Genomic DNA, 72,089 nt, shown 5'->3' with positions numbered 1-72,089 from the left:
TTTTTCTTCTGTGGTCAACACGAGCTGCCGTTTCAAGGTGACAATGAGATTGACCCACCAGGTTTCACACCGAAGCTACAAGCTATACGTGTCGCTTGAGGATTTCACAAATCGAACACAGGCTTGTGCAGCCTGTCGTGCCGCATGGTGTGAAAAGTTTCTGTTGATTGGGCCACTCATTGCAAACGACGTGTGTGTGCCTTCGGTCTGAATTCTTCCTAAATCTTGAAGATCCAAGTCACAAGGATGGAAAATTAGGATTTTTGTTAAGGTTACGTTTCGAAGGCAGGCGACAACACCATAAAGGATCATATCCAAACATGGGAGAACACATTCGAATGGGCCGGACCCTGTGGCTGAGTGGTTAGCATATGGTGCTGCGACGCCAAGGGTCCTGAGTTCGAATCCCGCTCGGGAATGGTTGTTTGTGAATGTCCATTAATCAATTTCATCATTTCGTCACTCATCCCCATCTTCGCAAATTAGCCAAGTGGCACAAAACGCGAAGTAAAATAAAATAAATCAAATCAAATCAAAACATTCGAATGGATTGTCCATTGCATAACAGCTTCGTGAACACATACACATACTGAGATCGTTTCGGCACAAACACAACGTTCGTACATTGCAGCAGAGGAGTCGAGTGATAAAAAATGTCCCGATATCACGTTATGAAAAAAAAACAGCTTAAAGAGTGGCAGATTTAGGAGACAGTTGCTCTCCATTTTTGGCCCCGAACTATGGCTGTTTAATGCTAACCTTTGTCTACCAAGAGAAAGTAAACTTTTCTTGCCCCCTCCCCCCACCGTTTTGGAACTGAATCGCCACCATCGACCTTAAACCTTGCGAGGCTCTATCTATACCCCTGTAAAAAAATGATGTTTAGCCCCCCCCCCCCCAAAAAAAAAGAATTTCTGGATACGTGCCTGGTGTACGGCACATCGCTGGGTGCCGCACAGGTAAAGATAAAAAGAGTAATCATATTACAATTCAAACATCGTAGCTGCTCATCTGGACCAAGGTTGAATACAACCTTGGTTTATTCAGGATTTTTCCCCTGGGGGGGGGGGGTTTGAAAAATTTTGTGGGGGTGTAAGTTTGGGGATGTTAAGTGCATATTTTCGGCCGTTTTGAAAGTGTTCGCCCTGATTCAACTTGTGCAGAGATGCGTCCTGAGTTTGGCACAAACCTTATCCCCCCCTTTCCTAGGCTAGTCTTAGCCAAAGCTAAAGAAGTTGGAAATATATTGCTGTGACCTATCGTTAAGTTCGGAGCAGGAACCTTTTCCCTTCGTAAGGCATAATGTCCAGTGATCAGAACGCTACATTTTAAAAGTAGCTTCGCTACAACTACAGCTACTCTTCCAAAATGTAGCTTCGCTACAGCTACAGCTACATTTACCAAAAAGTAGCTCGCTACGCTACTCATGTTCGCTACTCGCTACTTCGCTACTTTTTGCGCTACTTCTGCATAAAAAACCACTTAAAAACAACGATATGGGTATTAAAAAAACTCCCCTACTACTGGTAAATAGATTCTGTTATTCATTATAATGATTCCAGTCATTTGATAATTTTGATAGCAATGTTACTTCAGTTACTTATTTTTACTATAGTTTTTGAGAATACCATACCTATGCAAGTGGCATATCAATTCAAATTTGATATATGAATATTGCAATTAGGGTGTTACCCAAATTACATAATTATTACAATTATACACATAAAATTTCATAGAATTAAGTATTTATGTTCACATCAACATATTTTTCTTGAGAATAAATATTTCATTATCATTCTTCCTCGTTCTCACAATTAGCCGAAAGTGGCAGAAAGCAACTATAGATAAGAGAATAATTAAATAAACCATTTATCCTCATTGTCATGATTGAGAGAAGTGGAAGAATAGATGAGGAGGTAAACAAAGGAGGACAAATGAATGGTGGTGGACTATATCAAAGCGTTCGAAGATTAATATGGAATAGGGATGTACCTATGAAATGCAAGAAGGTAATATGTAACACATACTATGTGCCAATAATTACGTATGGAGCATAGACTTGGACAATGACATAGAGAGACAAAGAAAAGATTCAGGCAGTGGAGATTAATTATTTAAGGAGTCTTGTGAGGAAGACTAGAAGGGATGGAATGAGAAATGAGGAGATTCGACAGACAGTGGGTGTAGTGAAGCTTCAGGACAGAATAGATCAGGCACAGATGAGATGGTTCGGACACATGAAGAGGATGGATGCAGAAAGACTACCAGTAAGAGCTTACAATGCACAAGGAGTGGGAATAAGGCCAAGGGGGAGACCAAGATGTCGGTGGAAAGAGCAGATAGTGGAGAGTTGGTTGGTTGATTTGGTGTTTTAAGTCCACTTTATGCACAGTAAGGCTAATCGGGACTGGACCTACAGTTTAAAGTGGAATCCGAACCACTTGTGCCTCCACCGGATATCGAACCCGGGACCCCTTGATTACAAGGCGACGACGCTACCACTGCGCCATCAGGGAGGCTCAGATAGTGGAGAGTGTTAGGAGACAAGATTGGAACACCTTGGAAAGAGAGGAGTTGTGAAAGACCAGGAAAAAAAATGGAGAGGCTTGACTTCTATGCCAACCCAGCCAGAGACAGGAAAGAGCGAAGGATGATGATGTCATGATTAGCAAAAGTTACAGAAAAGTGACGCAAAAGTAGGAGAAATACATAAATTTGAAAACTATGTATATTAACTAAAGAAAATTGTCGTTTCTGCAGGAAAGTCAATAACTTGTACATACTTTTTGCAATATGATAAAATTATTGAGGAAACTGTCGTGTAAACCTGAGTGTTCTAAACGTATTGTAATTTTAAAATTTGTGAACAAATACTATCTCGAAAATAACTGTAATTCCAGAAACTCTATCATTCTTGTAACAATAATTTCTTGCTGGTGAGATCTTATATACTGACGATGATCAATGCTGTTAACGTACTGAGCCATTTATTGCTGGCACTATTCCCTTGTCAGTGCAGTGGAAATTCCATCGCTCGTTTTTGCACTGCAAGTTGTGTCTTACACAGCAATTAATGACATTTTGGTGTCTCTTACACCATGAATATCCACAGGATTTGTTCCGGGGGTGACGCAAACGAGGCACTTTTTTCCAGTGGTGCAGCAAACGAGGCATGTTTCTCCCCAAAATAGCGATGCAGCTAAAAAACGTAGCTGTTAGCAGGAATATATTCATATATGTCAATTAGTTATCTGGATATCTGAATTCTTCAGATACTAATTAAATAAACTACGCAGATATATATAATCTACAATCTAGATAATCTGTATCTCCATGTAATAGACTGTCTTTATGAACCTCCTGCAACATTAAGGGTTATTGTCGATTTTTTCTGACACTGTTGCCACATTCAAAATTCACCTCAAAATGCCAAGAAAAAATGTAGCTGTAGCGAAATTTTCGCTACAACTACAGGAATTTTGTAGCTTCGCTACCGCTACAACTACAACTTTCAAAATGTAGCGTCGCTACAGCTACAGCCAGGGACGTCGTTAGGGGGGGGGGCTGGGGGGGCTTTGGCCCCGGCAGTTGTAACTCTGGCCCCCGCAAACAAAATTTTGATCGATTAAAAATTATCCTAAATTAATACTACATATTATTTTCTGGTAAATTTGTAGCAGAGTTGGAAACACTGTTCCGAAGAAAATCTTCGGAAGCAAATGTAGTACAGCAAAATTCCACCCTTTCGTTGCTTACCAGTTTGTAACCAAAGGCATAAAATGCTTTGAGGTTATTACCCTTGCCCTACCCTAAGTTTGTGAAAACCTTTTGCCTTTTGTTGCAAATGACCCTTCCGTTACAGGTGGAATCAAAGACTCCGCCGAGGCCGAGCGGTCAACAGTAGGGGGTCGAGCGACATATGGAGAGAGTTCTCCAGTACTGACATTGTTCTGAGATTTAAAATTGCTCCTTGCTTCAGCTTCAGAGCCACAGATTAGCTTTGTGTTCTTGCTTGCGAGCAAAGTCTGCTATCGGGTTGTTACGGTCACTGTGTTTTTATTCGTGTGTGGGAAGAGTTCTAGCGTTGTTGTGCATTTCCATTTTGAATGGATAAATTTATCAAAACTGGATATTTTAAAACTATCTCAAAACATGTGGAACATGACGACAATGAAGATGATGTTGATCCAAGTTCTGACGTTCCAAAGTTAGGCAAAACAAGTGAATGTACTAATGTGAAAATAATTACTGATCTTGGGGTAGATATCCTAGGCAACCACTTTTGCAAAACTATCCAAATACTACGTTCGGAAAGCGAAAGCGATTATTTCAAAAATACTGGTTTGCATCTGCGCCGTGGCTAGAATATAGTGTGGAACTTGACGCATGCTTTTGTTTTCCATGCCGTAAATTTGGCACAGATTCAGGATATGCAGAATCAAGTTTCAGGTAAATAGGGATTCGCAACTGGAAGAAACCATGTGAAAAAATTAAGGAAAACGGAGGAACGTCCTATCATCTAAAATGCATGGAACTGTGGGCGAATTACAAAGTGAGTACCAATCAGTTTTGTAAAACAATTATATGTGTGTGTGTGTGTGTGTGTGTGTGTTCGTAGTTTAACTTAAATAATGAAATATGTATATATATGTCTGTATATCGAGTGTTCAAATTGAAAAAATGCTGAGGAGAAAAGTCATATCAGCTTCCCTTTTCAAATTTTGAGATTTGTACCTAAAACATACGGACTGATGGTTCAAAGTAAATAACACAAATTTTCCAATTAATGTTCAAGAGTTCAGTAATCACTGATCTCGTCTCAGTGGACTTTTAATTCATATCAGAATTATTTTTCTTAGAGGAAGGCAAATTAATCAGGAAATATTTTCTCATCAAATACATATTGTAATTTGAAAACCAACAACAGTATTAATTTTAATGTAAAATTCAGTACAGAAACTGACAATTTATATGCTGATATTAATGTAATATTTACTTGAAGTTGAAAGAAATGATTACGTCAAATTCTTAGCAATAGCAAAATATGATCGAGAATATTTAAGAGGAAAATTCTTTACCTGGTCAGGAGTTAAATTAAAAATTTCAATTTGAACACTGGATGTACTTTGATTTTCGTTTCCTGATTTTACGTTACTTTACTGACACTTCTGGCTAATGTCAAAGATATGCAACGGTGAGACAAGAAATTAATGCATGGACAGTAACAAAAAAAGCGCCTGCCTCTCCAGGCGAGGACATCGCGTAGCGGTAATGTCGTCACCATATAATTAAGAGGTTCGATATCTAGTGGACGCACATAGTGGTTTGAATCCAACTTTAAACTGTACGTCCAGTCCCGATTGGCCTATCTGTGCATGAAGAGGACTTAATACAAAAACTCACGGACTCGAACTTAGATCAATTTGGGACAAAATCGTAATTCGGTAGCTAACGTGCTCAGCCACTGAGGCGGCTAGAATTCAATAGGTTTTCATTTTGGCTATTTTACCTTTTTTCCTACCTCGTAGGTTAATTTTTACAAGTCGATGTGGATGGATGAATGATGGACGGATGGAAAGGTGATGGGAGCATAGACAAACAGAATGAGTCACCAATGGCTGGTGGAGGTTTGAACATGGGATATCTGATTCCGTAGCCCTTTCTTTACGCTTACAACTCCGCCACGAACACTGGAATAAATGAAATAAGAAATGCCATTGTTTAGAATGGATGTCGGGGAGAGTAGAAGCCTAGCTAATAACAATGTACACTAATGCATTGTTGGCATTGCCAGCAGATGTTAACGGTCTACCGATACCTCACACAACGGAGAAATAATCTTTACCTATATTTGCATTGTTTTAAAAAATATATATAGCACTGACGAACGAAGGAACAAAGCTAATCTCTATGGTCTAGAGCAGGAATTTCCAAACTTTTTCGTTTCGCCGCGCCATTAGTGTTTCAAGATTTTTCCACGGCGTCCAAATCAGAATGTAGGCATATCTAATACTTGCTTTGATTGATTGATTGATTGAATTGATGTTTTAAGTCCATTTCATGCACAATAAGGCTAATCGGAACTGGACCTACAGTTTAAAGTGGAATCCGAACCACCATGTGCCTGCACCGGGTAACGAACCCGTGACCCCTTTATTACAAGGTGGCAACTCTAACACTACGCCACCGGGGAGGCCCTATCTAACACTTGTAACGCTCTGTTAGTGTGTATAGGTTGCTTTCCTTAAGTTAAAAAATAAACATATATTTCAAATTCAGAAACATTTTTTATGTAAAATGTTCTAAATAAGAACATGTATTTGGAACAATCATATCAATGACTGAATTTTAGTGAAAATATTGGAACATCTCGCGGCGGCCCCGTACGCCTACCAGGGCGCCCCAGGGCGCCGCGACGCGCACTTTGGGAACCACTGGTCTAGAGATTACAATTTCTGTAAAACTGAGTCCGAGGTTTGAATCCTGAAGGAGATATTATTTTCTTTCACTATTACAATAACTGATCCCATTGTCGTCGTAATCAAAAATAGTTTAAAGTCCATTTTATGCTCAAATAGATTAATTGGAACTGGATTTATAATTTAAATTTGACTCCGACCCATTGTGCAATGTGTCTCCATCGGGACTTGAACCTGGCACTCTTTGGTTACAAGGCAACGTGGTAAACCACACCGAGGAGGTCCGCCGTGGTAAACGTGACGTTATAATAAATATGCAATATAAAGCAAAAACATGAATTTATTCTTGAGAATGTTAAAAAACAACAACAACAAGAAACAGAACATTTGAGTCGCCAATAATATTCTGCATATTACATATCATAATTGTGATGGCGATTTGTGAGTTTTCCTTCATTAATTGCCATTCATGATCGTCAACATTGCGATTAACTAAAAGTAACAGAAAATCGGCACAACATTTAAAAAATATATAATATACGTAGAATAAAAAAAATAGGTGTGAAACTGAAAAAGAAAGGTAATAACAAGTTGATATTTACTACATATTTTTTGTGCTTTTTGAAGTTGTCAAATTTTGTCATTTTTGGCGCCAATTTACCTGTCTATTTAGCATGCTTTGTGGCTATTATAAACCCGCTCCCTACTGATAACACGAACTCAAGACAGAAATAAACAAAGTGTGAAAACACCTACTTCAGTGTCTTTGTGCATGATACTTGCACAAACCATCAACGTCGTTTTGCGAGAATGCAGGGTGCAAGTTAAGAGGTGCACAATTTTCGAAATTGCCGCAAAAAAAAGTGGCACGCATCTATTTTTCCTACTACATCTCGAGGCACTGGTGTACACATGGGGGAGCTGATGCGGCTATAACTCTCCCGAAATTTCTGTCTTTGAACAACTTTCAAAAGGAAGCTTAAAAGTGGTTAATTATGAAATATGTTATACTGTCTCTCCCCCTCCCCTCTGAAAAAAACCCTGCACACGTTAGTGTCTAGAGGAGAGTTACAAATCACTCGCATAATTTAAAGTGCTGTTTGCGCTGGAATACTACTAAATGTGCTAGAATTTAAATTTGACAATAATTTCAATGTTAAAAGCGTCATTATTATTATTATTATTATTACTATTATTATTATTATTATTAATGTTTTTATAACGTCCTATTATTGTTATAATTACGTCCCTGCCTAAATTCACAGCCAGAAATAAGATTGATTGATTGAGTTGTTTTAAGACCACTTTGTGCACAGTAAGGTTAATCGGGACTGGACCTACAGTTTCAAGTGGGATCCGAACCACTATGTGCCTCCACCGGGTATCGAACCCTGGACCCCTTAATTATAAGGGAAGGACGGTACCACTGCGCCATCGGGAAGGCCCAGAAATTAGAATAAAACGCGATCTTCTTTCTTCAGGAAAGCAACATCTTGACAGGCGGCCCTAAGACCAGCACAAAGCTTGAATGGAGACAATACAACAAGCTTGTTCAACAAATGTTGGCGAGAAGGTTGCGGACAACCAAAGGCGGCACTGCGTCCCAAATACTCTCTGAACTGCCCGTCATAAAATGTTCCTGCGAGACCTATTTCTAATCTGTGGTCGTCACTGTATGACTAGACCCCTTTGTGTCGAACCTGACAAATTGCAGGGAGCGGTCTTTCTTGCTTTAAGGGATTAAGGGAAGGAAATGGCATTCAAATGGCAGGGAAGATTTATCCCTGGGTTGAGTTATTGTACCCCTGCTGTTTCAGTGCACCGTTTCTGTAAGGCAATACGCAAATACGGTTCAATTTTCCCTTCCCCAGTAAACCTTTGTTTTCGATTCATTCTGCTAGATTTTGCTTCTATCCAGGGTGCCAAGTACCAAAACAGTCCAATGACCTCGCTGCCTTCGAGCAAGCAATAACTTTAGTGAGGAGGTAGGAGGGCTTGGGGAGGGAGGAGGGGCAGATGCAAGAGGACGAAGAAAATGTAGCAGTTTACTTACATGATGACTCGTGAAAGTATTTGTTATTGCCTGTTTGAAAGAATGAAAGGTATGAAATTAGTAATATTTTCTTGTTCGCTTCGCTTTCAATATAAGCGTTTCTCATAAGTAACAAGTTATAATTGTTACCCCAAAAAACCGTGTATATGTGTGCGTGTGCGTGTATGTAATATGATTTGTTAATGATGACGTACTGGATACCAAATAATGAAAAAAGTAAAGTAATGTGCTCCCCTGTGCTTTTCGCTATGCCATGAAAGCGTATAGGGGTGTGTAGTTAGGGCTCCACACTTTCTTGATCACGGCCGAAGGTGGAGGTGATGTGATCAATCAGCACCACGTCCCTGGCCTCGTTTCCTGCCAGAGTTTCCTCCATGTACCCACTTTATACGTACGACGCTGGGTGGGCACCGGAGCCGCTCGAACAGGTGAAAAAAAATCCCGGTATCCTCCAGAATGAATAGGAAAGATCCTACACAGAATAATTTATCAGTTTAGCACTTCCACAGGGGATATAGTTTCGATAAAAAAAGAAGAGGTTGTCATTGAGACAAGCAGAAAGTAAAATACATTAAGGAAAACTGTAAAGTAATAGTTTAATAGTAATTACATAAATTGATTTGCTTCCTGAAAATTGTTGAACTCTAATATTTATTTGACCTCCAGTATTCACATATACGTATATTATATACACTTCTTAGTAGTTTAATATACCAATGCACTATATATGTAGCAATATTATAATGTAATATAATATTATATATATATATATATATATATATATCTGTGTGTGTATGTGTGTGTGTGTGTACATTACACACACAGAGTTATTTACCTTTACTGTCTGGAAATATTTACATAGGAACAAATTTCAGATTTGGCCACCCCGAACTGATCAACCTAGCTACGTCCCTGGCTACAGCTACAAATTTTGTAGCTAGCTACAGTAGCGACGCTACAAGTAGCTCGCTACTTCTGACCACTGATAATGTCCCTTACGAGCTCCTCAGCTCCTCCACCCACTCGAAAATTCATGTGCTTTATCCATCGCAACGTCTATTTTTTGCACATGAATGAATTGAACTGATGCTAGAACAGAGGCCGTGTCCGAAAGGTGCAAGACCGTACTTGAAACGAGCACCCTCCAAGTATGGTCTTGGAGTGCATTGGACACAGTGACGGCGATTAGGGCGGGCGAGGGGGCAGTTGTCGAGTTTAGCCAAAAGTGAAAAGCGACGCTAAATAACAAAAATCAAAATAAAGCAATATTGACATCTTATTGTTAAGAACAATCGCTTTTTGTATAATCAAGAACTCCCAAAATTGATCCCTGCTGGATCTTTGAAATACGCAGAGAAATGACTTAGAACATACTCATTGATGTATGCATTTTTGTCTTACGCAAATAATTGTAAAATTCAGTAAATGCAAATATGTAATGTATAAATTACACCACTGATGTAATAGGTGAAGTTAATGATTATTCTAACATACAATGAACTTGAAACATTTATATTTTTAAAAATACATCAAATTCAATGTTCAGTTTTAACAAAAACTGAAATTGAAACATTATTCTAGTACATTGCATACTTGTATAAACATAATTTAAACATTACTGTCATTTTATTTTAATATTCATTTCATTATATTGCTACACTGTACAGAAAGAGCTTTCATGTTATCGCATCTATTCTAATTCCCTTATGACCACATATTTTGCACAATATATTTTATTCCATCAAACTGACTCAAAGTACTAATAATATAAACACTTGGTTGTCTTCATCACTATAAAAGTGATTAGCCTAGTAACAAAATTCACGTACAATTGCAAAATTTTCAGGAAAATTTTGTCAACTTCCAAGGCTAAATTAAGCTACTATGGCACAGACTGCGCCATCGAGAATTTTGGGGGGGATTTTTTCCCCTTTCAAATAACATAAAATTCAACATTTATATATTTTTCTAAAATATATCTAAAAATTTTACACTTCGTTTTATTTTAAGAATGTGTGTTTGCATTAATACCAAGAACAACATAATAAATCAAAATTTATGTGCATATCAAAAACTATAAGGTAATTCAATTAATTAAAAAAAAATACATATAATGATAAATTAGAATGATCACAACAAAAGTCAAAGATTTGTTACAAAAAAATAAGTCTTTTGTACAGTAGGATGAATTAGTATTCCCAGGAGAGTGCCCGCCACCATGTTTATTATCTTTGTTTTATGCAATGGGAGCTTCAGAATTGAGACAAAACGTTAAACAAACTGCTGACAGGTTTTGTGCCAGCATACGCAAGAATCCAGTTCTTAAAAACACGCAGGATACAAGAGAAAATTTTAATGCAAATACTCATGAGCAGTTAGCCGAACAATACTTGTGTATCCCACTGTACGTGACTATTTCTTACAAGATCCTTGAAACTGACATGTGATATTCTCAGAAAAGACTTCCAATCATAATTGTTGGTAAAATAAGTATTTATATTCACTGAAATTTTTTCATTGACTTTGAGAAGTTCGAAATAACTATGGGAAGTTTATCACGTCTGAGAAGAAAATTTATGTAGAATTACATTCTCATAATAATTTGCAAACATTCTCAGAAAAAAAGTCCTATCACTTTCAATTTCTCACTGAAACACTTTTTCGTTCAGAAACCTATCGCCTTGGCTTCTCCAAACACTTACAATAAGCTCTGTCAATTAAATTTCTATTTGCTGTATTTTCTGCATTAGAAGAAGCGTTTCTGATGTCCGGAATCTTCGGACCTTCAATATAATTTTTCATTATCGCATTCACATGGCAGGAAGCAATCGGGATATCTCTGAAGAGAGAATTCTATTCATTGTGAAGAAGGTCCTTTATACACTTGTAGTTCCTATAGGAAGGAGAGGAATTCTCGTTGCTGCTTCAGAAAGGGCAGGGAACATATATTTTCTTTCCTCTCTACATGAAAGCAGCGGCGTATACTCTGGGTCATCTAGGTAATCGCAGATGACCCGGCTGTATTTCTTTATATATATATATATATATATATATATATATATATATATATATATATATATATATATATATATATATATTTCTTCGCAATATTCTTCCAAACCAATTTCGATGCATACATTTCTTTGCTTCCAGCGCGCGAATGCTTCCAACCGTTTGCCGCTGAATGTCTGCGAACCTTTCTCTAGCCGCACACAAGCGGTGCACACTTGCGATCTGTGCTTGCTTTTCATTTGTTAAAAAAATGGACGTCTGAAGTCAATCAGCTGGTAGTTGTAGTTCTTCCACTGTGTGGAAATGTAAGTAAACAAGTTTTTAAAATACTATGTAATTTTATTTATTGGTTTTATTCATATATGCGTGGTTTCTTTCTTCTATAGTGAGAAGGTGTTTAAAAGTGAGAAAACAATTTATTTTCCCGCGATCGTAAACCATGTTGCGGAATGTGTGAAAATAATTTGAAAGAGCAAATTTCTTTCATATCTCTATAATTAATAACGTGCTGTGTTATATAAACTGCACGCCGAGTCATGTGTGTGTTATTCACGGAAAACAAGAGTGGCACATACAGTCGATGTTTGATAAGTTTAGTTTCGAAGCAACTTTTGTTGCATTCCTCACTTGTGTTGGCGCTGCAGTCGAAGTGCAGTTCGAAAGCTTTCCGCTTCCAGGCTTCAAGACCGCACTGCGAGTATGCTCTCGAGTCTCGAAGTATGCTCGCTTCAAGTATGGTCTTGCAGCTTTCGGACACAGCCTATGCGGCCGCAAAGTTCAATTTTGCAATTGTTTTTGCAAAAAGTCGCGCAGTGACTCTCGCGAGAATTGTGAAAATTCCTTGCTTCGTCGCAGTGTGCCGACCTTATTGCAAACGTTCTTCCCGGTACTGATTTCACATCCCCTTGTGAACTCTCAAGTGATGCTGAGTCTACATCCACATCATTAAATAATGTTGAAGAAGTGCTTTGTGAATCACCTAGAAGTGATAAATGTGTTGGAATGTCTATAAACTTACTTTTCAACGAAAACATAGACTCAGTGGAATTTAGCAACATGTATTCTCGCGCTTCATCATCATCCTGGGCGAGTTACATAGGTAAGGGTAATGTAAATTCCCCCGTGCATATAGCACCGTGCCATGAAGGCACACGTAGTAGTGTGGTGGGTCCCATAGATTCTCGATCTCGAACTATTTTGCAGGTGATGTGATCAGCACCATGCTCCGACAGCCTTCATCCCCCAGGGTTGCTCTCAGGTATCCATTGCTATGAGGCTGGGTACGGAGACAAGGCTTGATAAATTCCAACCAATTCCGGGAATCGAACCCAGATATCCCACGAAGTTGTCAGACTAGACCAGCGCGGCTCCTTGAATGAGTTTCATATTTCGATTGTTTCAATAAATTTAATATATTTGCTTGTTTTTATGGATTTTCTTCACACTTAAAATGTCTCACTTATCATATACAAATAACCGTTGACTAGACAATTATTTTGTAACAAAGAAACAAAAGAAATGTAATTTTGTTCTATTTCTTTCATAAATAGCAGCTGAATTAGTAGTAATTAAACTAATTAATTAATTAATTATAAGAATTATTAATTGATTTATTATTATTAATAATAATTAATTAAAGTATAATAAAACAATGGTAATGTGAATTTGTAGAAATTTTTTGAAATAACACCCCCCTTGATGAAATCCTGCGTACGCTACTGCATGACACTACCCTCAGAAGAAATTCATACGTCGCCAAGTAAAGGTAAATGAATACATTGATAGTTTACAAACAAGGAGATTCGAATCTTGCAATCGGTCAAGCTGACGTGACGACCGCCCCAACCTCCTCACTGCATCGCCAGCTGTTTCGTTCGTACCCTCGCGAGGCAACAGTTCATGCCGCTGAAGAGCTGGCCTAATCATGGACCTAACCAAGTTGACACACGTGCAGAGGGTTGAAGAAGTCTCAGCGAGGAACATTTCCACCATGAGCCGAGAACAAAGTGGCAGGGGGCGGGGTTAGCCCATAAGAAACCGTGCCAGTCTTAGCCTGGCCTGGCCTGGCGAGAGAACTTTCGCAGTGTTGACAAGACACAGTTGCCACCTTCAGAAAAAAGTCGGTAAATACGACTGGTTTGTAAGACCCATTGGGGAAGTAATTTCTGCCTACTTTTGGAGAAACGAACCTAATATTTTTCCAAAGTAAAATGAACATTTTTGATAAAAGATAGATGCACCAAGAGGGCCATCCAGACTTTTTAAAAAATATCCTATGATGGTGCGAGTTTCCTTTTGCATTTCGACAATTTCTTTTCATAACAAAGATATTTTCGACATCCAGTTAGAATACGTGTGCATGGGGGAGGAGAAGGTGATAGTATTTGTTTTTCCTTTCCTCTTGTAATTGTTATATTTTTAGGGAAGTGTCCTGTAGTGTATAAAGATAGGTTAGTGAGTGAAGATGAATCGGATTAGTGGATTAGTACGTTATTACTTAGACACATGTTGTTTTCCACGTTACCAAACGAGGACAAACATCTTGGCTAGTGGCGCAACCTCAAGGCGGGGGTGGGTCATTGCGGAGATTTTGTTTTCTATTTATTTGATCACGTTGGCACTACCCATCATAGTTGCCGCCGGCCGCCACTGTATGTGTGTGTGTGTGTGTGTATATATATATATATGTGTGTGTGTGTGTGTGTGTGTGTGTGTGTGTGGTGTGTGTGTGTGTGTGTGTGTGTGTGTGTGTGTATTATTAGTTAATTTAAGTTGCTATATTCCGCCTCTTTAGATTAATAGTGATGAAGATGAACGAATTAAACATAAAACGAAAAAAAACACATCAGGCACGTAGCCAGGTGGAGGACTCGGGGGGCTGAAACCCTCCTCCCCGAAATCCTACAAATATCTAATTTAAAAAGTGTATAGTGGTAATTAATTTGACTTCATTAGCAGGATTAAACACCTTGCATAATACGTTGTAATAATCTGAGATTCATCTTCAGGACTTCTAACCCCACTGTTTCAACTTTATGTGGCGGCTGCTAATAAGGGATGATCCCCACCCCCATCCCGAAATAAAATTCTGGCTCTGGCCTGCAATGATTCGAACTTTTAAAACCTGTCATTTCGAGCTCGGAAAGGGATTTTTTGTTATCATTCATAGGGAATTTCATTCTGAGCCAGGAACACAACAACAGAAGTTTGGCGCATGAAACTGAATGCGTGTAGTCGTTGGCTTCGTGTTTATTATTTATTTAGGTGTTAGTATTTGTCGTGATAGTGCTGTGTTAAAGGGTAATGGATCAGTGGCGATTTCTCTGGGTGTGTAAGTCGTGTGTCAACGGCCAAAGGAAAATGAAATAAAGAAGAAAGTATCTGTACTTTTATAAATTACGATTTTGAGCGTTTTTCTTCAATAGTCAGTTTATTTATTATTATTTATTAAATTCTACAGTTTTTCGCGGTACTTCGGCAGGCATTCAAAATGATTTAATAAATTCAGTTTCGGATGTTCTGAGAGATGAAATCTACAATGAAATTCAAAACACAGACTTTGTGGCTATCATGGTCGATGAAACATCAGACATTAGCAAAAAATCTCAGGAGTCAACAGTGTTACGTTTTTTTTTTCGACCTCACTGAAAAAAGTCATTGAAAGATTTCTTGGATTTCATGACATGAGCGCCGATAAAACTGCAGGAGCTCTTTTTAGTCACGTGACTGAAATAATGGATAAATATAAGTGTGGGGATAAATTAATTGCCCAGACATACGATGGATATTCTGTAATGAGTGGTCATCAAAGTAAAATTTTGGAAAATTATCCGAAAGCTTTTTTTACGCATTGTTACGTTCATGTCATGAATTTGGTGCTGCAACAATCGTTAGAATGTAACAAAGAGCTTAAGGTGTTTTTTTGTGGTCTTAAATCACTGTCTACGTTTTCCTCTCATTCTCCAAAGAGGTTACACGAACTTTCTGCTTCCATGTCCAGAAAGCTCCCGTCATTAGCTCCTACCAGGCTAGTGTGGACAGTCAATGACAACAGAGAAGCACTGCTTATGGTTTTTGAACATGTTAGTGAAAGTGGAGACTTCGATCATTTGACTGCAATGACTCCAAGAGGATTTTCTAGCTTCCTGAAGGATTTCGAAAATATATTTTTAAAAAAGGCTTTATCCAACTTGCTTGCCTTTTCAGACGTATTATTCAGTATATTGCAGTCTAAAAATGTTGATATTTTGTATTGCAGTAATAAAATAACTGAATTTCAACAACAGCTGAAAGAGGAAAGTGAGAATTTCGAAACACTATGGAATTCTATAACTGGTACTGTAGAAGACGAAGAGGTTGTTGAAATGAAAAGGAGGCGACTGAACAACGAATCACAGAAAGACCACTGCCGGAGGCTTTACTTTGAAATCATTGATAATATCAGGAACCAGATAACAATCAGATTCGCATCATTTGAAAAATTGCAATATTTTGATTTACTAAATCCCACAAAACGGGACTACTTGAATAAAAGAGAGAACTTTCCTCGCCATCTCGTACATAAATTGCAGGAAATTTATGGCAGTCTGTTTAATTTAAACAAACTGCAGAATGAACTTTATGTTTGGTATGCTTCCACTGAAGGATCAGAGAAAACACCAATTGAGATTGTAAATTATCTACTGGACACGAATCTAGTGGGTGGGTTTACGGAAATATATACATTAGCAGTGTTGATCGCAACAATTCCTTCTACGACGTCATCTGTAGAGAGATCGTTCTCATCACTGAAGAGAGGCCTCCCCCATGGCGCAGTGGTAGCGTCATTGCCTTGTAATCAAGGGGTCCCGGGTTCGATACCCGTTGGAGGCACAAGTGGTTCGGATCCCACTTTAAACTGTAGGTCCAGTCCCGATTAGCCTTACTGTGCATAAAGTGGACTTAAAACACCAACTCAAACTCATCACTGAAGAGGATCCACACATTCTGCCGATCTACTCAAACTCGGAACCGGATGACGAATTTAAGTCTTATCTCCATCGAGAAAGAATTACTTTCTAAGCTGCGAGAAGGGGATAAATCCAAATTTTATGAGGCGGTGATCAGCGCATTTCTCTCTAAAGAAAGAAGAATAGAGCTGGAATTCAAGTAACTGTAAGAAATGAGCAGTTGATATTTCAAAATTTACTTTTTGGAAGGATAAATGAAGGGTAGGGAAAAACCGGGAATGTTCATGTGCATTTTAGCGATTTTTCAATGAACGGGTCATTCTTATGTGCAGGGTGTTTTTCTTGTAGGGGTGATGGGAGTTTCACCAATCCCTCTGGTTGCAAACTCGTGCTTTAAAAAATAATTGTATATCGAAGTATTGAACAGTAATTTTCTCGTTTAAACAGTCCTTGCTTCTCCTTACCCTTCAAATATATTAAATTTTAAATGAAGTATTTACTTCATTTAAAATAATTTATGTCATTTAATGTTTTTCTAAATATTTATAAATTTACACCAAAAAGGTACGGAGAAAATTTGTAATATTGGTTCACAGAAATGAGAGGGAGAGGGGTTAACATTCCTTCTTTGCCAACGCCTTAAGTTCAGGGACAGGTGACTCCACTGTAATGGATGCGATACAAGATTTGCTGGTGAAACCTTTTGGAACAAGATCTTTTCAGGAGAAGTTGCAAATTGTTAATACAGGTAGGCCAGTGTCATCGCTTGAACTTATTTTTACACACAAAGACAAAAATCGGGAATATGTGAGGCATTTTCGCAAGCAAATTATGACAAAACACCATGGTTGACAGGAAGTATAAGTGTTAATAAGCTTTTTTGTTGGCCGTGCTTACTTTTCAGGGCTGAAAAGAATGTATGGACGCGTGGCGGATACTGTAATCTTTGCAACGCTTGTGCCAAACATGAAAATCCAAAAGTCACATAATTTCCTTTGTTAAGCTGCAATCTTTCGCACAGACACGTATTGACGTGCAACTGGACAAACAGCGTGCTTTGGATGTGGTACAGCATAAGTATTCGGGTCCTGGAGTAAGTTGAATTTTGCACTTAAATTAATATTGCGGGTTTTTATTTCACTAGTGCACGTCTTTCATTTTATATTTCACAGGTTGTTTTTTATAGCTTTATAATAATACTGTCTTGCTTTATTATTTGAAATTCTACAGGTATATTAAACTGCAATAACGAGAATTAATTGATTGTGGTCGTAGCAATAACCCTTTTTCCATTGCATTTGTATGTGATCTATTAAATAATTATTCTTGAGCTACAAACTTCCAGAATCTGTAAATTTAGTATAATTAAATTCTCATATGAGATATCTATGATATATACTGTTTGTGTTCGTCTTGTGTAGTAATTGTGCTGTCTAATGTGTTTGTGTTTGCCTTGTGTAGTAGTTCCTCCATTCATATTCGGGGTTAGGCGTAGAGCTGACAACTCTGCACTGTAAAAAGACATGTCAAGAAACAGCAATATAAGGCCATGGATGTTCCCAAGGTAAAATACTCCGGACGTAAAATAGTCCCCCGTTCGGATCTCCGGGTGGGAACTACTTTCGGAGGTCCCTGGACTAAGGATAAGATCTACGTTAGGAATAAGGATATTAAATTAGGCACCTGGAATGTTCTTTACCGGCCTGGGGCATTTCAGTGTACAGTTAATGAGATAATTAAATACAAATTAGATGTAGTAGCTGTCCAGGAAGTTAGGTGGCCAGGAGAAGGGAATTGTAAAACTAAAAATTATACTTTTTTCTATGGTGGTACTGAAAATCATAATTTTGGAACAGGCTTTTTCATAAATAATAGAATTATCTCGGCTCTTAAAACAGTAGAATTTATTAATGATAGGATATCATATGCAGTTTTACAGGGTAGGTGGTGTAAAATTATTTTAATAAACATACATGCACCAACGGAAGATAAAGATGATAATACTAAAGATAATTTTTATACAGAGTTAGAACAGGTCTTTGATAAATTTTCTCAGTATGATATGAAAATTCTGTAAGGTGACTGTAATGCACAGATTGGCAAAGAAGAGACATTTAAACCCACGATTGGTAAAGAAAGTCTTCATGAATTAAGTAATGATAATGGTATAAGATTGATTACTTTTGCAACCTCAAAGAATTTAATTGTGAAAAGTACCACTTTTAAACATAAAGATATCCATAAATATACCTGGTCTTCTCCAGATGGTAAAACTCATAATCAGATAGATCATATTCTCATTGATAAGAGAAGGCATACTAGTATAATTGACGTTCGTACACGTAGAGGTGCTGACTGTGCCAGTGACCATTATTTAGTAATTGCTAAATTAAGAGAAAGACTCTCAGTGATAAATCATAAGCAACAAAATCTAAAAGTTCTAAAATTTGATACAGGAAAGTTTAGTGATGAAAGAATTAAGAAAGATTACCAAATTAAACTGTCAAATAGATTTGATGTTTTGCAGGATTTAAATGATGATGAAAATATAAATGAAACAGACGTAAATAAGAATTGGGAGCACATACGTAATGCAATAGAATCAGCAGCTAAAGAAAGTATAGGATACCATAAACCGAGAAAAAGTAAGCCATGGTTTGATAATGAATGTCATAATCTAATAGAAATAAGAAATCAGGCTAGACTTAGGTGGTTAAATAACTCTGATGATACAAATCTAAACAATTATAATAGCATAAAGCGAGAAGTTAACCGCACGTTTAGAAGTAAAAAAAGAGATTACTTGAAAAGCAAAATTAACGAAATTGAAACAAACAGCAAAAATAAAAATATCAGAGATTTATATAAAGGTGTAAATGAGTTTAGAAAGGGGTGGCAACCTAAAGTAAACTTGATAAAAGATAAAGACGGTGATTTTCTAGCTGACCCAAGCGATATTCTAAATAGATGGAAGAACTACTTTAATGACCTTTTAAATGTCCATGTAGGAGATAAATCAGAAGTAAATGAAGTACACACAGCAGAACCTTTAGTTCCAGAACCTAACTTGACTGAAGTTAAATATGCTATTAAAAGGCTAAAGAATAACAAAGCACCTGGCATAGATTTAATACCAGCTGAGTTAATTAAATATGGTGGAAATTCATTAATATGGCAAATTCATAAATTAATTTGTTTAATATGGAATAAAGAATAAATCACTCAACAGTGGAAAGAATCCATAATTGTTCCTGTGTTTAAAAAAGGTGATAAAATGAACTGCAATAATTACCGTGGAATTTCTCTACTCTCAACAACATACAAAATATTGTCTAACATTCTTTTAACAAGACTAACCCCATAAGATAATTAAATTATAGATGATTATCAATGTGGATTTAAACGTAACAGATCAACTACAGATCAAATTTTTCACATCAGACAGACACTTGAAAAAAGTGGGAATATAATCGAAATGTCCATCAGCTATTCATTGATTTCAAAAAAGCATATGATTCGGTCAAAAGAGATAAATTATATAATATATTAGTAGAGTTTGGAATACCTAAGAAGCTTGTTAGTATGATAAAAATATGCACCAGTGAAACAGAAAGTAAAATTCGTGTGGGTATTAATATGTCTGACAAATTTACAATTCATGATGGGTTAAAACAAGGACATGCATTATCTCCATTGCTCTTTAATGTTGCCTTAGAATATGCTGTTAGGAAGGTAAAAGAAACTAAAGAAGGACTAAAATTAAATGGTGTGACTCAGTTGTTAGCATATGGAGATGATGTAGACTTACTGGGGGATGATGTGAATACAATTAAGAATAATGCTAAAATATTTTTCAAAACTGCTAAAGAGATAGGTTTGGAAGTTAACAAAGAGAAAACTAAATATATGCTTACAGGCCGAAACCAAGTGTTAGGTAATAATCAAAATCTAATTATTGATAACAACTCGTTTGAACCAGTTTCCAAATTCAAATACTTAGGAGTAATATTAACAAATGAAAATTATATTAAAGAGGAAATAAAAAGTAGGCTTAATTCAGGAAATGCATGTTACTTCTCTCTTCATAAACTTTTGTCTTCAAGTTTAATATCTAAGAAACTAAAAGTTAAAATATACAAAACAGTAATTTTGCCTGTAGTATTATATGGATGTGAAACTTGGTCCCTTACATTGAAAGAAGAACATAAATTGAGAGTATTTGAAAATAAGATCTTTAGGAAAATATTTGGACCTGAAAGGGATGAGGAGACAGGTGAGTGACATAACTTATTGTCCAGATATTATTAGAATAATTAAATCAAGACGACTTAGGTGGGGAGGCCATGTGGCACGAATGGGAGAGGATAGAGGAGTTTACAGGATTCTTATTGGGAAACCTGATGGTAAGAGACCTGTAGGAAGGCCAAGACGAAGATGGAGGGACAACGTTGAGATGGACCTAAAGAAAATCGGTAGGGATGGACAAGAGTATATAGATCTTGCTCAGGATAGGGACAGATGGAAGGCCTGTGTTGCTGCAGCCATGAACCTTCGGGTTTAAGAAGGCTAGAGAGTTAGTTAGTTAGTTAGGTCGTAGCAATAAGACAAACATTCCCACACAATATTCCTAAATCCAGTAGCGTACGCAGGATTTCATCAAGGGGGGTGTTATTTCTAAAACTTTTTCCAAATTCACACTGCCATTGTTTTATTATACTTTAATGAAATAATAATAATCACAATTAATTAATAATACTTATAATTAATTAATTACCTGAATTATTACTAATAATAGTACTAATACCACTCCTACTACTATTAAGTAGTAGAGATCTACATAAATATAGTATTTATGAAAACAATAGAACGAAATTACTTTCTAGTCATTCGATTTTTAGCAAATCCTGGGAGCATTTTTTTGTTTCTTTGTTACGAAATAATTGTCTGGTCAACGAGGTGAGATATTTCAAGGGTGAAGAAGATCCATAAATACAAGAAAATATATTAAAATAAATTGAAATAATCAAAGTATGGAACTCATCCAAGGAGCAGCGGTGATCTTGTCGGTAGAGCGTCTGACAAGTGATATCACGAGGGAGATCTGGATTCGATTCCCGAAATTGGTTGGAATTTTTCCGACTTTTTCCCCGCATAAATGTCCCCGATAATTCACATCTGGATTATCTCGCTGTTCTTACCAACAAAACATTTTACAATAGTTGATCTTATTGTCGTTTGAATAATTGTCTAGTCAACAAGGTGAGACATTTTAAAGAGAGACATTCAAACGTGCTTCGGTAAACAATATAATGGGAAGGCGAATTCGTGCGTGACTATTCTTGGTTTGAGTTGGTGTTTTAAGTCCACTTTATGCACAGTAAGGCTAATCGGGACTGGACCTACAGTTTAAAGTGGGATCCGAACCACTTGTGCCTCCACCGGGTATCGAACCCGGGACCCCTTGATTACAAGGCAATGACGCTACCACTGCGCCATGGGGGAGGCCTGCGTGACTATTCTTGTCCGCCTAGCCTTTGTCTATACGTTAGCCTCTTACAACGTACCAATAACTTTATTTAGTTAATTCTCATTGTTCACACATAAAAAAATACATGTTCGTTGAACATTGGCGTACGTAGAGGGATGTTCGATGGTGTTCCAGCCCCTAACGAAATTTTGAGAAAATCAGAATTTTCAAATAAAAATCCTTTAAGAACTTTAAAAAATCAAAATGTGTAAATGCGAAACCTCTTTTAAAGTGAATCCCGATGATCATTTTTGTCTTTGAATACAATTTTAATAGACTGAAAAGCTCCAAAAATGCGAAATATTTTATTATGCATCCTGCCCTCTAAAACGAAGCCATGTGCTATCCACATTTACTATTCCAGCCCCTCCCGAAAAAAATCCTGTGTGCGCCAGTGTATTGAACATTGTTGCAACTGAGATACAAAACAACTTTTTTCTCTTTTAAATCATAGTTACCCTAACCTAACCTCAGAAAGGCATCACTGAAAGACGCGTGTGTTTGGAATGCTGTGCTTTTCTCCATGCTGCATGGAAATAATAATTCAATTATTATTAGTAGTAGTAGTAGTAGAAGTAGGAATAGTAATATTATTGTCCCAGATCTTTGACTGTGAAAAATTGGCCATTTAACTTTTTCCCACAGCATTTTTCATAATATTTCACAAGCTCAAGGGGGGGGGGTTAAACCCCGTAACCCACCCCCCTTGCGTACGCCACTGCCTAAATCCAATATGGATCCTGACATAAATTGCACGGAAACTTTTGGAGTTTGAGGATCAAGGGTCGGAGATTGATTACCCACTCGTTAGAACCAGCATACGCCACTGCTGTGGGCGGCCTTGCGCTAATAACAGCGTTGGCAATTCTTGGCTTGGGTACAGCGCCTTGGTCGTCTTCTGTACTAAAAGCAGAAATAGTTACATTGTCTGCCACCAGAGGGAAACTGTATCGTATGTTAGTGCTATCTGGTGGCCAAGTTGTAAAACATAACCCAGGAAAACTGGAAGCAGCGTTGCTATACAAAGCGAGATAGATTTAGGGGGATATATTTATTTCGCTCGGCGCAGAGAAAAGGGAAATTTGAAGATTTCTGGGTAGCAAAAAGGCGATATACAATTTTTCTTTAGTCGCGTAATTTATTCCCCTTCCAAAACTATTTTAAAAAATGATTTTGGAGCCATCAAGAGCATCCAACTACATTTTTAAAAATCTTGTAGCAGAGCTGGTGTATATTTTTTGCAATGTGTGCAATACAAAATATGGACAGCGGCTGAAGATGAAAGGAAAAATCTGGAAGCCTTCGAAATATGGTGCTACAGGATTTGAATTAGGTTATTTTACGTTGCTTCTTCTTGTCACTCTTTTGACTGATCACGAGATACTAATGTTAAAAAGCAAAATAAATATGTGGAAGTCAAAAGCAGATGCAAAATGGTAGGCCACATCCTGAGGCATGGCGGAATAATAATGTAAACAGTAATGGAAGGAAGAATAAAAGGAAAAAAATACACGTTAGCAGGTCCAGGATGGAGTGTATCAAACAACTCGCACAAGATATGAATTGCGCAAGCTACAGTTCTTATTTTGTAATATCTATTATTTACTTTTATCCATGAGAAACACAAATACAAATTATTAGAACCAATACATAATTCCAAATTTTAATTTGGCTTGTAAAATACAAAGTATACATATCCCTGTTTAACATGAAATTATATTTCAGTATAAGCGTAGATTTCTAAACCGACAATGTTCAATGTGGCTAGATCGATTGGGGTGATGGAATTGGCTCAGAATTCCTTTATTAAAAATTCTACACGAATAGCTTCAAAAAATCATGTCTCTCTATATAAAACCCATAAAGAAACTCCTGAATATCAAGAATTGGGCTCCCAGAACACTGGGCAAAATTTCGTTGTGTCTTTTGACCCTTAGAGGGGATATGGTCTTGGTTGTTATTTGTATGAAAACATCCAGTTGTAAACACTGTTGTAAATAACAGTGATGAATTAATTCATTTGAGTGAACTTCACATTTACTTTTTTAAAAGAAAAATTCAGAAAATTTGTGTTTGTTTAAGATAGTGTTCCATCAAGCACTATAAACAAGTTATTGAAAGTACAATTATCAATTTTGCTTTTTGAAGATAATAAAAATAATAATAATTATTATGATTATAAATAATATCTTCCAAAAAACACAGGCATTTCTTTATCCGTCAGTTTCATTCCACTCGATTTTCGACTACAATACAAGGGTTGATCAAATGAAAAGGTACGAAACGTCGTAACAATGGAATCGTTTATATAATACCGATGCCGCGATGGGAGAACGTAGCGTGATATGTAGGGGTGTGATTGGAGTCGCCACGCGGCATCGGAGCATGCAGGGGAACGCCCATGCGCAGGAGAGAGCAGAGGCTCCGATACAGAGCGCCGTCCAAGTGACGCGGCAGTGCGTGTTCGGACAGGATGGCGTTAACATTGGCAAATTCGACTGTTGAGGAGCAGCGAGGCGTTATCCGTTTTCTGACAGCGGAAGGTGTTAAACCGGCCGATATTCATCGCCGGATGGTGAACGTTTACGGGGAAGACGAACGACCGGGGCTGCTCACGGAGGGCGTGGTTCTGCTCCATGATAACGCACGTCCACACGTCTCCAGGGCACACACGCGGAACTGGCCAGGTTCAAGTGGGAGCAGCTAGACCATCCGCCCTACAGTCCGGACTTATCCCCCTGTGACTTCCATGTGTTTGGTCCCCTGAAAAAGCATCTCAAAGGAAAGCGCTTCACCTCGGACGATGAACTCAAGGACGCTGTGAAGGACTGGGTCACGTCACGGCCAAAGGAATTCTGGGAAAAAGGAATCATTCGGCTCGTTCATCAATGGGATCAATGTGCTCAGGCCTATGGAGGATACTTTGAATAAAGTATTCATTTCCACCGACAGTATCGTTTTGTACCTTTTCATTTGATCAACCCTTGTATATATATATATACACACAGGTGATTGGTAATTCGACCTATTCCTGGAAAGGGGTAATACTAGAGCACATTTGCAACAAATTTGACCCTATGCACCTGGGGTCGGTAATCAACGGGTTTCGAGTTATTGCAGTTTGTAGATTTTCGTGACATATTCCGACTTGCGACCAAAAAAAACTACTAGTTGTGAAAAAACTACTACACCCTGGACACTTAATCGACATTTTGCTAACAGCTGACGAATGAGTGACTACTGGGGAAAAAATTCATGCCCAAAATTCCCATACCCCCAGAAAGAAACCGTCATTGGTGAACACGTCATGAAGAAATTTGGAAATTATCGTTTAAATCGAAGAGGATTACACAAAAAAAGGGTAACACACTTAGCGTAAAAATTACGGAGAAAACTTCCTCGTTTCATAAGCTATCCAAAAAGATACAAATGTTGTCAACTGGCACACGGGTTGGGGGAAAAATCTGAATAGAAGCGGAGAAGGCGCGTTGTAGACCTCTTTGTAAAGTGAAAAGAAGTTGTCGGTTGTGAGAAATAAAGGAACGAAAATGAGTGAAATAATAATGTTATTTAACATTGTCATCATTCCAGGTTGTCAGAATTAACTGTTACAAACACTACAAATCCTGTTAAAATTGCCTCCCCCGTTTACGTATGAAAGCACGCAGCCTGCGGCGTACTTCAGACACAGTCACTCGCGTTGACACTCTGTCTCATATGTCTCAATTCTCTCTCTCAACTCTTCTTGGGAATCCACTGAATCTCGAGACGACTCGCATCAGGAACGCTGTTGATATTCTACCTAAAAAAATGTGGAAAATTTTCATTAACCTCTTCACCCATGGAATCCGGATTTTCTCCGAAAATATGATTCCTCCGAAATTTTGATTTCTTAATTGACTAATTGATTGATTTGGTTTATTTTGCTTTGCTTTTTTGCCATTTTGACTAAACGTGAACATAAGGATGCGTCATGATACGATGACATTGACGGAGGGACACTCACAAAGAACGCCCACGCTCAGGCTGGGATTCGAACCCAGGACCCATGTAATCGAAAATCTGATTACTTCCGAAAATCTGGATTTCCCAGAAATCTACATTGCCTCCGAAATCACGATTCCTTCCGAAAATCTGCTTTCCTCCGAAATTCGTATTCCCTCCGAAATCCGGTTAGTAACATTTCCGAATCCAGAATTTAAATTTTCCGAAATCCGGATTCGGGATATTTTTGTCATCCGTAGAAGTTTCGGAATTCAAGTGTCGGCGTAAGTGTACGTTATTTACAATGCGCTCTGCATTACGTATCGTATATTTCTCAAGTTTCACTGTCCCACTGAATTTAACTATTTATACAGGATCAATATTTAAATTAAATTAATATGTGTTAGATTTTTTTTATATATATATGAAGTTCCACAAATGGTTCATCGCTCCCTGTTCTTGTGCAAGAATTTAGTGCGACATTTAGTGCAAGTGAAGAAACCTTGAAATGGTGTAGATTTTTCCACATATTCTTGAACCTCTTGACCTACAATCACAAATATATTACTATTTTTAGCTAACAATTACAAGTATTTAGAATATTGATACGCATATCTTGATAATAATTTCAGTACATGCTTCCAGTTTCGCAATACTCAAATGGCGGGTTTAATACATACATTTATCTATGTTGTCAAGGATATTGGTCTAGTTGGAAGGAAAGCCTAGTAACCCTCCCCATTAATTCTCATCCTGTTAAATAAAAAATAATATGTCAACGCAGTCACAAGCATATCTACTCGCTCCAAATTATATATCGGCCTTCGTGGCGGAGTGGTTAGTTACAACGCCAGGGGTCCCGGGTTCGACCGCCGACCTGAGCATGATTGTTCTTTCCGAGTGTCCCTTCATGAATTTAATCATATCATCATTCAACCTCACCTCCGCGATTAGCCCAGAAATCTACAAAAGTGTCAGAAAATCTAACAAAACCAAATAAAAATCAAAAGCAAACGCTCTAAATTACATTTTATTCGAAATCTTGTCAAAAATTTACATGAGAGGGTTTCCTGCATTTCACAAACCACGTTATTAAGAAGGTCTAGAGAGAATCAACAGTATGGAGTAGTTGCGTTGCAATTGAAACACGGTGGAATTAACAAATGTATTATTTTCAAATATAGTTTGCTTAGATCCAACAGTTACGTTGTCATATTTTGTATATCCGAACATTTCCTCGAAAAATAAATGTGTGATCCTATTAAGAGTATTTATAACTGCGACTATAAAAAGTCTTTCATTTGAATGTATTTTCTGGTTAAATAATTCATTTTACATATGTGCTAACAATCACATTGACTATTATTTAAACATCAAATCATTAATTGGTTTTCATTTTTCTCTATTTATACGTATTACACCTCCTTGTTAGGCTCTAAAATTCGAAGATCAAAGTGGCATAGTCTGGAAAATAAATTACTAGAATATTGTTAATTTGTTTTAATAAGTAATTTCAAAAAAATTGTTATGTATTGCTTCGGACTTGAGAAGAGACTAAACTTATTCTTCGAAACCGAGACGAAAACAAGACGGAGGTTTAGGAATGGAGGCAAAACAAAAGAATGAGACCGAAAATAATACAGGCTCCTTCAATCATGAGACAGGCCTCCCCTATGGCGTAGTGGTAACGTCGTCACCTTGGAATCAAGGGTTCCCGGACGTTACTCGGTGGAGGCACATGGCACAGTGGTTCGGATCCCAGTCCCGATTAGCCTTTCTGTGTATAAACTGGACTTAACATAACCAAAAATCACCAGTGTAGAGTTAGAGGATTTTACAGATCCCAATACATTAGAAACATCTTTTGCTGAAGATGATGGCTCTCTGGAATTTCATATACAAATAGGAGACAAATTATATTTAGAAAATCCTGTAGTATCAGCTGCTGAACACCCCATAGTTGCAATATTCTTGTTTACATATTATGTCTAGACAAATTATTGTTGATGAATTACACAGACAAGCCAGACATAATTATAAGAGACTGCCAGTAGTCACAAAAGGCATAGATGATTTATGGCAGAGCGACTTGATTGAGATGGCAAGTGGACAGCTGAAAAACTTAGACAAAATCAACAAGGGCTACAAGTATCTACTTACTGTCATAGATACATTTTCTAAATTTGCCTGGGCTGTGCCACTCAAATCCAAGACTGGAAAATGTGTTACAGAAGCCATCAGGACAATCATCAATCAGAGTGGAAGATCACCGCGCTATTTGCAAACAGATAATGGCAAAGAATTTTATAATTCTGTGTTCCAACAATTTATTAAAAGCCAGTCAATACAACATTATTCGAGTTACAGTGATCTCAAAGCCTCAATTGTAGAGAGATTCAACAAAACCCTAAAAAATCTTATGTATAAACAATTTACACTTCAAGGTAATTATAAATGGCTTAATATTCTTCCAGAACTTCTACATAAATATAACAACTCGGTTCATTCCACAATCAACATGAAACCCTCTGAAGTAACTTCATCTGATGAGCAAAAATTGATCAGGACTGTTTATTATCCTAGATACCAGCCAACAACAAGAAAGGCCAAATACAAGGTGGGTGATCAAGTAAGAATCAGCAAATATAAGCACTTATTTAAAAGAGGCTTTACAAGAAACTGGAGCACTGAATTATTTACAGTGGTTCAAGTTAAACCTGGGACCCTTAACACATATATAATAAAAGACCACCGAGGAGAAATTCTCAAAGGCCGGTTCTATGAAGAAGAACTCAACAAAACTAAACAGCCTGACACATATCTCATAGAAAAAATCATCCGCAGAAAAGGCAACAAGTTATTTGTCAAATGGCTAGGACTTCCAGAACACAGCTGGATCGATGCAGACAAAGTGATAATATGAGCACCTGGGATGTTATAAAAAGGCTGCCAGAACCTGAACAGCAGATTAAGAGAAATGGCAAGTTGCTGCCTGATAATATTAGATGTCTTATTGTTGGGCCATCAGCTTGTGGTAAAACTACACTAATGATTGATAATTTTTTATTGGCACCCAACTGGTTAGACTGGAAAAACAGGCACTTGTATGTCTTCTCTAAGAGCTTGGAACAATTAAAATATCAGCAGCTGATGAAGCTATATGATGGATTGGATATAGCCACTTTTGAATCAGATGTTAAGCCACTTCATGAATGTCTCGATAATTCTGTTGTTGTGTTTGATGACATTATACTGGATAATCAAAACAAGGTTAGAAATTTCTTTACACAGGGCCGACACAAAAACATTGATTGCTTCTACCTGGCACAGACTTTTTCAAAAATACCGAAGCAGCTGATCCGAGACAACAGCAATTTTATATGTGTGTTTCATCAAGATCATACCAACCTCAAACACATACATGATGAATATGTAGGTGGGGACTTGAGCTACAATGATTTTTCCAAGTTTTGCAGTAGGTGCTGGAACCAGGACAGTTATGGGTTTGTCACAATTGATATGACAAGAAAACCCAATAGTGGCAAATACAGAAATAAAATCAACAATTTTCTAGACATTGAAACATATATAAATAACCATGAAAAGCCAATCATTGATGATCTTAAATTAAGAGATTATCTTGTAAAAAGATTTAAGGGATGGAAATCACAGAACCGAGGAATTTATGAACAACACAAACAAACAGAACAGCCTATTATTGATGCTATTAGTGAATTAGGTAAAAATATCAAAACTGTTACAGAGCAAAATCAAAGTTTGATCACAGAGCTTGTACCTGTAGCTGCTAGGAACATATTAGATTATCCAATCACCCCACTTTCCAGTATTCATACACCTAGTCCTGTTGCTCCTCGAAGAATTGAAGCTACTCTGGATCCTATTGAATTGGGTCTTCTTGCTCAAAAATATTTAAGCACACCTAAAGACAACAAAGATGAGGTCTTTGGCTTATATGCTGACACAGAGCGTGATGGTAGCATCATACATAGAATTGGCAATTTCAGAGTAACATTTATGGGAGATGATCTAATTGTATATTCAGAATCTCATCTTGGAGAAAAAGGTGGTTTTGTTAAATATCCCGGCACACCTGGGTTGTGGGAACTGATGACTAGGAAAAGGCCTGGCAACTATACAGATCAAGATTATGAGCACTACAAAGAAATATTAATAAAATCAGATGCTCTATACCAGAACAATGATCCCACACAAAAAAGAGTCAAGTCTAGCAGTGGAGCAAAATACAACAATTTAATCAAGCCCATATGGTCACAGATCAAGACAGGCAGTGGAATCAAACAATACAACACCCTGCCTAAAGAATTTGTGTGGGTTGATGATGTCAGGAAACTTGTAGATAGGTTATTGGTGATAGCTGGGGAGGAAAATGCTGGCAACCACAATTTTTACAATGAAAAGGTTGGAATTATGGACATGATAAGCACCAAATTGTCTAATTTTATAGTGAATGACACTAAGGGGATTGGATATCTTATAAAAATTATTAATACTCTACCACCTAAATTTTGGAATATTTCTGAGGGTCGGGGTTGGTTAATGACATTATAAAGAAGCTGCCATTTGAACTACATATTCCAGGCTATCAGTATTGTGGTCCAGGCACAAAATTGGATCATAGATTAAACAGAGGTGATCCTGGTGTTAATCCCCTAGATGCTGCTTGTAGAGACCATGACATAGCATACAACACACATTCTGATCTTGACAAGAGACATGTTGCAGACAAGAAATTAGAAGAGGCTGCATTTGGTAGATTTGTAAGCAAAGATGCTTCTTTGAGTGAAAAAATAGCAGCATTGGGGACCACCATAGCTATGAACACCAAACAAAAACTGGGGTGGGGGCTGTGAATATGTATATAATAAACCTACAATGAAGGCCAAGGGTGTTAAGTATCAAATACCTTATGCAAGTCTTAAATCTCTTAAAACTATTGATAGCCTTTTAACCAAAAAGCAGCGGAAGAAAAAAAAAATTCTTGTCTTGCAAAGGGCCATGGTATGAAATTGTTGCTTAGTACCCCCCAATTAAAAAAATTACAACAATCTAGAAAAAAATCACATGTGGGGGGTTTCATATTTACTATCCCGGCCATCTCACCAGCACTTGGGGCTGTTGGGAGCTTGGCTGGGGGATCAGCTGCCATAGCAAAAACAGTAATAGATGCCAAGAAAAATAAGGCAGAATTAGATGAATTGAAGCGCCATAACCTGGCCATGGAGAAACAAGGCAAAGGTGTTAAGAGAGCCATGAATAAGTTTAAAAAAAACAAGAGCCGCTTACAAACCAAGATATTGAAGCTTTAATCAAGCCACTGGGCATCAAAAATTTTAGAGGTGTGTACATGTCTGATTCTTTACCAGAACAACCACTCAACAAAGAGTGTGGCATTGTTAATTTGGATAAGTACAAAAATCAGGGCACTCACTGGATCTGTTATCTTAAATATTTAAACAATGAGGCATTTGTGTTTGATTCATTTGGAGGTGTTCCACCTGAAAATTTAATAAAATATCTAAAATCAGCTAATCTTTATTACAATAATGCCCGTGTTCAAAACTTCAAAGATGTTAATTGTGGACATTTGTGTTTATCTGTTCTTAGATATATGTCTCAAATAAATAAACCATCAATTGAAAATTTTCAAAAGGCCTTGTGGTATTTAAAACATCATGGGGGTATTCCATCTCACCAGCCAAAATTCAATATTGAAACTCAAATTACATGATGATATAGTGTATCCCAAAACAATAGCTCTCAGAGCATTTTATGGCATGTACTTGATCCCTAATATTACACACCACAACAACAAAATTGCAGTAGGGGATCAAAAAATTGTCATCACTCCAGGGCAATATAATCTGTCCACTCTAAATGCTCAATTACCCAGAGGTATAGTATTAACTCAAAATTCTGTCACTCACAGAGTAGAGATTGTATCTGCTACAGAAACAGTGGATCTGGGTACTATAGGAGAGCTGTTAGGCTTTGAGAACAACACAAAACTTGAACCGGCCATCAAACACACTGCTATTAATATACCTAAATTCTTAGCCATAGAGACTCTGAATATTCACTGTAATGTGGCCGAGGGTATGATCACCAAATCAAATGGCATAGGCACTCACAAACAAACTGGCATCATTGCAACATTTAAACCTAATTCTGAATTTATGGAGCCAATCATCTACACTCCATCCCCAACATTATATTTTCCTGTGTGCCATAATAGAATAGATAACATTGAGTTGATGGTCACTAATGAAAAAGAAGAATTAGTTGATTTTGCTGGAGCCACAACAACTGCTATCATAGAGATTAATATTTAAATAAAAATACATACAAAAAAATGGAAAATATTGAGAGTTATGAGCTACAATCATTCCCCCCAAACAGGAGGACATTTGCAAATTTAAATCAACCCAACACAGAGATTGAGGTTGATCTTGATGTAGGGGATGGCTTTATACACCCCCACAGAGCAGATCTATACATCAAATTTGATGTTGTATAGCTCGATGGAACAGATTATCCGGCAAATTCAAATATAAGATTGGTAGATAATTTTGTGCCGCATCTGTTCTCTGAAATTGAGATCAGAAAACATGGTGTTGTTATAAACAGAGTAGATTATCCCGGCATTACCACCACAGCTTTGGCCACACTAAAATTATCCAAAACCGAGGCTTCTTACTACAAAATAGGTGGATTTGAGGCTGGTGATAAAATTATATCTAAAAGCCACACAGTGCTGTTCCCCATGCGCCTGTTGCCAGGATTCTTCTCAGATTACAAAGATATTATGTGGAAGGGTGGTTTAAGAATCACATTTAGAAGAGCTGCCAATGATAATAATGCTTTGATGAGGTACAGCACATTAAACTCTACAGGGGAAGCTCTGCCCAATACCCTACCTGATGAAGGCAAATGCATTATTCAGACTATGGAGCTAAGAATCCCAGTTGTTGAATATGAAGCCAGTTATGCTCTTAAATACAAAGCAGATATAATAAAAAATCCACAGGTGCCTTTACAATTTTATACATATCAATGTGTACAGAAGCCTGCCGCTGGTACTTATTATGAGTTTGATGCTACAAATTCATTCTCCAGTATACAATATGACATGCCGGATTTTGTGGTGGTATTGTTTCAGACTGGAAGACACAATAATCAGGAAAAAAATTCAAGTAGATTTGATAACTGCAACATCAAGAACATATATCTTAAAATGGCAGAAATGAGGTATTTCCTAGAGAAAATTATAATTTAGACATGTCCAAGGATGATTTCCTTAAATTATATGAAGCATTTACAGCATACAAAAGGGTCACTACTGGCAATACTGACATGTATTACACACCAGATGAATTCAAAACACAGAGACCCATGTTTGTCATCAACACTTCAAAAAGGAAACAAGTTGTGGTTAATGACAGGACAAACATTAAAATTATCTGTGAATTCCACGATACACTCCCTGATGACACCATATGTAGTGTTATTCTCATAGGTGAAAAATCATATGTTTATGATGTAAGAAATGAGAGAGTCACAGAACAATTCTAGAAGAATTACATTATCTTAATACTAGATATACAAGTTGAGGCTGGTGTCCAATTGAACTTAAACCAGAAGTAAATATGTGTGTGTGTGTGTGTGTGTAAGGGGGGCTTAGTTTTAGGTGTGGGCAAAAAACATATCAAGAGGGGCATATTTTTGACAGGATTATGGACAAAAATCTGACAGAAGTGCCTTTTGTAAGTGTGGACAAATCAATCTGAGGGGGCTCATCATTTCACAGGAACTTCCCGAGGGCATTTTTACAAAAATCTTGGATTAGACGGGGTTCCACACTTGAGCAAAAAGCTCATATGGGCATGTTGAGCTTGTTTTAAGTGTAGGCAAATCTGCCTGAGAGGGGCTCATCATTTCTCGAGTTTATAATAGGTCAAATCACACTACTTACTGGCTGCTTCGGGGAGGAGGGATTTTAAGATTGTCGCTACTTGCCCAAGCAGTAGGCATAATTGGTTGTTTGACCGCGAGTTCCTTCGTAGGTAAACCCTGTAACAGAGGCTCACTGCCTGCTGAAACGGCGACTCCACTGTATATAAAATTAAAGCATTTACCATTTACTTCATTGCTTATTGTTATAGATTATCTAGTAGTAGTTCATCGTTCTTTGTTTAGTACAATAATTTTAGGATCAAATATCTATTTTCTTTATTGGGTGGGACAGCATTTTATGTCTGGCAAAGCGCGGCAGGACATAAAATAGGACCTCCTCAGTGCGTTTCTACTTTTCAACGACACCGTGAAATTTCTGCGTAACACCTGCAGATGGCAGGAGAGTTGCATTACCTGCTAAGAATAGGCTTACATTCTGAGAATCCGCCATAAAGTTTCCCATGGTCCGAAGAGAGATCACCTGTGTATGGAAAGAAGACCTGTAACCTTTTTTCAATCTTTTTTTTCTCTTTTTCTTTATCCTTCTCCTTTCTTGTTACCTACCTGCAGTGTTTGCTAAGACTCATGGGAGGAGCTAATTAGCTGTGCACACACACATACCGTCTCACGCATATACTCAGGCAAGTATTTGAGAGAGAAAAGGCGGCAAGAGGAGAGGACGGGGAGGAGAGGGGAGCTCAAACTGAACCAGAGGTAGCAGGCAAATAGCAAACGTTTCCCTCTTGAAAACTCGCCGTTAAAACATGGCCGCCCAGGCTCGTACAAAAATCTCGCATTGACGTCAGAGACTTGTGTCTTAAGAAAGACGAAAACAGCCGTCTAATAATTAGTCACGTCCTCAAACTACAAGTTGCACAATCAGAAAACAATACTAATACTTCGAAAGGAAAGCTTGCCAGATGAAACAGGCGCGTAGGTGTCGGGGAAATGGCGCTAATAAGACAGGATTAGCCACAAAATACTTCTTGTCGCTTCATATGAATCGTAAATCACATCTTTCATCTCAACAACCAGGTGGCAGCATGGTTTGTCAGAAAACAGGAAAGGAGACGTTACATTTATTCCCCTAATTCACTCTAGCGGCTGAGGCTGTTTTATACGAAGATCCGGTGACTGTGAATTGTCGCTGTATGTTCAGCATTGTGCGCCGCTAAATACCTCTTCAAACTCCTTGACACAGCTTGTCAGCACCTGGGTTTTTGTCACAGATCCGTGAAGAAATTGTTCAATTCTTGCTGAGCAGTTAACTACAAGCCACTATCCTCTAACAAGAACGAAATACCAAATCACAACAATGTAACATCTGTCGTTTGAATGGAACTGAAAAGGCATTTAAACAATGATAAAGAAGCGAATGAATCTCCATTAACCTGAGAATATATTTCAATGAAACCCTGACTTTCGTGTTTTTGTATTATTATTATTCGGTTCCTTCGGGTGAAAGGAGGAAATTGAAAAAAAGAATGAAATATTTAATCAATATAGGCACTGGCAGTTTCAGGATTCGTGACCTGTACTTATACAGAATGAAAATTGATTACACAGTTTCACACCGTCTTTTATATATTACAATACTTTTACCAATTGACGTGACTAATGTAAAAGCGAAGCAAGTGCAAAAGCAAACCTATTTTTTGCTTAAGTGCGTAACCTATGTTTGTTCACATTGAATTTCAATAAATTTAAAATTTCCTACTTTTCCGTTGATACATTGATAATTTTGTACAATAAAACTTGCTCGTGAATTATTTCTCTTCTAGTAGAATGTATATACTAAATTGTTCTAGCAATTTTATATGTAGTATCTGTATGACGATATTTTTATAAGTTTAATACTACAGTATAATTAACGTAAGAACTTTTTGGAATATACAGCACTAGTAAAAAGGATCCCATATTATAAAGGGCACTTCAGAGTTCCGAACAGTATAATCACATGTCTAATCCTAATATTTGATTTTCTTTGGGGGACGATAAAAGAGAATTTGTTTTTTGCTTTTAGAATCAAATAGACGACCGGAAGTATGAGAAATGGGTGAAACTATAGAATTAGGTACGACTACTTCACTCAAATACTCGCCCGAAACGTATGATTTGGTTAACTTTTTTTTCTCGGGGGCAAAATGTTATGTGTTCTCTTAACTTCACGGACGAAAGGTTGGTTAACTCATGTTTCGTTTTGTCGTTGTTAGCCGTACCTAATACACGTAGTTTTACCAAGAAATGTCCAATTTTTGAAGCAATATTGTATTGTGATTTTAAAAAAAAAGAAAAAGCCAGGAGAGAAGCAAAGACAAAAACAACACTAAACCTGACATAACTAATGTTATCCAAAATTCAAGTGTCAATATCTCTAGTTTCGAAACTCGAATCGCATTTTTTTTTTCACTATGATACTGTTCGGGAAAAGTGTACAAAAATGATTCGCTAGAAATATGCCGTTTTTCAATGATTTCAATAACTCGCCTGATTTCGAACGTTTCAGAAAATTATTCATGAAAATAGACTGACTCAAGGTAGCCTTTTCCCGTTCTCTCTGCCTTTTCCTATTTTCTGCCCCTGACAGTTTTTTCTTTGCTATACTCATTTTCATTGAATGCAAAACGGAAAACCAGAAAGAAAAATTCAGAAATATGCAAACTCATAAGACCGTACTCTTCTAATGCATGCAATTCATTCACTATCAGACCACAACTGAGTATGCGAAGGAAAGCAATATTACGAACTATTTTTTTAAAAAATGTTTATCGTGCCGCTTATTGTTGTTCAAGGACGTCCAGTAGCCCTTCCGAACATCCGCTTGCCGCGTTCTGAAGCAGTGAACGGAAAAAGAAACACCAACAATTGAATTCGAAAAAGTGAGAATGGATGTTATTGATAATATTGCACGTAAACTTTTCTTACGCTTTCGGTGTTGTCGTAGAGAACTTGAACACTATGTAGAAGAGACTTGTCAGCATTTGGAAGCTGCACAACAAAGGTAGCGCCGCAGGTAGGGCGATTCGGATTCATTGTAATTTTTTAATCTCTGGAAAGCGCGAGAGGGAACGTTCTTGAAAAAGAGAAGGAGTCGAACTACTGGCAATATTTACGAATCGTTTTATCTGCGAAACGTTCTAGAATATAATGACGATATTAATACGCGGCTTCAATTTCCCGGTTGATCTGTACACAACAGAATAGGTGGAGACTTCAGAGGTAAGTATGACAATTCATACAGTCGATTAGTGATCAGTCAGTGTCCATTGGTTGCTTTAGAAGTTCTAGTGATTCGAAAATGAAATGGACTAAATACCGTAAAGTAACGAAGTCTACTACTAGTTCCAGTTCGGTCCCAAAGCTAAAGACATTGACGACAGCGGAACTTCGAGTAGTGCTACGAGTAGTTCGGGTCGAAAGACGAAGAGATGGAAGGTCTCTCTCTCTAAAGTGAATATTTCGGCAGTATCGGGCTGGGCATTGGAGCGATTTATTAAAAAAGAAATAAGCTGCACAGATCAACTGAAAATCAAAGTTTTGAGTGATCATTTGGTTGTGCCAGGACCAAATATTGTGTATGCAGTCCGAGAATTTTATGGCATAAAAAAATACTTTTGTTTAAGGCTACTGGGTTCGACACACACTCAACAGACAATTTTGGACACTTGCGAGTGCTTAGGCATGAATATGAACAATTTGGTGGGTTTCGGCTTTTATAAGAGCTGCAAACATGGGAGGACAAGACACATTAGTGGTGTTCAGGCTCGAATGAGAGAGAAATATTCGTGAACTGTCTGATTCCAGTTCCCAGAACACAGTTTGAATCTTGCGTTGTCGAGTGGATTGTGCATTCCGTGCATGTGTAACACCTTCGTAAAAACACTTCTGGTACATAGATGTTTTGATGCCTGATGAGAAGAAATGGACAAACATACATACTGAGATGGTTCCGGCACACAATATTAATGCATGGAGACAGAGGAGTTGAGTGGTAGAAAATGTCCCGATTTCACGTTCTGATTAAAATGACAGCCTTAAACAGTGGCGACGATTTAGGAGATAGTTGCTCCCCATTCTTTTGCCTCCACACTATCACACTATGGCCTCTTAATGCTTGTCTCCTTGTCCCCCCCCCACACATTTTTGAACCCATTTGCCACCACTGGCCTTAAACATACAATTGTGATACCCCTTTAAAAAATGGTGTTCAGCCGCTGCCCCGAAAGGAATTCCTGGATACGTGCCTGCTGCTTCCCGTAAAATATCACTGTACTCTGCACGTTGTTTTTTATATATATATATTTGTCACATATTTGTTTAATTAGTATTCTGCTCGTTCCGCCGGCAGTGTAGTTACACCGGAAGAAGGCTCGGAAATGGCAGGCTTCAGAAGTTAACTCATCCAAATTAAATTAAACAGGTACGTGCTCTCTCTACATTTAAATCATAGTTCACAAATAATTTGATTAAAAGTTTTAAAAGTATCTGTTTCATTTCATAGCGTATTAATTGGTGCATTCTTCTCCAGCATAGCTATAGGCAGTGACCACACTACGGGGGGTGGGGGGGGGGGGCAGGAACGCCCTCCAATTCTCGTTCGACAATTTCTCTCTCTCTTATCTGCCCCCAGTAAAACGACAAAATAAATAAACGAATGAATGCTCTTTTAGCCAAAATATGCATTTTTGTGTCGTATGTAACGGAATAATAAAAATGATTGCCCCGGGAAAATATGATTTACCCCTCCATCTTTACTATTGCGCTGTCACTAGCTACAACATATTTTGATTTCTATTGTTCCCACATATTTATTTTAATTTTAGTATTGTGAATTATATTCCACTGTGTTACCTCACGTAGCCAACCCCCCCACACACACACGCACGACTTCAGTTGTAAGTTTTAGACTAAGCTTGTCAAATATCCACTTATATCTTTGTATTCTTGAGCCATTTAAGAAAAAAAATCATTTCACCCTTCTTCTGGACTATTTCTTAGGAATGTTTTCCCACTGGAAGCCCCTTTGCAGATCGAGATCCGGGGCTATAACCTTCCCAAGCCAGCGTCCCCTCCAAATACTCTCTTGGCCTCATGAAAGACAAATATATGTATTTCTACGAAATATTAATTTGACTTGGCAGTTTCTCTTTTCGAACAGGAATAAGTTTTAAATTTTAATAGCTTATAAATTTACACTAGCAATTTTGAGTAAAGGTTTTGCGTAACCCTAAAAGTACATTTAGAGACTGCAAGGTCAACTCTCGATATTTCAGATATATTAATAATTTTCATCACAACGTCTTGTAATAATTATTTGTTACTTCAAGAACCTCCTCGCAAATGTTTCTCGCATATTAAAACATAGATGCCAATTTCTGTTTATTTCCTTGTAATGCTGACCTCCGTGGCGAAGTGGTTAGCACAACGCTTTACGATGCCAAGGGCCCCCAGGTTCGAATCCTCGCCCGGGCATGGGTCTACTTACCTTTCTTCAATTTCATCATATTATCACGCATCCTCATCTTTGCGATTAGGCATATGTGACAGATAAGTGAAGTAAAATAAACTAAGTACATTAATCAATTCTTTTTTTAAACTCTTTAATTCTTCTTTAGCATGCCACGTTTCTGTTAAAATTACATTACGATTTGTAAAATGACGAAATTCTAAAGGAGCATCGGTCAGAAAGTTTCAGGAATATGGTTTTTAAAAATACATTTTTTCACATGTACTTTGCCCCCTTTTAAAAGTAGCGCGTTTTCAATTATGTTACTAATCATTAAAAGGATGACAATTATTATTTTCCCCCTCCTAAAAGTAATAATATACTTTCGCTCTCTGAATATCCCATATAAATGCTAGGGGCCGTCTGCTTCATAGTGTTGCTCACGGGACGGGACAAGCCTTTTGAAATTCGAGACGGGACGAGACGGAATGCCTTTCTCGTCTCGTTTTCGAGACGAGACACGAATGTCTCGAAAAAATAAAAGCAAAATTTTTAATCAGTTGCAAATACTTGTTTGCTTGGAATAAAGTATTTCAATTAGAAACGTTGATAAGCGTGTATTAAGTCAAAATAAGAAGACTATTCTAGAGAGAGGCATGAATGAATACCTAAACTTATTTCCTATACTCTTTCGAAACACAGCGTTACTCCCCTTTTTTTTAAAAAAAAATATTCCAGGTTAATAACTTTATGTTACGATAGTACTCCAGATACTAATACAATTCTGAATAACATCAAGTAAAAGGGCAGGTAGAGAAGGTGGAAGGAGGGGAATGTCTGCGTCCGAGGTTTATCTTGTAAAAATAGTCTCAGCTCTATAGGTTGGAAAGATAAACGGACCGACGGATATGGTTTATTTTTATTATTTATTTTTTACATCAAAGGAAGTAGGAAGAGCATTGTAGGAAACATGGCAGTACAAATTGATAAGGAGTTGTTGGGAAAGTTATTAAGGAGTCCAAGATATAAGCAAGACTAAGAGAAGGAGATAATTAGGGACAAATAATCTTGCATTACCCCACTCCGAACAGCTGAGAGCTAAAGAGGAGGAGAAAATACGGGAAATATGGAAAGAAGTTATTTGGTGATTTTAGTGTTTACAGGGAACCACGACAAGATTTTACCACATGATTGTTTGCACGGGTTGCAAAATTATTAGAATGTTATGGAAATGTCGGATGTCTTTGTTGAGAAAATTCTCGTTGTTTCCCTCAGGCATTCTGCAGGTGGTTGGATTCGATTTTTTACGTCCGTTTGAAGATTATTTCCAATGTTGTTTTTTTATTTCTTTATTTCTTATTTAAGGAGAATACTATTCCTTGGATTGTAATAACGAAATACTGATGTTGATACAGAATAGATTTCAAATGAAGGAAGTGCACTAAGTTCTGTATAATCGTCGTAGAAGGAAACTTTGTTCTATGAGGGGACTCCCCGATGGTACAGTGGTAGCATCGTCGCCTTGTAATCAAGGGGTCCCGGGTTCGATACCCGGTGAAGGCACATTGTGATTTGAACCCCACTTTAAACTGTGGGTCCAGTCCCGATTAGCCTTTCTGTAAATCAGATGAAGGAATGTTGTAGTTGTTCTTTTTATTCTGTAAATTTAGCCTTCAAGTTTATGAGCAAAATACATGTAGTATCTACTGTCTACATTTTCACTCGTTATTAAACACATTTCACAAAGTAGTTTTATCGAACTTCAGAGGGAAGCTGACAGCAATGTCAGGGTGGCGGGAGCTTGTTTACGACCAGGGTGTATTCCGAGACTATTTTTCGCCGTTCCCCACTGACAGAGGTTTCGCTTTGAACAATGGACACCGTTGCTTCAGGGGACAAACACCAAACATAGGCCGAGGTTGACCTGCAGTAGTGGGTACGTGCCATAAATCCAGGCCTAAAGTAGGAATGAAAGTTGATGCAAAGGAAGGGCAATAAAAATTCTGTAATTTGGTTTGCTTGCTGACAGGAAGTTTTGCAGGAAAAGCTGTAAAGGAAAACGGCAGATTTTGAATGAAAGAGGGACAGTGAACACAATTTCTTTGTATTATTCGCCGACACACAATCTTCCATTTCGAAGGTGAGGCTATCAGCAGCGAATTTATTAGAGGGTTGGAAGCAGTGACGACGCCAGAGGGGGCAGGGGACGCCCCATGTCAGACACTTCGCCCCCCCACCCGGGCCTCCCAACTGAAGTTAATTAAATATCGAATAATAAGAGAGTTCATTTATAAGAGTATGACGATTTTCACCTTTTCAAAGTGGTGTATTCTGCATGATATCACTTTCCTGCTTATAATACCAACTTGATTAACAAATATTAATTTGTTTCGTCTATGATTCGAGCGCCGACCTGGGCATAGGTGATTTCTCATTCATTTATGTCCTGTAATAGCCGAGATTAACCTAAGTTTTAGCCAGTCTTAAGAACTGGGAAAAAGTGTTGAATGTGGATGGTTTTAAAACATCACGAATATTTTGAGGACCGCAAGACATCATCTGTAGTACGGGCAAATTATTCTAATCGTGGTCGTTAGTGACAACGCTAATTATTAAAAGACATTCAAAGTTGATTCAAGAATTGGTTGGTTGGTTGATTTGGTGTTTGAAGTCCACTTTATGCACAGAAAGGCTAATCGGGACTGGACTTATAGTTTAAAGTGCCTCCACTGGGTATCGAACCCAGGACCAAAGGTGATCGAAGAAAACCCGACACTACATGTTAGTTGTGGATTCATCGCGGTTTCTTACTATTCAGGGTCTTGAATTTCGAGATGATGAGTCTGAGGAAACCTTAACAAAGGGAATTTCTTCGATACTCTTGAAGTTAATGAGGGGATATTATTTGGAAATGTATTGAACGTGAACCTTAAAATGCAAATTACACTTAAAATTCGATTCAAAACATATCGCGGGCAGGTAAAAGAACGCTTATTAGGATTTGCCACTCTTCAATCATTAGATGCAGGTTCGCTCTTTCTCGTACATATCAAAATCGAAGAACTTCTTCCCACGAACTCCATAGGTGCCTGTAATTGGGTAGCACAGACATACGTTGGAGTGGTAGAGTAAGAGTAAGTAATACCAGGGTCAGAGAATATTTCTTGAATTATGAGATAACTGTAACCTTTGTCTGATTTTTTATCCTGTGATAACATTTCCCTGAAAGGTGAAACACAAATTTTGCCCAAAACTCTTCAGCGTTACGAAGATGGTTGTCCTTAAAATCTTTGAAAAGGCTTGCTCGAAACAGGATGCTGGATGCAAACTGCCTCATTTGGCTGCTCTTGCCATTGAGAAGAAATGTCAAGTCCTGGACGTACCAAAGGTGCGCAATGTGTTCTCCAAAGCACATAGAGCAGAATTCTCCTACAGGAGAATTGCACTTCACTAAGTGCCTCACATTGTTTCTAATACTTAAGAAGATTCATTTCTTCCAACGTAACGTTTATTTTCCAAGAAAATTAAACTCTTCGAAGCATTATTTTCATCATTTATATTATTATCTTATAACTTAAATATTTATATCAGTAGTTTCATCTCAAGAAAGACGATGAATTATTAAATTATGATTGTCTTCCAATACTGAAATAGGCCACTAGAGACAACGCAACTTACCAATAAAAAAGAATTAATGTATTTATTAAAACGAATCATGTGGAGATAAACTCGTAATCAAGAAGTAAATTTAGGCAGTAAACGTCCACTTTAAATAAAAGACACACAAAACACCATACATGAATATAATAATAATTATAATAATAATAATAATAATAATTATTATTATTATAATTATTATTATATAAGTATATATATGTGGAGTGTTTTCTGGCGTTTTAATGTGACTGCCCACTTACAATATTTTGTTGCCAGCCTTCTTCCCCCCCAGTCAAATTTCCCTGGCGCCGTCACTGGTTGGAAGTAAATTTATTAGGACGAGGAAAGTAACATTAGCTGTTGACAGTGTTGCACCAAAGGAGGTGATATTGCTACTGTTTGTATAAATGATAGGAAATTTAAGCAAAAATTTATAATTGTTGAGACTTGAGAGTTGTTTCCTTCTTTTGATCGTAGGAAGAGGTTTTCTGAGACAGATTGGTTTATTTTACACATACATGGGAAAGGGTGGTTGTTTAAAGATAGAGACGTATTTTGCACATTTTTTAAAAGTTCAGATAAAACGAGAATTTAGCCTTACTGTTATGAAAAGAAATAACGCAGTACGGGGAAATAATAACTTCACATTTTTCGCACCTGGTGGGATGCAACACAAGAGTATTGCAGGAAGTCTCTGAACGAGGATGAAGAAGGATATGTGAAATTTGACTTACCTGCGGGTGAATTAGTTTATTCTAATATTCTTAAGTTGATATTGTTTTTTTTTTTTTTTTTAAGTCCACTTGATTCGCAAATAAGCTAAATCGCGAACCGACCTACAGTTTAAAGTGCGATCCGATCCACTTTGTGCCTCCATTGAGTATCGACGCGAAGACCCTTCATTACAAGACCTCGACGTTATTACTACGCCATCGGGAGGCACCCAATTTACACAAATATGTTAACGAGTGTGTTTATTCCAATAACACGTTATATGCATAATCTGATAATGATGCACTTTCGGTGCATCTAAACATATTTTTTTCAACTATAGCATGTCTAAAAGAATCATTGAAGTTGGGATTTTTATAACTTCAGGAGCACGGCTCTGTAAACGTGCGATATAAAATTAATGCAGGTTTGCCTTCCATACGTGGTGGTTTTGTCACGTTTCTTCGCTTCGTAAAACATACACTTTTGCAGGAAAGGCTTCTTGCATCCTCCTGGGGCCTTGCTCTAGCTAAACAAAAAATATATTTGTTTAGCATAATCGAGGGTTACATATTCCTGCCGAACTTACTAGAAAACAAGGATTCTATTGGGATCATACTGCTTTGAATGACAGTATCAATGAAGTTTTATGCACGCTACTACTTATAATAATGAGCATAAAATATTAATCAGGAACTTTATTTTTCGTCAACTGGATGTAACATCTTTTTTTGTTATTCAGCAAATATTCAATTCATCACCTTTTTTGACATTAATTTTCTTGCCAGGACAGTTGTTTTTATGCAGATTTTGACGATCTTAACTACACGTAAGCTAGATATTAGCTAATATTTGTGCTGTTATATTACTATTCTTCTACCATCTTTGTAACATGTCATGCAATAACAATAATAGATACATATTTTACATATTCAAGTGAATAGACCTATGAAGTATATTAATGCATTAATTTAAACATTTGCTTAATTGTTGTCGTTAATGTTATTATTATCATTTTTTCTGAAACACTTGGCTCAGACACCCTCCCCCGACATATATTTCTAGATGCGTGCTTGCCGAAGGATATATTAGATCAAGCGGTGGTGGTACCGGACTTAGAGGCTAAAGGGAAAACAAAGAAGTATGTGCGTCATAAGCTGGAAATAAAAAACAGCACAATATCACAAAGAAACACTTTTTGAAACTTATGTCATAGAAGATGTTTAACAATATTAAGAACAATAAATGCTTTCTATTTGTAATCTCGTACTAAATATTGAAATTTTAAATAGTCTTTTGTGTTCGTACTACACATTTAAAAACTTTTTTGTTGCTCCCCAGCGCCAAGCTTAGAATTTAAAGAAAAAATGTACATTTTCATAGTGCACAGAAGTTCGACATTCAGAAAGAAAGAAGGTCTATTGGAAAACATTTCAAGACTTCCAAAAGGTATAGCAGTAATGGAAAAGAGCTATCACTTATACCGTGTTTGTTACAACCTGTCCGGCTTCCCGCGGTAGCTGATTGCTGGCTTTTCTAGCATAAACCAAGCGGTGTTGCTGCTGAAGACCGCCTGAACTCCGTGCTGGGGAAAGCCAAAGCTAGGCAGCAAATTAAAATACGCAACGTGGCAACAACGTCTACGTAAGCTCCTGTCTTCTGGCTTCCATTCGCTCCTCGCTGCCCAGCAGACGACTTTTTTCTCGTTTCTCATTGGCACCAAAACTGTCGAGCGATCGCTAGCGCGGGGAACGGGACAGGTTCTAACAAACTTGGTATAAATGTACGATGGATAGACAGTTGTATGAAGCGAGAAAAACCACAAGGTAGATTTCATAAGATACCTAGCAATCAGTAACCAACAAACTGCATTTTTAATATTAATGTCCTCATGATTAACGAACATTATTTATTCTCACCACGCAATGGGTAAAATATTTGGAGCTTTATCCCACTTTCCGGAAAAAATATTTCGTGTTTCTGCTACTTTTGACTTTTGTTGGCATGATATCCCGGATCACTTTTACGAGACGAGACGGGACGAGACGAGACGGGACAGAACCCTTCGAGACGGGACACGAGACGGGACAAACGAATATTTTCGAGACGAGACACGAGACGAGACAGCATTTTCACGAGACGGGACGGGACAGACCAAAGTCTCGTCTCGTCTCGTCTCGTGGGCAACACTACTGCTTCAGCCGAGCTCACTGCTTCTCCGGTGGTCACGCGTTCGTGCAAGATCGGCAATCTTCGGATGGCTTTACCTAATCTCTATATTCCTTGGTGTCCGGTAATGAGGGATCATGACATATTTTCCTACTTTTTACACCTATGTAACGTTCATTCTTTCCTGTTTTAGGAAAGCTGTATCAAAGGGAGGTTCTTATAACCACCACCATCTCCTGAGCATACCACACTGCCCATAGACACATATGCTGACCAGGCGCGGACCCACGGAGAGGGAGAAAAGGGCGACCCCCCATCTCGCAACTGCCATGTTTTTGGATATATATTTATTATGCCCAATAATATTCAAGACTCATTCGTTCAGTATTTTTTATCACCACGTTTAACAGGCTTAGAAGTCCACTGTATGCTCATGATAGGCTAATCGGAACTAGACCTACAGTTTAAATTTGGATCAGAACGAGTCTACTTAAGGTGCCTTAAAAGGGAATCGGACCTGAGACCACTCCAGAGAATGCGTTTTTATTTATTTGTTTGTTCCTTTTTCTCCTCTTATCGACCTTCAGTTTACCGTGACAATGGGAGGAATTATGATAACAACAGAGGCGTAGCAAGGGGTGAGCTAAGGGGCCTTGTGTCCTATGGTCTTATTATTTTTTTAAAAAAATGTAATAAATATAGGTGAAAAAAATATATGAAAAGGGTTGATTTTTATTGGCAATAAAACTACATTATGTTTTTAACCGGTTATAAATTCTAGTGAAATATTACAATTTGAATGAATACCTCAACTATTTAGTATTTTAAATAAACCGGGTGGTAGCCGTCTGATTTTTTAATATTCAGGAAACCAAACAACAACAACAATGTTGGCCTCCCCGATGACGCAGTGTTCGATACCCGGTGGAGGCACATAGTGGTTCGGATCCCACTTTAAACTGTAGGTCCAGTCCCGATTAGCCTTACTGTGCATAAAGTGGACTTAAAACAACAAATCTATCAATCAAATCGATCTTACAAAGTTCGATAAGCATAAACACAATACAATGAGATTCACAATAATTATCCACATTCTGAAATTCAAAATGAACTGATACAGGTAAACAGCAACGATGTCAAAATTGTTATATTAATAAAAAGTAAAATTAGCTAAGTCCAGAGATTTACTAATCACGTTCAGTTTCAATATTTACTTTCTTTAAGTTCAAAACTTCTTCATTTACATTCTAGATTATTTTGTAAGTGAACGTGACCTAACACAAAACAGCACAATAATGTTTAACATGCAACAGTTATTGTTCATTCTTGAAGCTTGTTATGGTAGCTATGAAACTACATCCCAAAACTGTCGACTGGACAAGCCTAAGCATTACATTGTACTAGAGCTTCAATATTGGATTTCCATTCAAAAGTGGAGAGATGCTGGCAGCTGCAGGATAGTACGTAAGATTTTGAATTTTATTATTTTCAGTTGCTCTTCTGTAATTTCTGGCTAATAGCGGCGATGAGAAATTTAGTGATTGGACACTTACAAGGACACCCATGTCCAGATCGAGATTAGAACTGGGGAACTTCGGTGTCAAGATCGAAAGTCGACCACTTAACACACTCGAACACCGAACCGGCGTATTTATGTTATTAATGCTACATTCAATTAACTTATTTTACTTCGCTTTTCTCCCACCTACTACTGGCTACTCCCGAAGATGAAGATGATGGGACAATAGGTAACAAAGAACACCCATTCCCAGGCCGGCATTCGAACCAGGGACCCTTATTAATATTATATATGATATGTTCAAAGGTGTTTGTCTGTAAAATAGATAAACCCTGTGGCCAACAGGTCTTAGAGTGCCAAAGCCTGCCAACCAGATTTCAGTTAGATGGCGCCTAGTGAACTCATAGAATCCCATCACCGCTGCTGTATACACCTTGATAGATTAGATTGTAGACTGAATGCTAGTTATTCTCTTTATCTGCTATTTTATCTAGTTATATCCCGTGTGTTATATTTTGTTAGCTAACAAAATTTAACACACAGGATTTTCCTGAAGTAACTTGGATTCTTGCTGTAACACGATTATGCCTTGTTTCCATATTAAACACACTATAGCTGCTGACCAAGGCAGTTTATATATATATATATATAATTTAAAGCACTTTACATGTTACATTCCACCCTATATCTGATGGATTCCTGTTATTCGGATGGCAAGAAAAGGATCTCTGCCGATAAGGTATTTCCCTACCGTTTGGTAGGAGACGACGTGGAAGTTGATACGCACCCACTTATTGTATCATTTTAAGTGTTTGATATGTTTAATATGTTAATTGTCTATTATGACGTAATTTGTTTTGTTCAAATGAGTAGTCTGTTACGGTTATGGACTAACCTTAAAACATTCGATTGGGAGTTGTTAGGAGAAGAGATATTATGGATGTTGCTGGAATAATGGAAGTGATTTTGGAAATGTGAATGTTTTAATTTGTGTAGCGAAGAAGTATTAAGATCTAAATACACTTTTGTTTGTAATAAGAAGTTTAATTGTGAGTTCAAGTGTAATATATTAACATGAACTGACTTCTAAATATATTTTTGTGTGCGAGAGTTAGTAAGGTTTACGTAAGCATATCCTTATCTGATTTCCCACAACCTGAGGGCTTCATAGTAGGCTGATAAGTGTCAGGCTCGCCGTTGAGGAATAAACGTTAAGTAGTTCCATTGAGAATAAACCGGGGAACGTAGCAAAGTTCCACCTAGGACAATGGGCAAGCCTCTGCGTTGGAGGCCCTATACTAGGTGTGATAGTACATGAGGTTTTCCGAGCTAGTACGAGTTCGTCTGCTCTGGAATATTCTTGGGTCGGGAAGGTCCCATGTTTGCTCAGCATCCACTGTTGTTATGCTGGGGTGAACTTGGCCAGCTTGCCACAGTAAAATTACAGTAAGAACAGTAATCCCTGAGATTTTCCCATGTCACTTCAGGCAAATGTAGGTGTGTAATGAAATAAGTCTTGATAGCCAGTGTGTATGTAGGTATGCCGATCGTAGGTATATAATGTAAGACCACTAACGGTTCTTCCTTTTGGATCTGCGAAGTAATTCCTTAAGCTTGTAGATTAGGTTAAGTGATAGGTATTTCAGTGCTTCGTGCAATTTTTATTACCTTAGATTTAAACATGTCAGTATTTGCAGACTCAAAAGGAAAACTGGTGTATTATAAGAGATCGCTGTGGACATTAAAGCGAGATCTTGTTACACACAGATGCAATCGACATTTATATCGAGTGTATTTGCATGCGATATATCAAGTCGATTGCAGTTGGTTCTCCGGCGCAAGGCTGTAAGGCACAAATGGCCTTGCGTCCCTCTTCCACCTGAAAAAAAAGAGGCCCTCACAGATGGTAGAGACGTTGACGGCGTTGTGAGGCTTTGAACTGACATCTACCTGTACCAACGCTAGTTGGCAGGCCCGTACACAAGGGGGGCAGGGGGGCTATGCCCACCCTCGAGCCATGAAAAATTTTAATTTGAACGTATAAAACCCTACAAAAATTACGTTGACAGTTTTTTCAAATTTTGCATGAATTTCGGTTTTGTACTTGCGCAAATGAATAGGTTGTTTCTGGACAGAGGCAGGCTCTAGGCAATATTGGGCTATTTTAGTTCTATAACCATTGATGCAAGGCTATCAGACGTTCCGATTTAGTCGGGATAGTCCATTCCTTTTAATCCATGTCCCGATTCTTTCGTCTCGGCTCGGAAACTACTTGCCATAAGGAAGAAAGACTTTTGCGCCACTACAGACATTGTACTGGTTATCTAGGACTTTCTGTAGAATACTGTGTACATTATTAAAATTGTCTGAACTTTTTATGAGTCAAAAACAGTTGTTTCACACTCGACAAATAGGAACCCCTTCATTGTTGAATGGTTTCTTCTATTACAGTGTCACTAATGTTTCACATAATTAGAATAGAGGGGAATTTTCTATTCGGATCCCACTTTAAAACTGTAGGTCCAGTCTAGATTAGCCTTTCTGTGCATAAAGTGGACTTAAAACAAAAAATAAATAAATCAGATCCCTACTTCAGAAATAATTTCCCAACTTTCTGTAATCCAGAACAGCCGCGAAATTCTAAAGTATCTTATTTAAAAGAGATTAATTCTTGTAATTTTCTGTACTTTAAGTGTCTGAAATTTCTTGAAATTAACAGTTTTTATTTTAGAAGTGAAAAAAAATCCTTCAATTTAAAGTAGTGTGTACAGTCATGCACACTTCTGGGCTGTAACGATCCCTTGAGAGTCAATGGTATTATTAAAACCCAGAAGCGTCCGTGACTGTACGTACAATCCGAGACTTTCACCGCATCGGGATATTTTGAAACTTTCCCGTCCAGAAAATTTCCCAACCTGGTAGGGAAATAGAGATCTTTTTCAGTCCCCAACGTCAGGATTATTAATGTTTTCTTCCCAATCCCGTCCCGGAAAAAAAATGGCCTGCACACTCCTAGTTACGGCAGTCAACATACCTAGGTAATTCTAATGTCTCTTGTGAAAACATTTTTTCGTTATATTGTTGAACATGACAGTTAATTGCTGTAAATTACAGTTTGTAAATCACAGAAAAAATATTATTTGTATTAAAATATAGCTAAAATTTCACCATTCGAATTACATGAACTTTTTCCAGATATCCCAGCGGAGGCGAGTGAGCCCTGCAGGCGCCCTTGGACACGATCATTTCAAATAAAGCAAAATTACACCTTTAACTGCATTTACTGATGCACCAGAAGTGCATCCATCAATCTTGATTTGATGCACTTCGAGTTCTGTGTTACATTATATTTTATTGAAGTCTCGTATAGTTCCGTTCTCGCCTGGATTTTTAAGCTCTGCTCTAGTTCTCGGTATCGTCTCGATATTCTCGTGAGGAGACTCGCATATATGTCTTGCCTCTGTACCTAATCATTAAGAAAACACTGCATCCACGACTGCACACCAAGTATCTTCATTCTTTAGTCACTTTCACTTTCTTTGGATAAGTTCACACCAGATTAGCGAGGCGGGTTCTCCCTTGACAGATATAAAATGCGATAACCGTCGAGGGTTATGAACTGGTGTTAATATGGATAATCAATGTCCTATTTGACCGCATTCAGCAATCTCTTAGTCGTCCCGTGTTTAGCGGACTTGTTAGCGTTTTGGTTTTCATGACTTCTCCCATTCGCACTTTCGGCAGCTGGGACAAAGAATAGCCACAGAAACTTCCGTTCTCCAGCGGGGAGTGAGGGACGCTACTTAAAGTTCTCTGTGCTTCATTCAATCTTCATGCTGTTAAGACAAAATCGATTTTTAATCCAATTTCGATAATGCTTTACGGAAAGGTTATACAAGACGGCTGGATTTATCAGAACAGTGCTTTATTTCTAACTGCTCCTGTCCTATTTTTTTTTTCTGATTGAATTCGGAACATTAGAACACATTCAGGTAAGTCCTTGTTCGTCATTAAATTAATTGTAATCTTAATAGTTCAAACTTGATTGATTGATTGATTTGCTCTATTTTACTTAGCTTCTCTTCCACTTTTCGCTATCTCGAAAACGAGGAGCAGTGATAATATGATGAATTTGATGAAGAGACACTCGCAAAAGACACCCATCCTAAAGCCGGGATTCGAACCCGAGACTCTTTGTGTCTATGATAGCCACCCCGTCACTAGTTCAAACCTAATATCCGAGGTATATTCATAACATCTAGAAATAAAGCTTTATTGAAGCTAGCGAGTAACAGCTACAAAAAAGGCCATCCTCTACCAGAAAAGTTCAGGATTTGAGTTTAATTTCCTGTTTAGAAGTAAAATTTTTTAACCTCTTTGTAACACATGATTTTCTCATTTGGTATTGACTACAAAAAATGTTATCTTATAGGTGAGCAGGGTCAGAATTTGCATTAGTCGGGAACCATAATGAGAATTTTTGTTAATTTAGAACGGATAAATTTACACTGTAAAACATTTTCTGTAGTCGCCTAGTTTCACTGAATGTTTACAAATTGTGGGGGCAAAACTTCGCAAAAGTATTACCTGTTAATAAGCTCGTCAAGTTCTATGTCTGCAGAGCAAATCAAACAAATAAACTTCTCCATTCTCGCTGACGTTATGTCGACGAGTATCTGGTAGTTTCCAGAAAATGACAGAAGTGGGGACGGGCAAGCGATTTCGGGCGCGGTATCTACAAAATGAACATGAAAAAAATAATTTCTGATCATGGAAAGCTTAGTAAGTACATAATCTCCCCGGAAAGTAAATGTCATACAAAAATTACATATGCCATATTTGTCAATGACAATATATTGTAATTATTATCATACAGAAGATTTAATTACGAGTAAAACCACTACAAGTTTGTCGCGTGAATACCAGAATTTCAAATTTAATTTTTGAGTTGTTATTTTTATGTTCACGTTATGCACAGAAAGGCTTAGTCTAGACTGAACCTACAGTTTTAAGTGGGATCCGAAAACCGGGACCCCTTTGCTAGAAGGTGACAACGTTACCACTACCACTACGCCAGCGGGGAGGCCAAGAATTTCAAATTGAAGCAGTGTTTGTACGGGGCAGCACCATTTTGGTAGAGAAAACGTCTTGCTTGTCCTCCTCCAGAAAATGTACTGATGACAGGTTTATCTCTAAAAATATTTTCATTCAAACAAATATATAATATTAAATACCCTCGTTGTGTAACGGTCAGTGCATAAGAGAGGAGTGCCGGCCTCTGTGGCGAAGTGGTTAGCACAGCGTGCTACGACGCGAGGCGTCTCGGGTTCGAATCATCCCTGCTTGCACATGGGTGACTCAGTATCATCTTCGCGATGGTATCCACCAAGCTAGCAAAATTTTCATAAAGAACCCCCTCCCCCCAGCTGTCTCATTGTCACCATGATAAACCATAGGAGCATTCCCCAGCTAACCCCAAAGCTGTAGCAAAGATCCCCCAGTTAGCATTTTCCACTTGAAGCGGTGGTAAAAATTCAATGAAAATATATGTGGACTGAAGTGACCATAAAGATATAAATACCGCCATGACTTAGGAACTGTTGAACGAACGTATGGCATGCATTGCAAGGACATAACAACCTTAAGCAACGTATTGTTGGCTACGACTTGACTCATCCAACACTTCAGTGTATTGATTCACGTAACATCCACACATGATGCACAAGTTGTGTCAATCATGATTCACTGTCCACCTACGTATCGGCAGTTCATGTTGAACGTCCACCATGATGTAAAATTTTGAATGTGCGTCAAGGAAAATGCCCCATAAGAAGGAACTTTATTTGAGATCCGTCCCCTTGAAAGGCTAAACATGAAGTTCTATTTGTTGTTTTGGCTCGGCGTGGAAACCAGAATCTTCGTCCCACAAGTTAGTCGAGGCCTTGAATGCAAGGCGCCTTCCTAATTTCTTCTGCAAACACCAGGAGTTACGCAAGCAGGAGGCTGGCCATTTGGTCATGAGCATTCCTTCATGCTTTTATTCCTGTAGAATCTGACTTGGGTCAGTTACTAAAAAAATAATAATAATAACGCTTTAGAAAATACCAGCGTGGTATTTGTAGGGCATAAAAAGGAATCCCCCTCTTCATACTTGTATCCCCCTCGTTATGATTGCAAATATTTATCCACGGAAAAAATTGTATTGAAATTCATGACGTAACTTCTCCTTGGAAAAATTGGTAACTTAATTTTTTCAATCTCTTATGTTATTCTACTGAGTCATTTTCCTATTATGGTCATTTTGATGGGAATGCATTTGAAATTGTATGCCTAACTGCATCTTCACTTACGGTAGTCATAGTTTTCTCGACTGTCCACTGGATCTCCATTGGTCTCTACTAATTTCATTTTATTATTTTTGCATTTTTTTGTTAATTTACGTAGTTTTTCTGCCTCTTTTGATTAGTCGCGACGACGATGATGAGTGATGATCAGAACAAATTGATGAACGAACACTGATGCCAGGCCGGGATACGAACTCGGGAACTTCGGTGGCGCGATTGAAATTCGACCAACTATCCAACTCGACAACCGACAGCCGGCTTTTACTGCATTTTGCATCACCCTACGTATTGGTCACTATGTTGTTAAATTTTTAGATCCAATTTTCAAATTAAATTGACAATGAATTCTTGCTTTACATATGAATTACCGAGAAGGGTTTATCAACTCCGTTTTCCTTGCAATAATTTACTCTGCATGATAAACCTTGCAATGATGTAGATTTTCACATCCATTACAATAATGTGGAGCTGGGTACATACAGTCAGTTTCACAATACTTAGATGTGTGCAGTAGGACAAGACACTTGATGATTTTGGATCTACAGGGTGTGCACGCTGAAACTCCGGGGTTTTCGACACAATATTAAAAATCAGAAAATTAGTTGTCACGCGTCATGCTTGGCAGCGCTGTCCTCGCTTTTGTGAAAATGGCGTCTTCTCAAGAGAAAGCACACGCTGTGGTATGGTTTGCCGAGTCAAAATCAATTGTTACGGTGCAGCCAGGGCCGGATTAAGGTGGGTGCTATTGATGCTGCAGCATTAGGCCCATTCCTGAAATAGGCCCAGATGAAAACACGAGAATTTTCCGAAAGCTGAACAGTTTTCTTTTGCTATATTAACCTGAAAATAAATCTTAGAATGAAATTTGGAGACACAATTTCGGACGCCCAGAATCAGCGTTACTTATTATACAGTTACTATTATTCTTTGCGCTGTGACGTAACTATAATGTCGTTGTGTTTATTGTTCACCGAAGATTTCAATCATCAGGCTCACTTTCGTCTTAATCCGGCCCTGGGTGCAGCGTAAGTTTAACAAAATGCCGCCAACGGACAAGAGCATCAGGGCATGGTACAGAGGTTTTCTGGAAACGGGGAGGGTGTTGAAGAAGCCAGGGGGAGGAATGCCACGCGTCTCCGACGAGACAGTTGAGCAAGTTCGCGAAGTGGAATACCGGCTGAACATTCTTCGTGTCACTAAAAGTGCTTACATAGAAGTGTGGTAATTTTTTGTAAGAAAAAAATGTGCACGTGTGTTCGTTTTAATTTCCCATCACTTCAAAATTCTGGAGGTTCATCGTGTACACCACCCTATATTTCTTTTACCAAGGTTGAAATTTTGCTCGAATATAACACAAATGTTCATGATAATCATTGGTTAAAAAAATTAAATTTGTTAACGCATTTTGTCATTGTTCATTTTCAATGGATAGGTATTTTCTTTCTCAATTTTTAGTTCAGTACGAGAGTAGTGTTCTGGAGGTAATGACATTTTTGTTACATTTTGAGATTATATTTATCGTTGAATATACTTGTGGTTGTTAATGTTTGCCCACACATACGCAAATAACGTTTCCAAGAAACAAACTACACGTATAGCAATAGCTAGGCACACGTAGCCAAGGGGCGGACTCTGGGGGCTGAAGATCTTTCCCCGAAATCCTAAAAATGTCTGATTTAATTTAAATAGTGTATACTGGAAATTAATTTTACGTCCTTAGCAGGATTAAACATCTTGTAAAGTAAGTTGTAATATAGCTACTGAGAAATTAATCTTCAGGGCTTGTATTATACCCCCCCCCCCCCACACACACACTTGGTGGCTGCTGATCAGGGATGAGCCCTACTCCCGAAATAAAATTCTGGCTACGGGTGTGGCAATAGCTCCTACCCCTATTTCCTAAGAAATATGCACAATGAACTCGCATGTATTGCTAGAAAACAAGGCATAACCATTAAGTAGCTGCTACCGCTATTTGCCAAGAAATTTTCAGAGAACTCGCCCAATTCTACATTGTTATAGACGGTCCTCATGGGGCATTACAGTCTTCCCCAAAGAATTATAATAAATTTAATTATTTTGAACTGTCATCCATTATATTGACCTCTCAAATTATCTTATTACCTGTTAAGGAACTAATAATAGGGTAATGTTGAAAAAAATATTTTAAAAAAAGGTAAAGTGCTCCCCTGTGCTTAGAACAATGCCATGAAGGCGTATAGGGGGTGTGGGGGTAACGCCCTACACTTTCTTGATCCGGTCGTGAGTGGGGGTGATGTGATCAGCATCACGCCCCTGACCGCCTTTACCACCAGGGTTTCCCCCAGGTACCCATGTAATTCGAAGCTGGGTGGGCGCCGGGGCCGCTTCCAAAAAAAATATTGGTTATGTTTTTTTAAATTTGGGATATTTCTTGCTATTTTTTTATTATAAATGCATTTTCATTTGACATTTTATAGCAATTATTACGTCATTACATGCCATGCCCTAGTTATCATAAACGTTTGATTGATTGGTATATTTATTTTAAGTCTACTTTATGCACAATAAGGCTAATCGGGACTGGACCTACAGTTTAAAGTGGGATCTGAACCACTATGTGCCTCCACCGTATATCGAAACCGGGAATCCTTGATTACAAGGCGGTGACGTTATCATAAACGTGTTTTCAAGGACTGTACCCTTGCAGATACAAAAATATTCTTGCTTAACGAACAATTTTATATTTGGGATTTTTTTTAAAAAATGGGAGTGGGAGGTGGGGGAACATAAAATTATTCCTGTTGGGGTTGAAATTTTACCTCTGTTGCCATGGATACTTTGGACAACTTAGGGGAATCCTTGGCACATTCCCTGTTAATTCAAACCCTGTTTTCCGATCTTTTTCCATTTACCTTTCCTTGTAGAATGTATCCAACCGGCATCTCAATACTTTTTCATGTACTTTATAAATAATTTTCCCGCGGGATATCTCTATTACGCAGAGACGTCGTTAGGAAACACGAGGTACTGTGCGAACTATAGACGCGAGGCCCTTATATTTCATTTCTTGTTAAAATTTACAGTAAATTTAACATAGTTATTAGCAGTGCTTTTTTCTGGCGGTACGCCGTTCGGCACATTTTTAGATGTAAGAATAAAATCAATAACATTTTATTTTAATGAAATAAATGTGTGTGTGTGTATAACACATGCGTGCACTATCATTATGAACATACCACAATACTTTGAGTAAGTTAGTTCTTATGATAAACATAATAACAAACCACCACAATAACAATAAAAAACGATTCTTTAAGAAAAAGCCCAGGTTATCAGTATTATTTTTATCAGTTAAAAATAGTTACCAAGGGACGATTTCTTGCATTTCCATCGACCCATTTACATTCATTCTTTCATTTTTCTATTGCCATCATTCTAAATGGGAGAAATGCCACACAAAATTTAAGTATATAAAAGAAGCACTTAGTGCACAGTTAAAAACACCTAGATGCATGTCATTTCACAGTTGAAGCAGGATTTTTCCATGTCTGAAGATTGGAATCAGGAAAGATAATACTTTCATAAACTGGTAGCGTAACACTTGCGGAAGATTTACGTTTATGAAGAAAAATCATGTAGAATTCATGTTTAATACCCGGTGTAAAAAATTCACACACAAGGAAATCCGGTCAATAAACACCTCAGGGTGCGAAATTCTGGAGGGACAGGGGGGGATTTCTCCCACCAACAATCTTAGTCTACAAAATCCCTCCACAAAATATTCCGGGGAGGCGAGGATTTGTTATAACAAAGATAAGCAATTAGTTTTCACTTCAAATATTCTTTACCAAGGATAATATCGAAAACACACACAAAAGAACGAAGGATAATGTCTATCTCTCTCTGATGTGAGTGTTGAGTCTCTCTCTTTCAAGAGACCACTTCAGATCGAAACCACAAGTAAAATAAGAATGCATGGAAAATATAAGTATGAATAGGGTGAACAGACGTGTTCTTTTATCCGGACATGTCCTTCTGTTTAGGTGTCTGTCCGGCGTCCGGCACGATTTTTTAGAAATCGTTAAATGTCCTCCTTTTTCGGACAGATTGATTGATCCATTTAGTTGGTCGACTTTATGCACAGTAAGGCTAACTGGGACTGGACGTGCAGTTTAAAGTGGGATCCGAACCACTATGCGTCTCCACCAGGTATCGAACCCGGGATCCCTTGATTACAATGCGACGACGCTACCACTGCCTCATCGGAGAGGCCCCTTTTTCGGAGAGAGTACAGCATCGACTATAGCAAATGTGCTGCACATAGAATGTATCAATGCTGACGATCATCATTTGCTATTTTACATGGAGCGCATGATCACTTTTTCTGAACGTGTCATCAATATTATATTTCTAACTTGTTGCTTCTCCTCCTGAGGGAGCCCCAGATTGCCTGCGAGAAACCATACAGTCTCTGCAGTTCTGTTTCGAGTCATACATACGCAATACAGAAAAGCATAGTGAAAATTTTGATTATTGAGTAATATTTACTTTTACGAGAGTGTAAATTCAACAATGAAAGCATGAAAATATTAACATTTTAAGGCGGAAGAATCAAACATAAGGCAGAGTGTAAATTAGGCGTACGCAGGATTTTGTTTCGGAGGGGGCTGCAATTGCGTTCTGGTGGGACGGAACGGGATACAGTATAAAATATATATCATAATTGCAGTTTTTAACTTTCGTTTTAAAAGTTGTGCAAAAGCAAAATTTGTAATCGGGGTTCATTTTAAAAGGTCTTTGCATTTACGTCTTTGGTTTTTCACAAGTCCATTGCTGTTTTCATTTGAAAATTTTGATTTTCTCAATATTTGTGACAGCCCCCTCCCCATCTGTGATAGTGGCTGTCACATTTTCCTGTTGATGAAAGAGTGCCAGAAATGTTCACATCATTAAAATGTTTCTTGCCCAAACCTAAAGTACCTAAAATTTTAATTAAGTTTTTCTGGAAATAGGTTAAGCGAAACTTACTTGTTTCATTTGTAGTCACAATATTCATTCCAAATTCCAAGAATTTGAAAAGGAACAAATTTGTGTGCTTAAAATTATAGATACTCTTAGTTAAGATTGTTAGATGTTAGAGAATTTATTAGAAGATTGCTTCCTGTGTTTAAAGGTAAGAGGAAATTATTGAATGTGCTGAAAAAGATGGATTTGTTAAAGCGTTTCAACAATACATGTTGCTTGTGAGTCTTAAAGTTTTGATGAATTTGAATGTTTTAAGTGAAAGAATAAAACAAATCGGAAATACAGTGATGTTAAAAAAATGTATGAAATATCTATGTTTAAATTAAAGGAATTTATATTGTTGATGTTAAGGTTTTTACTAATTTTGCATCTTAAAGCAGTTTGTTGGTGGTAATTCTGAATTAGAAAATGCAAATGAGAAATAGACTAAATATTTCCATTCAAGTAAGTCTGCCGAATGTCATTCAGAACTACTCAAAATATAGCAAAATATTTATTTTCTGTGCCGCGACAACTTAATACAAATGTTGAGAGAATTTTCTCACAAATGTCAACAAATGGTTGGAGAAAGTCTGATCATCTCTAAGCAAGGTAACCTTAGCTTACCCGTGCGGTACGAGAAACTTACTTACCTGAGGGGGCTCAAAAGCCCATACTTTGTTTTATCACTAAAATTCAAGAAACCGCCACTGCTTCTCTTGTTATTTATATAAGTACAGATGCATGCGGAGTGGTTAACACATCACGCTACGCGCATCTATTCATCAATTTCATCAACATCACTCATCTTCATCTTCGCAAATTAGCCAAAAGTGGCACAAAAAGCGAAGTAAACTAAAGAAAATCAAACAAAATCAATCAACATAAGTACAGTTATTTAATAATTGTAATAATTACAAAAATTAACATCATAAATGAGAAAAATAATCACTTGCTGTATGATTGTCACACACACATTTTATACACTGAACCTCACAAAAACAATATTATTATTTTTCCATCAATGTTATTTTCGTGTTTATGTAGTTGCTGTTATTTATAAATAATAATAACTATAAAATACCATCGTTACCAACCATTTGTACACTGCCATTATCAATGGCACGAATAACATGCATCCAAAAAAAAAAGGGAGTGTTGAACCAAGTGAATTTTACCTTTACGTTGCATTTTATGTCTTTATGAACAAATGCAATACCGAAATATTTTGAACACTCTAGGGAACAATGTAATTTATTTTCAATTTTTTCCCTAAAAATATTCAGTTGAAAGATCTAAGAAGTAGAGGTAGTGGTCCTGACAGCCCCTCCCGCCCCCCTTTGGATAAGCTAAGGTTAAGGGTAGGTGTCCTCTCTTTTTGGACTTTGTCCTCTTTTTTAGCCATGTCCTCTTTTTTGAATGTATGTGTCTTGTCACCCTAAGTATGAAATCTACTTGTTTTATATTGGTACACAGCGAAAACTAAAGAAAAACTTATACATAATAAAACCATTTCACCTATTTTGTAATTTATTGACATATTTATCCAGTTGGTGAAGGAATTTATTTGCTACTTTGTAAATATCTGATATATATATATATATATATATATATATATATATATATGATATATAAAAGTGACAAATGAAACACTTTACATATATTTAATAATATTTATATTTTTTAATGTTTGGTGATATACTTTTGCATGAAATCTGATTGTTTTATATTAACAAAGCAAGAACTAAACAAGAACTTATACACAATGAAACCATTTCACCTGTTTCTTAATTATTTACATTTTTAACCAGTTGGTAAAGAATTACTTTGCTACGTTATAAATATCTGATAAATATAAAAGTAATAATATATATATATATATATATATATATATATATATATTAAATAATATTTATATTTTTATATGCTTAACGATTTGCTTTCATATGTACTAATAAATATGTATACCATGTAATAAATGTATATGTATATAAAAGATTAATTTGTTACTTTTATATTTATCAGATATTTATAACATAGCAATTTCTTTACCAACTGGTTAAAATGTTAATAAATTTCGAAAAAAGGTAAGGTAAAGTTCTCCCCTGTGCTTAGCACCACGCCATGAAGGCATATAGGGGGTGTGGGGGTAACGCCCCACACTTTCTTGATCCGGTCGTGAGTGGGGGTGATGTGATAAAATAAATTTCGAAACAAGTGAAATTGTTTTATTGTGTGTTTTTGTTTAGTTTTTGCTTTCTATTAATATAATATTTTTGTGCGTGTTTATAAGAAGATCTTCCTTCCCTACTCCCTACGTCTTCATTGAATTCGCACCATGAAATCTTCTTGTCTTCATCAATAATCTTGATAAATTCTACCAAAATATATTTTGACAGATCCGAGCAGTGGTGCAATGCAAGTGGAAGCACCAACAAAACCACTAAGAGAGCAAGGGAGGAACCTTCACACTTTCAATATTGCCAGATGTGCTTGTGTCCGTAGGTTTTCAGACTCCATCAGAATCCCAGAAGGGTACAAGGATCATATGCTATAGTCATCCGGTGCACCGCCTTTTACTTATTTCCTTTTATTCTTGTTCCTTCCTGTCCCTTTTCTTCTTCTTCTTTCTTCTAAGCGAAATAAAGTGTGAAAACCCGATGTCTTTGGAGAGCTCATTGAAAAAGCCGCAGCCTGGTCAAAGGAGGGACCTGACCCCCAGCCTCCAGCATTAGCAGTGAAGTGCCAACTAGGTGAACAAAGACCACCCGAGTCACACCCTTCGCCTGAACTTCGGTGTAGAGCAGAGAACGCATCGTTGCCAACCGAACAACACAGAGTTTCCATCAACGGACTTAATGAGGCAAAGGATTTGTGTCTGTTCTTGTGGCCACCTGGTTTCGTTTTGTTGAAACGCTTATGATTTGTCTATCAACCACTCCGCTCGTATGTGAGAAGGAAATAAAAATATCAAATATCAATAACGCAGCCAACCCTAGGTGAATGTGGGTACCTGGGGCATTTCGTATACAGGAGGGGAAGGTTTGAAAATTTCTTGATGTCCTTTATATTTAAGTTGCCGGAATGTGCATTATTGTCTTTGCATGTAAATTAACATTTTCAGTGGAACCATTGTACAAATCACTATCTTCATTTTTTATTAACTTTGAATCGTTTAGAATAAATAAGATTTAGCCAACGCCTCGGTGACCAAGTGATCGACTCACATTCTCAACAATGAAAGTTTCAGATTAATTCCTGGCCCATGACCCCAGCCCCAGGTAGGTATGACAAAGGGACCCCTTATAGAGAGTCCATTCATCAGTTTCATCTACATCGTCACAATTAGCCCAAAGACGTAGAAAAGCAGCATGAAATAATAAAAATACATCTTTGCTACTTGCATTTTGTCTCCAACGAATCTAAAGGGTGTCCGGCGAAATTAATCGCCAAAAGCTGCCTTTCTGGTCCTCTGAAAACCTCATGTTGTTAGGACAGCAAAGGGTATGGAAGTCAACCTTAGCTCTCTTTTAACTGTAACTCAGTTACAGTTATAATTACTTTTTAAAAGTAACTTATTCACAAGAACGTATTGTATCATGAACTGTATTTTACTGATGTGACCAAATTAACATTAATTAACCATTAACTTAACACTCATAGAAGAACAAAATTTCAATTATAAGCATACCTGATATATAGGTAAAAAAAATAATTCGTGAGAGGTTTAAATTAATTGAAACTTATGTTTCTGGAGAACTATTGGAAAACATAATTATAAGGTTATGAAGATATTAAACCCAAGCTATGATAAAATGACAAATCGCACCCTGATTTAATGTCTTGGAAACATCACTGCTCCATGTCATCTATAGAAATGAGACCAACCGAGACTTGTCACAGCCTCGTCCCGTCTGTTGTGTGAAGATACCCTTCTCGTTCTTGTTTGTACTTGTTTTCGTTTAATATAACAACTGTATAATTTCTTATTTAACTGAAGGAGTATTATAATCTATACATTATTTATTCGCTTTCAAGGGTCTCCTCGATGGCGCAGTGGTATCGTCGTCGCCTTGTAATCAAGGGGTATCGGGTTCGATACCCGGTGGAGACACATAGTGTTTCGGATATCACTTTAAACTGTAGGTCCAGTCCCGATTAGCTTTACTGTGCATAAAGTGGACTTAAAACACCCAATCAATCAATTATTCGTTTATAAAACAGAATTTTTCTAACAACAATTGCACTGTAATCATGATGACGGAGAATACATAAAGGAACAGTCATGCCCTGATCGCGATTTTAACCTGGTATGTTCGGTATCGAGAGTGTTAGATAAGGGGATCTTCTTGGCATACATTGAAGGGTGCAAAATGGCCATGAGTGCCGACGCACCCAAAACTTTTAAATCAATCAATCAATCAATTGAGATTGTGAGTCGACCGTCCAAAGCGTTCATTCACAGGGGCATAAAGGCAAAAAGCAGTGACGGACGGGCTTCCTCCAGAGGTTTTGGATTGGATTGATTTCGTGTTTTAAGTCCACTTAATGCACAGTAAGGCTAATTGGGACTGGACCTACAGTTTAAGTGGGATCCGAACCACTATGTGCCTCCACCAGGTATCGAACCCGGGTTCCTCCAGAGGTGCGGGAGGATGAATTGTTTTCCTCGTTTCTGCCAACTATGTACACTGAAGATGACGCCAAGGGGTCGATCACCCCTTATTCTTATATTTATTGAATACTTATTGTTAAGATCTAGTCGTCACGAGAAAGGGAAGAACTTTCCTGTGCTCCCTGAATCCTCCTGTGGGAGAAACTTTAAAAGAAAAAGGACACAAGGCAACTTTTCATTGTTGAAGCGTTATTTTATCCCTCTTTTGAAACATGTTAGGAACTTATAAACACTGAGAACCAAAATATACACTAACATTCGAAATAGGCAGTTATAGAAAATATAGGATTTAAGTGCAATGATTGCATTACCCTGAAACCTGCACTGCAAGCATACGAATCTGGTCGCGGAAAGAAAATAAGTGTTTACGGCTCTACATTCATCATATAAGAAGTTCAAGTAACAGGTTTAATATCATCAGGTTACGAATTGACGGGGTGTGGGTACCAGGGATCCTCCCCCTCGCCCAGGAGATCAAAGTATCCATGGAAACATCCTGCCAGGAAGTTTTTATTCCCCCATAAAACATATCCAATAACTATTTTCTATTAAATTTCGCATGTAATCTTATCCAAGATATCAGTGACATATCCGAATATTAGGCAACTGACATTATATACAATGTTTATAATCAAGAAATAGTCAATAATATTTTAAGCAGTGCATGTGTATGTAACTACATGGATGCACGATTATTTATGAGCATAGCACAATATTTTGAGTAGTTCTCTTGATGAACACAATAACAATAACAAGCCAAGCTGAACCTTCCTTCTCAGCGGAAAAACCCACTTGTTTTAAGTATTTCTTATTATTGGCTAAAAAAGAGTGTGCGAGTTTGAAAAAAAAAACAATAATAAAATTATATGCAATGTCAGAACCTTCGCACTGCCTTCAACAATTGGCTCAGTTGCAGATGACAGGACGTAACGGGGTCTGCCTTGAAGTTGCTAAGGGAGTTACTTCATTCTGCAAATAGGCGAGGTTGTAGCGATGTTTGCTCATGTTCTCTTGTGATGGCTGCCGATTCGGTTGCGACACGAGCTACTGCTTGGCAATGTACACAACACGTGAATTGTTTGTGCAGAAATCTCATACGTACGTTTCTTGAAAAATGGATAACAAGTGGCGACACACAGATTTCAGGCTCGGTCAACCGTATTCTAGTCCGTATTAGGGGTATTCCAGAGCGTTACGTGTGTGACATTTTACACACAAAATTTAAGGTTCTAGACATGAGATTGGATTAAAATATTCAAAATACACTGTATCATAGAATTATGAAGTACTTCGTGGTATCTGCTAACAAATGAACAAAAATTGAGTATGATGGCATAGGCCGAATGCATGAAAAGCATTAACAATAGTGTGTTACCTGTGTGACGCTTTAAAAATGTAGCAATTTTGACTTCATTTGTCTGTGAAGTATAGGTATAAGCCGCAGGTTAGTAACTTTTATTGATGAAATGTGTAAATTATATGCATTCACAAATATATAAACCTTAATGCAAGTAACAACAAAAGTAATTTCCATATTAATCAATTTTGTTATTTACATGAAATAAGACCACTTTTCATGGATGTTTCATGCAATTGATACATTGTTTATATTTCAAACTGAGTTCATTACGAAAATTAACTTTTGTGAACATAGGTAAGACACACAGGGGCGGCGCCAGCATTTTTCTTCCGGGTGGGCAGAAGCTCCATATTGATAGATTTGGGTGCGCAGTATAAATGTAAGACCATATACGTATGCTGTATGTGCACGTAAGACGTATATGTATCCACCTCTGTCTTACACTCCCAATTTTCCTCTTACTTCTTTTTCCTTTCCTTTTCTTGTTTTCCTCTTTATTCTTTTCTAATCTAATGTCGCATCTTGTTCCATTTCCTTTCGCTTTGTCTCTGATCGACACAATTATTTCAAGGAAGTGTTTACCCGTGCGCAGCCATACCCCAGCCATACATTCTAATCACATTCTCTAATGCATGTTAATACAGTGAAATAAATGTGAATTAGGTTAGCTTGTGTTGCAAATACAAGGCACATACTTGATTTTATGTATTCGACAGTAATAGAAAGTGCGATGGTAGACAATCGTGAAGTTTCTCGTAATTTAAATGCATGTTCCTGAGCATAGTATTTTCATGGTATGAGCTTTGACTGAAAGAGTTTTCTTACTCGTTGGGGGTCACTTTTTTTTTTAGCTTACAAGGTTTGTACAACTGACAAATCTAAATGTATCTGAATGTTTGTAGTAGCGGCGATTGGGTGCCAACATTTGAGGGGCAGGGACAATATACTTTTTCTTGGTAGAAATGGCTTAGCATAAAGAGGCCATAGTGCGGGGGCAAAAGTGGCAAAATGTGGAGGAGGGTACTGCATCCCCCACTTCTCGCTCCTCCTAATCGCCGCCACTGCATGCTTAGATTAAAATGAACGTCTTATTAGGAATTATTTAAAACACACACGTAAAACCAATTCTTTGTTCATTGCCCATGAAGTATTCCTAGGATAATGAAAGGCTATTTTGACAAAATATCACTCATAAGTAAAAAACAAGTAAGATTGAAAAATCTGTTCAGAATTAAAAAGATTATTAGCTAAGTTGCTATTCGTTTTCTGAAGTCATGTTACTAATGCGTGAGAAGCAATACACGTATGGTTACATGAACATATTTTTTGAGGTAACAAAATGATTTAGGACACAAGGAATTCATCGAAGTTGATCATCGTACCAGTAATACTTCACCTATTATTCATAGATGACTTGGGTTGTATGGGGTGACCATTTCGAAGACACTAGAATGTCAACCTCTAACCTGTGCAGCATACCCTGGAAACTTTATTCTTTCAGGGCAACGAGTCCCTGGCGCCTGGAACCACTATTAAAATGGATGCATCTTATGTGGTGATAAAATGACACGTTTGGTGCAAGATCTTTCTGTATATTTTCCCCCAATGGCATAACGCTGTCGCATTATAATGAAGAGGTCATGTGTTGGACTGCTCCTCTGGTGGAAGCACAATTCACACTGCTTTGGACTACACGTTAAACTGTGGGTTTAGTCCCGATTGGCCTATCTGAGCATAAAAGTGGGTTTAAAAACAAACTCACAAAAAGTCTTCTGGATACTTCGTGACATAACTTTTTTCTTCACTTCAGCTGCATCTACAGATTCTGTCGACATTTTCGGCTGATTCATATGACATAATATGTGTGTGGAGCGAGGATTTCTAGATAGGATAAGCCACTCATTAGCAATAGAATAATTCTGTAGCTTTTTCCATACATAACTGGTTTCTTAAAATTTATGCACTTCGGTATTGTAGTGATTATTGTGATTCCTTCTCATTACTAGAACGATTATAAAGTTGATATTCCACATACCATATTGATATTTGAAGATGATAGGTATATAAAAATTGTAAAGAAATAACAAAAAGGGACACTTCTGGAATTTCAATGCAGAGTTAATTAAAACTATACTATACTCTCTAGCATACTTAATCTCGAAGGTTTATGGCTGCAGCAACACAAGCATTCCATCTGTCCCTATCCTGGGCAAGATCAATCCAATCTTTTCCATCCTTACCGATTTCCTTTAGGTCCATCTCAACGTTATCGATTCCATGTTCTACAAGTCTCTTACCATCAGGTTTCCCAACAAGAATCCTGTAAATTATTCTTTCCTCTGCCATCCGTGTCACATGGCCTTCCCATCTAAGTGTTCTTGATTAAATTATTCTAATAATAATTAAAAAGTCGAAATAATTTATTGTGTTGCTGGAGGAAGTAACGCTAAGATGATGTTTTTATTGGCTTATTTGGAGATTATTTTAACCATACCCAGGCCGGGATATATATACGTATGTGGAGGCCCGGAGCAGACAGCACCAAGACCTCACTCCAATCACCTCTACACAGTTTCAGCTATAACTTCTCGCCAAGTTACATGGTGTGGTTTGTTATTATATTTTTTACCACATCCGAAGTACCTAATTTTTTTCATTATGTGGTACTTTTGAAAGCAGTCTTTCTCAGTGAAGGCCCGGAGCTTCAGTCCTCAAGTTCACCCTAAAATCTGATCTATTCTTGATCATACCCTACATAATTTTGAGCCTCCTAAGCCTACTAGCTGCTTTAATCATGGAAATGTTCATTTGATCACAGTTTTTGTTTCAATAGCTCTAGTAATTACTTTCACTTTCTAATGACAAAATTGACTTTTTATGGGTTGATAATATGTGAACGTTTCTAGCATAGATAATATTCACAAGTAAAATATACATGTTATGAAAACCAGAATACACTAATTTATTGAATCATTCATATATCCCCAAGTATATGAACTTATTGAATTTGATTGGGTGGGCACAGAAATTTTTGGGTGGGCGCTTGCCCACCCGTGCCCACCCCTGTCGCCGTCCCTGAAGACACACTCTTGAGACCTGCCTTCATCATTTATAGGTTTCGCTGAAAACCACTCATTGATTGATACCTGGGTAACTTCTAAAAGTACTCTCCTTAACAGCTTACACATTTTTTTTATGTGTGCGTTTATATATGGGCATTCAGTAATCAGAATCATTGTGAGATTTTTTACACTTTTGTGATACAGATCATTCAAAACATAAGTAAAGTTAATTATTACCGAAACCACTTTTGCAAAAATGTTAATCTTAAGTAATAAGAAGATGAAACCAATTAAGTTCCATTGGCTGGGTGGATGGTCGACCCGAGCATGTTACATGTCGACTTCCGATTTCGCCACCCAAGTTCCCGGGTTCGAGTCAAGCCTGGGCATGGGTATTCTTTGTGAGTAACCCTTTATCAAATTCATCTAATGATCACATATCTTCATTGTAGTGATTAGTCAAAAGCGAAAGAAATGCGATGCTAAATGACAAAAGTACAATTATAACTCGACCTTCGTGGAGAGCGCTACGGCGACAGGGGTCCCGCGTTCGAATCCCGGCCTGAGCATGGGTGTTCTTTGTGAGTGTCCCTTCATCAATTTCATCATATCATCCATCACTCATCCCCATCTTCGCGATTAGCCAAAAGTGGCAGAAAGTCGAAGTAAAATAGACCAAATCAATCAACAATTACAACTAAAGTTCCATTAGATGTTGCACCTGTTCTAGAACTTTTTCCGTTCAGAAGAAACATTCTGATCTGAATAACCAGACATTTACAATTCATCCATGAATATTAATGGTATCTTCGTATAAATTACAGCCACTATTGAGTCTGTATTTCTAAGTTCTACAAAAAATACCTCGTTGGCAGCGAATACAATATTCAAGAAAAATTCTAAACAAGTTTTTTAGAGGTTCAAGCATGAGGATTTAGCATTTGTAACTTGGAGGAGCGAAAAAGACGACGCATTTAACTACCTACTTCAAAACGACCGCTCATACATTAATTACTAATTATTTAATTATAAATATAACAATGTAAATATTTGAATAACATATTTCACTGCTTATGTGTTGATATTTATATTTTATCGATACTAAGAAATCATTTGAATAACACTGAATTTTCATTACGTAATATATTGTACAATGAAGTGTACTCAACTTTGTCACTTCAAATAATACACACGAAACAGCTGATCTGTCTCTTTTTCATACGATAACATTAAGAACAGACCTCCCCGATGGCGCTGTGGTAGCGCCATCGGGTAGCGTCGTTGCCTTGTAATCAAGGGGTCCTGGGTTCGATACCCGGTGGAGACAGAGAGTGGCTCGGATCCCACTTTAAACTGTAGTTCCAGTCACGATAAAAGTGGACTTGAAACAAAAACTCAACTCAACATTAACAAAAAAAAAAAAAAAGTCGGATATTCAAAGAGCTGTGGCTTGTGGGAATATCATTCCCCCTCCCCTCCTTTCAGAATTGAATGAGAAGCCCTGTATATAAACCGAGTTTCAAATCAAAACTTCTCTCATTTTTCAATTTCATCATTCGAAAATTTTATATATTTTAAATATATACAGTTAGCAATTGTTAAAAATGAAAGTAATTTTGTGACTACTATAAAGTTACACTTTAAATCTATCTCTCTCTCTCTCTCTCTCTCTCTCTCTCTCTCTCTCTCTCTCTCTCTCTCTCTCTCTCTCTGTGAGACCCTTATATCCGCAACTGCATTCAAACTTATGTTAAAACCTTCAACAAGCAGATAAATTTTAGATAGGCAGAAGAGGAGGGTTACAAGAAAAGCCGAAAAAAAAGGGTTTTTATCGGGGTTTAAATTAGGGCTGAACCGATACCACTTTGAACGGATACCCATACCGATACTCTCACCGATTCTCACAGATACCGATACCGATAACGATGCTTGAAAATTGTAATGATTAAAAGTTGTTTAAAATATTGACTAATATTCCCCTGTAATGATACCAAGATTTTTGCCTTAAAATATTCAGGAATTTCATCACAATATTGTATTACATATTATGTTAATTATGTTACATAAAATTAATTTTTTTCGCACAATACTGATGCAAGATTACCAGAAACTTCGAATTTTGAATAATTTCCAAGATAATTTGACTCCACGAAAGTGTTGCGCGCGATTTTGGGGGGCTCCGTGAAATACCAAATGCCGAAGTATCGGTCGGTATCGGTAAGGACCGATACCGATACATTGGCATCGGTATCGACTCAGCTGCAACCACACTAAACTAGATCTTTGCCAACAATTTTAAGCGCTTTCTGAAATTTTAGGGAATGCGTGGATATGTGACTGGGCACAAGACAATGCCGTGTCTCAAGAACTAGATTTAGTGGTAGATACAAACCATGCAGTTATTCAAGACGGTTGCTCGTCAATAGTTTAATCACGTTGACAGGAAGGGGAGCAGTGGATGCTCTTGTAGTGAAACCACAATTACTTCTCTTATTCCCGCGACTGTTTTCACCGATCGATGTTCAAGTGTTTTGTCTTGTATCGCGATCATTGACTTGACCTGCCTCTCTCTCGCTATCGGTCGCCCATTGGCGAAACTAAACAGGAAAACATGTTGAGGAATTCCGTAGCAGTGTTCTAGATCGGCAGGCAAGAAGGAGGAGTGGAGGGGCATCAGAGCTACCGTTCGTAAACTTCGCACCTACGTGAGTTGCTTCTGAACTCACGGCTGTAGTGTTTCTATAATTGTTTAAAACCCTTTGCTTGCATCAAAGAAGATTAAATCGGAGAAACTTCTTTATGTCCTTTTTTTGTCTCTTGAGACGCGTATCCAGGCACGTAGCCAGACGGAGGGCTCGGGGGGGCTGAAGCCTTACCGAAATCCTACAAATATGATTTTTTAAATAGTGTACAGTAGTAATAAATAAGTTGTAATATACTGAGAAATTCATCTTCAGGGTTCTTATCCTCAACTTTTTCGCCTTTAGATAGGGGCTGCTGATAAGGGACAACCCCCGCGAAATAAAATTTTGGCTACGGGCCTGCGCGTGTCTGGAACTATATTTCGATAGGGGTCCGAACCACATGTCACTCACAAGCAATAATAATATATAATGATAATGTGTAACAATAATGGTTATAATTAATAGGTTTCCAAGATTAATATGTCTATTATTAATAATATTATTATTAAAAAAATACTATGACCAACATTACTCTGAATGGTTAACACAGTTCAATATGTTTACCTTAGAAGAAAAGGATAAATTTTGTACAGAAGATCTTAACTTTCCAAAGAGACAGCAGCGGCGTATACTCTGGATCACCTAGGTAATCGGAGATGACCCGGCTATATTTTTTTAAAAAGTTGTTTTTTTATTTCTTAACAATATTCTTCCGAACCAATCTTTGTCAAATATTTCTTTGCTTCCAGCGCGCAAATGTTTTCAACCGTTTGCCGCGGAATGTCCGTGAGGCTTTTTCCCCAGCTGGTGGAATCTGGTGACGTCAGGGTGAGATTCCACCGGCTCCCTTTAAATCCCTTGACGGGAGGAGAAGGAAACACTGCTTTTCAGGCGCGGTTATTCCGTGGCAAGGGTAAGCTCCTTCTGGAGAGAGTCCATCGGTCGCATTCTCCACCACAGAGCCTTTGCCATTCCCTCGGCTGGCACCCTCTTCTGCCATTCTTCCCCGATGGCCTTTGTATCGTAGGAGCTGTGTTGTTTACGACAGGGAAATTTTTCGGGAAAAAACAGAATTCTGGGTTCACAAATTGCGTACTGAAAAAGAAAGTAGAGAAAATACATCTGAAAATGCGCGAGAAACAGGGAAATCTGAACAACATTTGCGAACCAATTTTATGTTAATTCTCATTTTACATTTGCTTCTGTCTTACTGATCTCTGCTATTTCAACAGATATTGTAAAAGGAAAAAAAAAACTTTAATATTGAAAATGAAGGTAATTAAAGAAATTAAAATTTGAACTAGAAATTCAAGAAATTACACCGACCTCCGTTGCGGAGTGTTAGCACAGCTCCCTACGACGCCAGAGCTACAGGGTTCGAATACCGGCCTGGGAGTTCTTGGTAAATGTCCCTTCATCAATGTCATATCATCACTCATAGTGATTAGCCAAAAGTGGCAGAAAAGCGACGTCAAATAACAATTTAATCAATCGATTAATGAAATAATTAAACTATATGCTTACTTTTTTTCATTTTTGT

The sequence above is a fragment of the Lepisma saccharinum genome, chromosome 1 (assembly GCF_977018435.1).
Source record: "Lepisma saccharinum chromosome 1, izLepSacc3.1, whole genome shotgun sequence".
In the NCBI taxonomy this organism is placed as follows: Eukaryota; Metazoa; Arthropoda; class Insecta; order Zygentoma; family Lepismatidae; genus Lepisma; species Lepisma saccharinum.
Note: the sequence above shows the minus strand (reverse complement) of the source record.